The 72089-nt window shown below is 39.1% G+C and overlaps 1 protein-coding gene across 3 annotated transcripts; it reads left to right on the top strand.

Moving 5' to 3' along the window:
• Window positions 1-47382: 47382 nt before the first annotated feature.
• LOC128855688 (uncharacterized) lies at window positions 47383-66934 on the top strand. Of its 3 annotated transcripts, none has more exons than XM_054090817.1 (18): window positions 47383-47786; window positions 47897-48197; window positions 50307-51037; window positions 51111-51777; window positions 52282-52880; window positions 56351-56658; window positions 56734-57285; window positions 57365-57522; window positions 57589-57722; window positions 61159-61395; window positions 61453-61585; window positions 61648-61763; window positions 61832-62001; window positions 62066-62147; window positions 64011-64280; window positions 64341-65066; window positions 65145-65381; window positions 65453-66934. In XM_054090817.1, exons 2-18 carry the CDS (start codon window positions 47936-47938, stop codon window positions 66746-66748), a joined length of 6678 nt encoding a protein of 2225 aa, XP_053946792.1. In that variant the 5' UTR covers window positions 47383-47786; window positions 47897-47935; the 3' UTR covers window positions 66749-66934. The 3 variants fall into 3 exon arrangements, with proteins under 3 accessions (XP_053946792.1, XP_053946791.1, XP_053946790.1); XM_054090816.1 differs by having other exon boundaries at window positions 57577-57722; XM_054090815.1 differs by having other exon boundaries at window positions 57365-57722.
• Window positions 66935-72089: the final 5155 nt, after the last annotated feature.

The raw sequence follows: 72089 nt of genomic DNA, 5'->3' as shown, positions 1-72089 counted from the left end.
TACGTTATCGATTTCAGCTGCAATGGCCTTTGATGGCTTAAAACAATCCCTCCCTCAAGAGGTGATTATTAGTAGCGGAAGCCGTTTTCTTTTCCACACCTCGTCGTTCTGTTGATTTTTTGGGCTTAAGGGCAAAGACAACAAAATTTGGATCCCCAAGTGCTCAGCGATAAATTTGTACGATTTTTTCTGTTTTCGAGGATTAACAACAAGTCTCCGCTCCTCAACTGTGCAATGCTACGCATGATGTGACTTTGAAGGAAATTCGTATTAATTATTACTTTTTCGCCATTAAAGTTACATTCAATATTTTCCAGTTAAGGCCCTCGCCTTATTTGAAATGGAGTTTTTTGGGTGTTTCTTTGAAAGCGTGTAAGACGAAAACGAACAAACAAATTTATTTTTGTTTTCAGTATTTCATTTTTTGGCTCATTGCTAAAAAATAAAAATTTTGTTTTGGCCATACAATGTTCGTTCAAAAGGTTGTCAGTCTTCAAAAAATGGTCTTCACATTGACAATGTATGCAAGCATAGCCGTTTCTACTGAACCAATTTTGATGAAATCAAATTTAAATGACGTGGAATTGATGTCGTTATCGTTTGAACTGCGATCATTTAAAAAAAACAAAAATTTAGTATTTTTTTTCGGACCCTTAAAGTTAAAAAAAGAGTCAAAGAACGATTTTTCATATTTGAACGTCCGCCATGTTGTCAATTTTTTTTTTAAGATCGTGGCTGTACAACTAATTAATTTCGTATTTTTTTATTAAAAAAAAACACATTTATTTAAGTATAAAAGTGAAAAAATATTTTATTCAAAATATTGTCCATCGGAAGCGGCAATTTTTTCCCATCTTTCAGGCAATTTATGGATGCCATCCCAAAAAAAACTTCTCCATTCTTGCGCCGAGAAAGTCATCAAGAGATTTTTTAATACCTTCAACATTGGTGAACCATATTCCAGAAAAGTGATTCTGCATCGACCGAAACAAGTGGTAATCAGAAGGAGCTATGTCTGGGCTATAAGGCGAGTGAGGTAGAACTTCCCATCCGGCATTTTCCAATAATTTTTGAACGGTACCCCAACATGTGGCCAAGCATTGTCATGATGGAGAATCAATTCTCGTGTCTGGTCGCCCATTCTGGCCGTTTTTCGGCTATTGCTTGCTTCAAACGTATCAATTGTTGCCTGTTTAGCTCTCCCGTGATCGTCTGGCCCGATTTTAACAGCTCATAGTACAGCACACCCTTCTGATCCCACCAAATACAGAGCATTACCTTCAACCCATAAATATTCCGCTTTGGTGTCGATTTGGCTGGTTGGCCTGGCTTACGCTTTAGGTTGTCGTCTTCAAACATTTTTCATGGACCTGATCGCTCTTTGTCTTCTCTGTCAAAATCACCACTTTTAAATCGTGTAAACCATTGCTGACATACTCTAACCTCTGGAGCATATTCAGAATAAGTTTCTGAGAGTAAACGATGTGCTTCTGTTGCACTTCTCTTTAAATTGAAGAACAAAAGCAAACCTCCCGCGAATGCTGTTTTGTTGGAACATAATTTGACATTTTGACTGTAATAAAAAAAATTGTGTGTTTACTAATATTCACAGTGACATATCAAATTTACTTGATTTTTTGGCGTGCTTTAACATAGAATAGCTGTCACTGTCAAAATATTGACTACATAAATAGATATGAGGTTAGTAACAAATACGAAATTAATTAGTTGTACATCCGATATTTTTTTCCAAGTCAAAAAGAGGGTCAGAAAATAGTTTTTCATCTTTGAAAGTCCGTCATTTTCTTAATTTTTTTTTTTATTCTTTCATCCTGAACAAGAAGATCTTTGTCTTTTGATATCAGACAGCTGTGAGTCCCGGAATCCGTGTCGCCAGCGACATACTTTTTTGGAAGACCATTTTTTGAAGGCTGAAAACTTTTTGAACGAACTTCGTATGGCCAAATTTTTTTTTTTATTTTTTAATAATTGATCAAAAAGTAAAATACTCGAAAAAAATAATTTTTTTTTTCGTTTCCGTTTTACACGCATTGCACAGTTGAGAAGCGGTGGCTTGTTTTCAATATTCAAAAACAGAAAAAATTGTACAAATTTATCGTTGAGCACTTGGAGGTCCAACAATTTTGTTGTGTTTCCCCTTAAGCCTAAAAAATTTACAGGACCAAAAAACATTTTTTATTTTTTAACAATACTCAAAAAATAAAATACTGAAAACAAAAACAAAAATCTCTTTTTCGTTTCCGTTTTACACGCTTTTCAAGAAACACCCAAAACAACCCCATTTCAAAGGAGTCGAGAGCCTTAATAAGTTAAAATGCAAGACTCAACCACAAAGTACCTGTTTTAGTGACCAGTCCTACTTTTTTCTAACTACAGTTTTCCAAATTTTATGCGTCACACCATTCCTGTTAGTTAATTTGTTCTACATTACTTTTGTGTTTTATTTTCTTTTTATTCGACTTAAGTTTAATTTCGTTTAATTTTATTCAAATTGTGTTTTTTACAACATTTTTATCAGTTCAGTATTTTAATGTCACATAAAAATGTTTCCTTCGATACGTAAAAAGTCTCAAGCGCGTCGAACACCTCATTAATGCGGCCACTTATATTGTTAATAAAAAAGTTATTAAAAATTAACCCTCTCAGCACGAGGTGCATACACATACAAACACACATATAAATTCTATATCGAGCAGTCAATGGCTGTGTTGCGGTTTTCCCTTACTTTTCCAAGCAATTAAAAGCCAATGAAAATTGCTGCAAAACAGCGCACACAAACACACACACACATGAGTACTCGTTTGAAAACACACAAGCCAACACAGCAGCTAAGAGCCAACAAGCCGGCCATACAGCCAATGCCTTTGCAATTACACGTTCATACAGGCGCTCTGAATACGCGCCGGCGAGCGCCCGGGGACCTCTGCAGCGCACAGCACAGTAATTAGTTTTCCCGATAACGCGCTGATAACTGTCGCGCGGCGGCGCACTCATGCTTTTAAGCCTCCAACTCCTGGCGCTTCCAGTCGCGCTGTGTAAAACAACAATGTGAAAAGGCTTGTTTTAACTTGTACTTTGTACTTTTTTGTTGTAAAATAAAATGAAATTAAGAAAAACAACTATGGACTGGTGCACGTTTTTGAATTCCTGGAATTGTGCCGTATAAGAAGGTTAAGGGGTAATTTGAAATGAACCCAGTAAGTAATTGTAATCAATACAAGTAGTGGAATACATTTCAAGCATCCAACCACTGAGAATTTTCTGCTTCTTTTACTAAAATTCTAGTCCAAAAACTGTAATTAAAACTTGGGTCGACAAGACGACAACATTTGGCCTGTTAATTGGCTTCAGTTATGGTAGGTACATATGTAGGTAGGTAAAATGGTTGAAGAATGACTCTGGCCCTCCCAAAGGCAAATATCTACAGCCAACGAGAGCTGGTGATGCAATGAAGAAGATTGGTGAGATTTAGGTTGACCCACTGCCCCAGGATGCCGAAGAAAGAAGCACCCAGTGACCTTATTTGTCTAACTACCAAGCCCGGACATTTTCAGAGAAGGTGCTCAACAGTATCCTTCTCTGAACAGTCCCCACATATCTTCTGCAATGGGGGCTTAATTGCAAATGTAGCTTTTCCTCGTGTGATCCTGTCGTCCAATGTCCAGTAAACACAACTATGAGTTTGGAAATCGAATGGTGTGGAGTCCCTAAGACTTTCTGAGCCCTCAGCATATTGTGCTGGCGCCAGAGGGTCCTCGAAATTGCACACGAAGGAATGGAGTTCAATTTTTTCTGCGCTTTCCTGAGAAATAAGTTGTGGAATTCTCCTTTAATAACAGTTAGGAAGATCCCGATGATCGGATAGGAGGACTCTGATACCAATTCAGACGACCCCTTCCCGGCAAACGCATAAGCAATTTCATTTCCCTCTATGTTACTATGTTCTGGAACCCAGTTCAGGGAAATGTTACCTGCACACCCAAGAGATTTGATCTCCTCCTTCAAAGAGTTGACTAATTTGGATCTGCACCATGGCGTCGTCATAGCCTTGATCGCGGCTTGACTATCGGATAAAATGTTCCCTAAGCATTATGATTTCCTTTTCAGATAGGCTTCCAGGTTTCCTTCCTTCCTCGAATATTTTTTGTGTTTTTTTTTATGGAGGTGGCACACAGCATTGAAAGCCGAAAAGTGTGCGACTTGCCTTTCAGCTCACCCACTAAAAACCTACCCCAACTCCGTTTCCCTCCCGCAGGACAACCGTTAAGTAGTACTTCACGGAAGGGGGAGCGGCCTATTGCCTCTTCATGAAGATTTGCGCTGTTGTTCAGCGCGACGCAGTTTGGAGATTACTATTTTTGCCATATTACATACAGCGGACCAACGTTCTTTGGACTCTATCATAATATCGACTAGGTTATCAGCCGTAATTGGCTTCCCTACCCTAGTGCTTAGTTTCGGTTTTTCGCAAAAACTTTAATTTCTTTAAATGATTTTCCTGTAGCTCTTGTTTCATTTTCAAACGTTCTCTCTCATCTGCAGCTGGACCAAGCTTGCCTCCTGCTAGCTCATGGATTTCATTCTAGCTCCGTCTGCGGACTTCACTTAGGTCCTTTCGTAAGATATGCCCAACTGCAGATCAGCGGTTACCCCACAGGGACTATAACCAATAAACGAAATAAGATCTATGGGAATCATAAATTGGATCAGCAACTATTTAAGCAATTTATATTAATAGAGATGGTCCGGTCAAGAACGCTGCAGAGCTGCAAAGTGTTTTGTGACAGGCCCGTACAGAAAACTGTCGAACTTTCTTCTGAAACTTGATAGAAAAGACGTTCGGTTGATGGTCGATATTATAACAGGACACAACGCATGGGGTCAGCATATGATCGCCATTGGAATCTGATTTGCCTGTCTTGCTTAAAAGTGGCGAATAACACTGAGCATTTTCTCTGTGAGTGTCCAGCCTTTGCTAGAGCAAGGCTACTAATTTTGGGTTCCGCTCTCATGAGAATGAGTACAATTCGTTATACCAAACTGCTGGATATTTTCAGATTTGCAAAGAATGCGGAAAATTCTCACAGGATTAGCTATGTCTCTGTTTCTATTCTGTGCTATCCCTTCTCTCCTTTCTTCCTTGACTATCTACCCTTTTACTTCCCAGAGCTTCGAATACAATGGGATTTTTTTAGCCTGACTGTTTTAGGTGTTACCATTCTCTCGATGCTTCTTGGCTCGCCTTTTTCGAAATTCAATTTCTACTTCAAGATATGGCCTGATTAATTGCCACTTTCTAAATTTCATCTCAGACTGGATGGGTAGTTGTTTGCCCTGTTCCCTAAGACTTGCGTTGGAGATTATTCTGGACCACCAGATGCGCAGAATCCACCGTAGGCACTTGTTGATGAAAACTTGTATTTTGTTGGCGAGCAAGTCTGTCATCAACAAGGTTTCGCTGCCTCATTGAAGAACCTATTTGACATAGGTGTTGAAAATACGCAACTTAGTAGTAATGGAAATCGTTGAGAAATTCCAATCTTTGTTGAGTTGCGCAAATGCGCCGCGGACTTTTGCGATTCTAGACACCCAGCTGAATTACCGGCTGAAACATCTGCAAGCATCTGCACAAACTAATAATAAAAATATGGGAAATCAACACCATATCGTTATTGAACTCAGGGTACAAGGTCTTCAGAAATATATTGTATTTAAGGCTTAGCCAATATGCTGACGAAACACTAAATGATTACTAAGTAGGCTTTAGAGCCAACTAGTCGACGATCGGCCAGGGCAGCATAGTAAAATAAAATACTTGTTGCAGTCTATAGACATACCAACAAAGCTTATCGAACTTGTTATTATGACCCTTACAAATACGACAGAAAAAGTGATAGTGGAAGGAGAATGTACGGAACCGTTCTCTATTGCCTCAGGAGTTGAACAAAAAGATGCCCTCTCAACGCTGATATTTAACCTGGTGCTACATGCAATACTAAACGAAATAAGCCCGAATGGAAGCATCTACAATAAGCCATTTCAAATGTGTGCCTATGCAGATGATATACTAATAATGCCAAAAACTATAAATGAGCTGCAGGCTGTGTTCAAAAAGCTGGAGGAAAGAATGCATCTAGCTAGGCTGATAATCAATGCAGAAAAAACTAAATATATGGCCCGATCAAAATCAAACATTGTATCCAATGATCTGGAGTATGGGGCATACATATTCCAATGTGTAAATGAGGTCATCTACTTGGGCATTACATTATCAGCCAACCAAGACATTTCGGTAGCAATCAATGACAGAATACGAACAGCCAGCAAAGCATATAATGCTATTCTAAAATTGGTCAGATCTAAAAACTTATCGCGTGAGCAAAAATTAGGAATTTATAAAGCACTGATACGACCTGTTCTTACATATGGCTGTAAACTAGGACGCTGAAAGCTATCGAGACAAAACAGCTAATGTGCTTTGAAAGAAGAGTGCTCCGAAAGATCTATGGTCCGCTTAAACTGGCAGATGCCACTTAACGCATTAGGCACAATGCCGAACTGGAAGACATAGTTAAGAAAGAAACTAATATATAATAAGATTTATTAAGTCTCAACCACTTAGATGGATGGGACATGTAGCTAGAATGCCGAGGGAGCGATCAACGAGAAAGACACTAGATCAATTGGAGAAAGAAAAAAGGGGGCGCCCGAGGAAAAGGTGGCTAGAAGATTTGGAAGCTGATCTTAGTAAAATGCGTGTGCGATGTTGGAGGGAAGTGCCTGTTAATCGAGATCGATGGCAAGAAGCTGTGAAGGAAGCAATGGTTCACCAAGGACTGTGACGCTAAGAAGAACAATAAGAAGAAGACACCCAAGTAGGTGAAGTTATCGACATTTTCAATATTGGTATCTGTCGCGTTATATCTGCTGACACCATCGGCCACAATTACTCTTAGTGGTTTCGTTTTTTCTGCATTCTTTTTGGTCCGATCTTTTTAGATTCCTGCACCAAGTCGTCGATCTTATTCTGCATATCCGGGTGCTTAGATGACATTACACATATATCTTCAGCATAATCAAGCGCCTCTGGATGGCCGTTGAAGTTCCAATGTACATATGCCTCTACGATAGCCAACCATCGTTTGAATAAGAACATCCTCTAGGACTATAAAAAACAACACCGGCGAGTTTAAAAACCATTGCCGAGCACCAGCACACTGAACTTTGTTTAATTTGATAATATTGAGCGAAATACCTCTTCGCCACAGTGCATCCCAAATGCACTCACTGTGGATGCTATTGAAGGAGGGGAAGAGTCAACGAAAACGAGATGTATTGCTGCTCTTCATTTTACTGATTGTTCTACGACAATTCTAAGTGTATTAATTTGATCGACGCAGTGGGGCCCGAGCCAAGCTTGTTGATGGTCAGAGAAAGGCTTTCGTTAATGCGGTTTAGAAATAACCTTCTCAAGATTTTCGATAATACGGATAGCAGCATACACTCGCTGAGTTCTACCTCTTTCGGCACCGTAACTAAAATGCTTTGAAGCCATCATCCGGTAACTTTTCTTTTTCCCAGATTCTCTGAAATATTGGGTGTATTGCTGTTGTTCTTCATTAATATTAATTAATGAAGTATTAATATTGTAACTATATACGTACTTCTCTACCGAGGCTTCATTTTCGTTTACATTGGGCGGGATTTTTGCGTGGCAGGTCTCAAACTCAGCGCACAACCAGCTATCCTGGGTTGCTTCACCTTCTCAAGAACGGGTGTTCGGAAGCTGTCCAGAGAATACTTGAGCTAAACCCGGAAGTTATAAGCTGCTTGCACCATATGCAGAAGAATCATCCTGACCATTTCCAAGTGACTGGTAAACAGTGACTCTTCCACTTATGTGAACTTCTACATATGGAACCATCCTCCACCGGAGAAACGGTCTAACAAGTGCTACTTTGGACTAAGTAGGCAACGGAGCAATAAAGTCCTCTCTCGACGAACAAAACTAACACTCTGCAAAGCTCTCATCATGTCCGTCCTAACAGAAGCGATGACAACATGCAATGAGGCGCCCCTTGGGGTGTTTGAGAGAAAGATTCTGCGGAAGAGTTTTCGACTCTTGCACGTTCGTGACGGCGAGTATCGTAGGTTATGGAACAATGAGCTTTATGAGTTTTACGACGACATAAAGATCCAGCGGCTTTGGGCTTTAGCTTCAAGGCACATCGTCCGAAAGTATTCGCCTCTCAAAATATTCGATGCGGTACCGGCCAATGGGAGCAGCGGAAGAGAAAAACCTTCTCTGCGTTAGAAAAATCAGGTAGAGAAGGGCTTAGCTTCCATAGGGGGGTTCAACTGGCGCCGGTTAGCACGACAAAGAAACGTCCCTTGTTAAACTCAGCCAAAATCGCTTAAAGGTGATAACCGCCAATCAAGAAGAAAAGGAAAGTAAGACAATTTTGTTAAACACATTACGGATTTTAAGTTTTAAGACTGCAAATGACTCGAGGGTGTAAACCACTACCTTTAACAAAGATACACAAAAAATATTCCAGTGGGGTTAAATTTTCATGATCGCTGGGGGTCGCCAATAACAACAGAATTTTGTGAAACTATGTGATCGAGAAATTTTGGTTGCTATAATCTAATTTTTTTCCTGGCTGTGTGATATTTGGCAGCATCCTATTCAAATCATATATTAGCGAGATCCATTTCATCAATAGTAGACCAAAATTCAGTTGTGAGCTGCCATCAGTCGAAAGAAAGAACCAAACAGGAAAATAGCGACCTGTATCCGACTCAGCAGAAAGGACCTTAGAGTACTGGTGGTTGTAATCACAGAGCACAACGCCTGTGGTCAGCATATGGCTGCCATGGGGGTCGTCGATAGCCCGATATGCCTATTCTGTCTTGAGGATGACGACACTGCAGATCATTTTCTCTGTAGCTGCCATGGGGGTCGTCGATAGCCCGATATGCCTATTCTGTCTTGAGGATGACGACACTGCAGATCATTTTCTCTGTAGCTGTCCGTCGTTTTCCAGAATCAAACTTAGGATATTGGGTTGCGATATACTGAGTAGGGATAAAGTTCATACTCTTCCTATTCCGGATCTCTTAAAATTCATCAATGAATCCAAGAGATTTGTGGAAGAGTGACCTCAAACTAATTTTTCCGTCTTACCATCCACATTTTATCTTTCCTATCTCTATTCCCTTTACTGAAATCTATCCGGGTGTAGTACAATAGTCTCCTGACTGAGTGCGTGGAATTGTCCAACCCCTCACAAATCTAATCTAACCATCACTCGATAGCGTAATCCACTCCGTTGACCTTAACCGCATTTCCAGCCAAATTTTAGAAAACAAAATAGCCCAGTCAAATTGGCAGATTTTGTACCGCGCCAGTCGACGCAAATTTAGTGATTTTTTATTTTATTTTAATAGCAACCTCAGAAGAACAAGTATGTGCGCCCGAAATATTCGGTTTCAATTTTTCGAAATATAACTTTAGGTTAGGTTAGGTTGAAGCGGTTGTCCTGTGGGACACACTCAGGCTCATAGCCCATTGTGATGCCGCGTGGGGAGCTTTTCCTATTTCTCCTAAAACCATTGTGTGCTTTTCAAAAATTTTAGAATATCTCCTATTACTGCGGAACTGTGATCTTCCAATTCGTTAAAAAATTGTCTGCCTAGAATAGCTAATATCCGTCTGGATAGAGCAGGACAGTGGCACAGTAAGTGCGAGATTGTCTCTTCCTCTCCCTCATCAAGACAGTTTCTACAGAAGTCGTGTGCTTGCACACCCATCCTTTGGGCGTGCCTACCTATTAGGCAATGTCCCGTTATGACTGAAATCAGTGTGTTTATGTTGGCTTAACAAAGATTCTGTGCGCTTAACACTAAGAGTCGGCCACAGTTGATGGGCGATTTTGCAGGTGGCTTCATTACGTCATCTTTCGTTTGTTTTCCTTACGATTTCTTCAAGGATGAGTAGCTTACATGTTTGTAAGGGTGTGCCTATGTCATTGTCTATGTACTCATCGGTCAACTTGGTGCCGAGTTTCGCTAGTTCATCGGCTCTACAATAACCCTCAATGTCGCGATGGCCAGGAACCCATATTATCCTTCATGGCTACCCTGGAGGTTGTTGACTGCTTTGTGAGGGATTTTATCGCTACCTGGCTGTCAGTGAAAATGTAGATGTCATTTCCAGATATCGCATCACACTGTACCAGTGTCGCGGTTTTCGTTATTGCCATCAGTTCGGCCTGAAAGACACTACAGTAGTCGGAGAGCCGAAAACTGAAGGAGATCCCCAGATGCTCGGAGCTTTAAGCCATCTGTGTATACATGGATAGACTCGCCCTGTCTTACATCGTCCCGTTCCCACTCTTCCCTTGAGGGTAGTAGGGTCGTGAACGTTATAATGGCAAGTGTAGGCGGGAGTGCGTAGTCCACCAATCCGGGAATCTCCGAAATGTCAGCCAGGATTTTGCCGTGACCGTAGCTCTTATTTGACCACTTACTTAGAGTGTTCAGCCTTATTGCCGTGCTGCACGCGATATATTTTGCCTGCAGATCTACCGGCAGGAAATGTAACTTTAACAGATCCAATATTTTAATAGTGATTTTTTATTATTTTAGTGCGTTTCTTGAAGCAAATTGAATTCATTGTAGGCGCTTACACCCTTTATTGGGTGGAGTTCCTCCTACAACTTGTAGTGTGCGTTTTTAATATTTTTCCACAAGTGAGGGAGCCTACAGTTTAATGCTGCCTTCGAACGGCAGATGGTTTTTTATGAGGAAAAGAGCTTTTTGACTCGGAAGTTTGCCAGTGCCTGCTGGGGGGTAATTAGAAGAAACGAGATCTATTGGAAAACATTTTTTCTATCATTTGCTGCTTCATACCCGGGATTTCGAGGGACGAACAGTTTAATGCTGCCTCAAAATGGCAGATGTTTTTTTCTTATGAGGAGCTTGAAATATTTGTGGCAGAAATATTTGTACTCTCGGAGGTTTGCCATTACCTGCCAGGGACTAATTAGAATAATCGAGTCCTGTTAGAAAAAACTGTTAATATTATTTGGTGTTTCATGTCCGAGGTTCCGAGGGACCTACAGTTTAATGTTGCCTCAAAATGGCAGATGATTTCTTGGCAGAAATATTCGTACACTCGGAGGTTTGCCATTGCCTGCCGAAGGGGACCCAATCAGAAAAGACTTTTTCTAACATTTCGTGATTCATGTCTGAGGTTTCGAGGGACCTTCAGTTTAAAAACCCATCCAAACGGCAGATAAATGAGGAGCTTTTTTCATGGCAGAAATGTACTTGAAGGTTTTCAGAGAGGCGTGAAACCACTTTTTGTATCATTTGACGTTTTATGGCCGCAGTGGGTTTCGAACCCGGGCCCTACCGTATAGTAACCACGCACCTACCCATTCAACTACGCCGGCCAATATCAATATTCCCTTAATTTCGTGACAATCCCGGGATGCTGAGATTACAAAACAAGATCCCGCACATTTCGTAATCAGTAAAATCCCGAGAACTAACATCCCTAATGTACATACAAACATACTTAACTGTATTCCTATGTAAATGTGTTACTGGGCGTGTTTTTATGGAAGCTTATTTGTTGGTGCCTTAGCTACCACCTAAAATAAAAATCATGAAAATAACAGATATTTTTGGAAAATATGTAACAACCAACTTACATGCACACAAACACACACACACACACGCACAGACATATGCACATATCGTCGTGCGCTCATTGCTTTTATTTTTTAGTACGCTATTAGCGCATAAAAATGCAATAATAAAAATTGTTATCTAAGTTTTAACGATGGTCGAGTGGGGAGCACTTTGGTTGGAAGGCATTCGAGTCGAGCCAAACGAGCCAAGCGAGCCACCAAACAATGGCGTCAGGCAAAGAGTTAAAATCCGAAATTTCCATGGGGACTACAAATGAAATTTTTACGATTCGATAATGAACATTTTCATTTGATTTTAACGACTTTTCGTACCCAACTACTATTGCGTTATGGCGGCGAGAGTTTTGTATTTTGGTTCTGACTATTTTCGGATAACTGCGCTAAAAATGGATGTTATGGCTTTGGATGTGCGCTTGCGAATAACGCAGCATTTTCTTTTTCTTTTTTTTTTGCGTTAGCTGAAAATTTAATTGCCTTTCGCAATGAAAGAAAGTTGAGGTGATTAGTGGAAGTATGCAAAAAAAGAACTAAATTTAGTTATCTCAAAGTTGCGCTTAACCACTTTGGCAAAAAATACACGAAACTTATCATATCGCAAGATTTTTGTAAGCACCCCTCCATACTATCCTTTAGCGCATTTACGTAAGCTCACACACACATTCAAGTGTACCTATAATATTCGATACATTTTTTTTTTTAAATCGTGAAATTGATCTGCCAACTAAGTTCCCCTTTTTCAATCAAAAGTGTTGGCACGTGATGCGCTAATTTTTTTTCGCCGTTCCTTGGCACCACATCTCTTACTCTGAATATCGCTTGTTAGCTCATCATACTCACTTAAGGCAAGTATCAGTCGCTGCGTGTGGTCCACGCGCCACTCGCTTCGCCGGATATGTCAATGTGTGTTGTCTCCTGACTGTGTCGCACGCATTCTCCCCCGAACACGTGACCTATTCAAAAAGTGAAATGAACTCCTCTCCAAGTGTTTCATTTAAAACAAAAACAACAATAGTTTACACTGCGCTCCTAATGTTATGCTTTGATTGAGGGTGGCTGATTATGTAATTTGATATCTCCAAGAGGGAATCTCTACAAACAAAGCATCAGAAATGAAGCAGAAAAAAATTGAGCGCAATTTTGATTTTCAAACATTGCATGGGAGAGGTCATGAATGTGTTTAAGAGTAAATACAGGGTTGCCCATATTCGACGGCGGCTCTGCGGCACTCAGGCTCATAGCCCATTGTGATGACGCTAGTCCCTATCTCTCCTAAAACTAGTGTCAACTTTTCCACAGAACAAAGATCTTCCAATTCAAAAAAAATTGCGTGTCCAGAATAGTAAACCTGTGTCTGGATAGAACAGGACAGTAGCACAAAAGGTGTGAGATTGTCGTTTCCTACTCCTCACCTAGAAAACTTTTACTGAAACCATATACGCCCATGGGTGTACATCAGGGCCGACAAGAGGGGGGGGGGGGGGGGGGGGGGGGGGTGGGGGGGGTCGGGTACTTTTTCCCCCGGGCCCGGAGTTTTCAGAGGGGTCCGGACTCGAGGGTAATTCCAAGAAATTTCCTGCTTGAAAAAATATAGTTTGCCAAACACTTCGTCAACATTGCCAGCAAGCCGAAAGAAGAAACGTAATGATGAAGAACCTGAGAATTCAACGGAAAATATGATCGCCGAAGAAATTGATTTCAAGAGGAACACATTTCTCGTCATCATGGACTCAGTTATCACTGGTATTGAAAATCGGTTTACTGCAATTAAAAACATAAACAACATTTTATCATTCCTAAAATTGAAAAAGCAGAACTTCAGACAGCAGCTCTTAATTTTGCTAAAAAATACCCTTCTGATGTGTCGGAAGAAATCTCAATTGAGATGTGTCACTTGAAGAGTGTGTACAAGGCGAATTTTACTGGAAATTCGGAATGTTGTATGCCTCCGTTCGACTTGTTAAATGCCATCACAGCTAAAAACTTGGATACTCTGTTCCCGAACATCTGCATTGCTTTGCGAATATTCTGCACCCTGCCAGTATCGGTTGCCGGCGCCGAAAGATAGTTCAGCGCTTTATCAAGGATCAAAGACTACCATCGTTCTTGTTCAACTCAGAGTCGAGTAACAGGATTGGCAACTTTGTATTTGGAATCTGAGTTAGCAAGGAAACTCGACTTCGATGATATTATAAGAGCTTTTGCCTCAGCTATTTGTAAGGCTCACAAAATGAATAAAATATTTTAACTTTTTTCAGCTGCGTTTTTTATTTCAGATCTGCTGAAGAGTTTTCTAAAATTCATTTTAATCAATATTTCATAATTAATTCTATCAAAAATTTTATCAATGAGTTTTTCACTGTTTAAATGCTATATCACTATAACATAATACGCATTTTGATAAATAAAAAAAATTTGAAGGAGCTCGCATCTCAAGTTTCCCCCGGTGCCCGAATACTCTCTCCACGGCCCTTCTGTACATCCTTTGGGCGTGCCTACCTATTAGTACTACCAATGACGGAAATCAGTTTGCTTCTGTGAGTTTAGCATTGAGAGTAAGCCACAGTTGTCGCCATCTTTCGTTCGCTCTTCTTACGATTTCTTCAAAGATAAGTAACTTACGTGCTTGTAAGGGTATGCCCATTTCTGTGTACTCATCGGTTAATTTTATGCCGAGTCTTGCTAGTTCATCGGCTCTGCAGTTACCCTCAATATCGCAATGGCCAGGAACCTATTTTACTTTTAGTTAAAATGACTCAGCCATCTCGTTAAGGGATGTGCGGCATTTCATGGCTTCCTTGGACTTTGTTGACTGTTTTGTGAGAGATTTTATCGCCCTATTTTGCCGTTTATTTTCCTCTAAGTGGTTTTCCCCCTCGGAATATTCGTTTAAGAGCAGGTATTTTATGTTTCCTGCTAAACAGTATCAGATCTGTTTTTTCCGGATTTACTTCTAGTCTTTGACTTTTGCACCGAAGTGATAGTATGTTGAGAAAGTTCTTTCGTAATGGAAATGTCTTATCTTAAACATCCTAAAAGAATTACTGGCATGCCCTATTTCATTAAAAATTAGGCTTCAAAATTATTCACAATTCACAAATTAAAAAAATACAGTAAATAGTTAAAACCAAGGAACAGAAGTAAGAGTAGTCGATCGGGCCATTACGATAGCTGCGCGCAACTGACATCATTGGATTAAAGGAGGAGCTGCAGTTGAGCCTACTTAAATATTTACATATAATAATTATTTGAACTTAATTATTTGAACCGAAACAAGGAAACTCTTTCGGAAAATCCAGACTAGAGATGGAGAATCAGAGTAGTTATCTGCAGTCTGTTCCAGATTCCTGTTCAAAGACTAGTCAGGCAAACTAAAAAATTGAGTAATGCAAGAAAAAAAAAGGGCTCGACTCATACATTGGTTATACATGGCGGTCATGAGACCAGTAATGCTCTATGGTTCGCTGGTATGGTAGACAGCGTGCGATAAACTGACTTACGTTCTTACGTTAAAAGATTGGAAAGAGTGCACAAAGGATTGCAGGAATATATGAAACCGGCGCTCTGAGCACAGCTTCAATAGCCGTAATAGAAAGACTTCTCGACTAGCATCCAATTAAAATATTTAGTAGTAAGAAAGTTAGCCAAAAGACCTGCACTAATACTGAGGAAGACTGGACGATTCTCACAAAGGCTCCAGTAACAAACAGGACACAAACGGAAGGTCAGAATAAGTTATTCCATAACTAAACTTTGGCGAGAGGTCTGCTTTTGTAATAGAACAGAATGGAAGGCAGAAGAGCTTAGAATCCGATTACCATGCGCACAGTTTTTTTCGGACGGGTTCAGGATGGCACAAGGACTAGGAGCTGCTGTCTTTTGTCCGCGATTTTATCTTCAAAAGTCTTTCAGACTTCCTAATTGCTGTAGCATATTTCAAGATGAAATCTATGCCGCAACAAAAGCAGCTGAATTAGCTCTGGATTTAACTCTTCTTAATACTCGAACAAATATTATTGGTTAAAGTACTGACGGAACGCTGTCTCACCCCACATCGCGCAGCCAAAATGAGAGTGGACCAGAGCGATCGGGGTAACACATGCAACGAAGTAAATGCTAGGGCGGAAGTGTTGAAAGTGATCAGATTTTGATAAAATTTGGATTGCATATGCGGTTTACTTGTAGAAGTCTAAATCTTAAATATATGTGATGAAGATTGTTCCACAGACCAGCTCATCACCCATATAAAGCGTAGCTGTAAATGTTATCTCTAGCCTTATTTTGATGAAAAATTTCACAAAAAATAAAAAATGCAGTTGAGCTACCTCGTATAAATTTAAAAAAATGCGTGCAGCGTATTACACTTAACAGAAGTGAAAATTTCAAGGTAGACAAAGAAAGAGGGAAAGACCCAAGAGAGAATGAGAGAGAGAGAGAAAGAATATATATCTAAATAAATGCACAACCTTTGCAGAGAATACAAATAGACAAAATTCACCAACAACGGAGAAGGGTCGACCGGAGCAGGTAAACGCCGGACACAAGCCGTGACAACAACGCGCACTACTCCGAGCGTTTATCACCCGCACAAACGCAGCGATTTCAGGGCCGCAGCAACGACGCAAATTACCGCAAGGCAATACCAATAAATCCGACGCCGGAATGGATAGCACTTTATAGTATGCACAAGCACTAGCCAGGAAACGGAAATAAGCGCCAAAGTAGGCACCAAAGAAAAACGCCCCAAATAGTAGGCACCAAGAAAATATAACGCGAAAAAGTGGGACCAAAAATATATTTCCCACAAGTTTGCACCAACAAACAAGCGCCAAAAAGTAGGCAGTTTTATTTCTCACTAGAAATTAGCAACCACAAGGAAAAACTCAGAAAAATAGCCTAAAGTGTGTCTAAGATATAGGTACATAAGGTATAGCTCTTTCTCTCCTTTTCCTCTATGTTATATCTTTTTTCTCTCTCGCGGAACGAAAATGCCCAAAACGTTGCATGGCCTTGACATTTTGCTCTCCATTCTCGCTCGTCCATCAACGCCTAAAACGTTTCACTTTAAAAAAGAAATAAAATGCAAAATAACGAGCTTCGGCATCACATTATTTTATTTTGACCGCAACATTTTGTTCCATTTCTTCATCGCTGTCAGACGAAAAATATTGCATTAGCAATTATTTTGTTGTGGCAATAACAGCTTTCTTCATATTCTCCTTTCTTCCGGCAATGGATATATTATATATATATTATATATATATATATATATATATAATTGGAGCGTACACCCTTTTTGAGTGTTTGGCCCAGCTCCTCCTCCTATTTGTGGTGTGCGTCTTGATGTTGTTCTATAAATGGACAAGTGGAGGGGCCTACAGTTTCAAGCCAACCCCGAACGGCAGATATTTTAATGAGGAGCTTTTTCATGGCAGAAATACACTCGGAGGTTTGCCATTGGCTGCCGAGGGGCGACCTCTATTAGAAAAAACTTTTTCTTAATTTTGGTGTTTCACCGAGATTCGAACCTACGTTATCTCTGAACTCCGAATGTTAGTCACGCACCAACCCATTCGGCTACGGCGGCCACGGCCGTGGATATATTGCCAATCAGTTAATAACTAAGACGTACTACCATAAAACACAAAATATAACTTCAATGCTTTCGATTTGTATTTTGGAAACTCCAGCAACGGTGACTGGAGGCTGTGGTTCAGAAGTGCATATCTCTATATAATCGGCCGATTCCTATTTAATACACGACTTCAAATAAACTTAATGAAGTTTATCTAAAATATATTCATTTACATTCTCAATTTTAATTACTATTTTTATTTAAATTTAGAATTTAGACTCAATTCGCGAATTTTAATTCGTGCTTATTTTTACTTTGCGTCAGCTGTTTTTCTCAGTTGCAAATTCTAACTCCAAATTTATACAGCAACTTCTCCTCAAAATGGAATGCCATTCTACTCTCTCACTTCCCCCTCCTTTGCAGGTTTTTTGGATGCATGAACACCAAAACTTGATAATTTGTAATTGTTACAAATTATTTGCTTCATGAGCAGGCGTAAAGTTTTTCATTTGCCTTTTTTCTTTATTTGAACTTAATGTCTTTCCCTGTGAATTGATACTCATAAGCTTCATCTAAAAACCATCTGCGGCTTCCAGGGCAACATCAAATTAAACGCGAGTTATATGTATGTATATATGAAAAACAGAACAGGCCTGTTTTATTCAAATATCAAATCTGTAATAATCCTTAAGTTAAGTGAGGAGTAATAATGAGACAGTTTGGAATTGTTGGAAGTGGGAGTGGGAAAGTGTGGAAATGTGAGAGAATATGGTGTATGAGTGTGGGAGGTTGGGAATGTGGAAGTTGGGAGAGAGTGAGAGTATATTGTAACACTAACATATTATTAAAGTAAAACATAAAGAAAAGAGAGCGTATATGTAACTCGCGCACCACAAATTGTAGGGGAAACTTGAAATATCGATAAAGGGAAAATAATCGTAACTACTTCCTAAACATTATTTGGCAACATTTTGTTAGCATTACCAGTTTCAATCCAATCAAGTATTCATTTATATTTAAAATTTCATTCGCTTCGCTTCATCCTCTCCTCACCTCTCACAACTCATAGACATGAAGTTACTTTTTCTCATCCAAGCCACACTACCACATTTGTGTAAAATAAATGCATTCTTGTAGCTAACGGATATTTCTCTGTGTGCGCTAAGTGACAATGGTCGCAATAAATCCTACAGGAACTTAACCAACAAATTCTACTTTTAGCCAGCACACACCGATGAGAGGCAAAACCATATTTTCAGCAACGAAAAGCCAAACCGACTTCATTGAAGGATGAAAAAAATAAATTTGCTATGCGCCCACAAAATGGCGAAAAACGTTTTACTAATTCGATAGTGAAATATTTCGTTGCAGGCGAGTTGAAATGGAAATATTTTCAGTAATTCCCTTTGCAGCAGCATTGCAATTTTTTTTCGCTTTTTTTTGTTGAGTGGGTGGGCATGAGCAAAGAGGGATTAAATAGTTAGTGGAAGTATGTGATGGTATGGGTGCAAACAAGTAAAGAATCCAGAATATGTATATGAATATATATTTGCTGCACTAGTAAAGGCCATCAACGCCATCTGCAAGTGTGAAATGCTGCTGCTGCTGCATCCCTGCCGAAGGATCTGTGGCGCACATTTGTTTGTTACTTTTACGTGGCGTGTGGCATGTGGCATGAAACAAATGCCGTTTGGCTCTGAGGAATCAACGACGATTCGCAGATTTGTTATTGCAAAATACATTTTAACTATTCCACTGTAGGTTGTGCGAGGTGCAACCTAACGGGTGAGTTGGTAAGGTAGGTGTCGGCGGTTTGGCAACGCGCTATGGTGCGCGACGTAAAAGTTAATAAATCTTATTTTTATCATGCAGCTATAAATACTGAATTTTTAGCCATTGCCAATTTATGACCATTATTTATGTATGTCGGTGTGAAGAAAACCGCACAAATTTGCGTGTGTGTGTGTAAGTGAAAGAAATTGTTTGCATGCAACATACATATGTTCGGGCATTTTCAGTTTTGAACTTGTGTGTGTGTGTGTTTTTTTCTCTTTTCAAATAATTCGCGGAAACAGATTGTCTTTGACACCTTAACAATCGATTTAATGCACCAACAGCAACACCAACACTTTCATGCATTTCACAACAATGCGGGTAATAATAAAACTTTCTTCAACTAAATTCATTCGTACTGTGACTGTGCGGCTCTCCGACTCGCGCCTTAATAAACACCTCAAAAGCCTAAAAAGGCTCAAAAGTTCATCGATCGGCAATACAGCGTTGTTGTTGCAAGCCATTCAAGACACATTGCACTTTGTAGTTGGTGTTGCTGTTGCTATTGCTGTTTATGTCTATACCAACTGCCAATTTAATATCTGCAACGATAAATCAGCCAATCTGTGCAAAAACATGCACCCAACAACAGCAACACAATGCCCTCGAGTGGCCGTAATGAAGATCGCTCATAGCTTAAGTATTGTGGATCTGGTTAAGCCTCGTTGGTTTAATTTACCAATGTGTCGGCTGTCTGTCCCCGTCCATTCTGCCATCGTTGCTCATCCGGACGCGCAAGCGCACATCTGTTGCTGTTGCTTGCTGAGGTGCTCTGAAGAGATTGTGAGAAGAGTGAGTGGAGTGTGCGATCGCAGCGGTTGTGGCAAAAAATTGTTAGAAACGCCTACAAATCGTTTGGTAATAACGAATTTTCCATTAAATTAATAAATTAATATGATCGTGCAGCTTGTAAAGAAAAATTTGTAATTTCTTGCATCGCTGGACGAGTGAGCCACATATTGGCGGTACGGTGGATGAGCGCGTGAATTGAATGGATTAAAAGAAAAGAGCGCATGTAACCTTTAATTTCGAAGGGTTACGAATTGGTAATAAGGAGCAATAAAAATGAAGAGGAGGAAATATTTAAATGTAGATATCGCAACCTATAAAGAGGGAAGCGTGCATTTCTTCTAAACCCACTTACCGATTTTGGGTCAGATCAATTGAATTTTGAATTTCAAGCTCCCAGGTGTTGGTCAAAAGCCATTCTTTAGCATCCCGTTTGAGCATCCAAAATACTTACGGCTTCGGTAAAAAATGCTTCCGAAGCAAGAATGTTAGGGGAAAAGATTGTGCCCATCAAAGAGGAGCGACGTCATACTGGTACAGTTGCGCGAGAGAAATGTGAAAATGCGAGCAATAATGTACGAAGAAAAAGAAATTACACAAACAACACACGGAAAAATTGCACAAACACAAATCAATTGCGTCAACCACACACCGATTCTATCAAATTCACTGAAAGCAAAGCTTATTAGTCTTCCCTCTCGGCTGAAGGCCTCGTAGCCAGTGCTGCCTTTTGATATTTATAAAGTGTGGTTAAATTTCAAGGGCCGATGTTGAATGTGAACCACACCTAAACGTCAAACTTTTTTCCGCATTTCATTTGATATTTTTCAATTTCAGATTAATTCAATTTGAATGAAAAGATACATAATCGAGCAATGCGTTAAAGTTATTCAGGCTTATTATGAAAATGGGTGTTCAAATCAAAATGTATATTGCGCACTTCGTGAGGCACATTGTCACCTCAGTGGATTCGTCAATAAGCAAAATTGCCGCATTTGGACGAATGATAATACAAGAGTGATTGACGAAAAATCAATGCAACCACAAAGAGTGACTGTTTGGTGCGGTTTATGGGCCGTCGGCATCATTGGGCCGTATTTTTTCCAAAATGAGGCCAGTCAGGCAGTTACTGTGAATAGTGTTCGCTATCGTGAGATGATAACGAACTTTTTATGGCCCGAATTGGAAGATATGGATGTGGACGATATGTGGTTTCAACGGGATGGTGCCACTTGTCACAGACCTAACGAAACAATGGCTCTGTTGCGCGAAAAATTTGATGGCCGAATAATCTCACGTCGCGGCGATGTCAATTGGCCGCCAAGATCATGTGATTTGACACCGTTGGACTTCTTTCTTTGGGGTTATTTGAAAGAAATGGTGTACGCCGATAAGCCAGCAACAATTCAAGAGCTAAAGAATGAGATAATTCGGCACATTAACGGCATAGAACCTCAATTATGCCTCAGCGTTATCGAAAATTTGGACCATTGGATGGAGGTGTGCCGCCGAGGCAGCAACGGCTATTTGGCCAATATTTTGTTCCATACGTAATTGAGCCATAGCCGTATTATCATAATAAAGAGAAATGTTAATAGTTTCCTAAAAAAAATTTTATTTTATTCAAAATCAACACCGGCCCATGAAGCTTAACCACTTATAATAAAATAATTTTGTTATTTAAATTTAATGAAATTAAAAAAAAAATTAAAAATTAAAAAAAAAATCTCCGCTCTTTATAAATCTCTCCATCGTGCTTTCGAACTTTGTAATAATGAGAAGACGCTCGCGCTCTCGAATAAACTCTCATTCAACCATATTTTCAGACCGTTTTACCACTACATATTTTTCGGCGTGAGTTTACAGCAAAATTCGAAGCTGTGCAAGGATGATGAAAAAGAAAATTGTGCCAGGAAATTGGGCTGCTACGTCACTTGTGATTCGCCAGCCGTAATTTGCACAATAATTTCACACATATTCAAGCACTCGTCCAATCAGTCGTTATTCAGACGGCAACGAATTGTCATTAGTTGACTTTTTTTCGTATATCACCAACACAATCTCAGTTTTTTTTTTTTGGAAACTCATCCCAAGTGACGTCAGCTCATCAGCTGATTCTGTCGAATTCGCTTAGAGCCGAATAACTGCCTGTTAAAGAGCACATCTCTAAAAATCTTTTTACCATGGAAGCTCCATTTCAGCTAATTAATCTAAGTAATTCTTCTCTCAAAGTTTGTTTAATCAACGTTTGAAAACTCTAATATTTTTTACAGCTTTTGCTGCTACTTAAACAAAATGTATCAGTCGCAGTCGTAGCAGAAACAAAAAAACGCATGTTAAAAGCCTTCGAATTACTTCGGCAGTTGGCAGCTTCGACGACGGAGAAAAAAACCTCCATAATTAACATCAATGGCTCACATAACGCTCGAACACGAGGCAAATACCGCAAGGGTGACAGCATTGAATTTCGGGCCAGTCCAAGAAATCTTCACTAAACTGTGTTAACGATAAGATGTGGACTAGTTACTCTTGTAGAGCTTACGCTTCTACGTCATATAATCTGCAACTATTGCTGCTCATTACCCAAATGTAGGAAATACAGTGGAATAGCTTTGCTCAAATCTAAAGCTTTGGCTATTATTGTACTCAGGCGAGAGTAAGAAGACCCCCCTTTCGCTTGAGTAGTATTTTCGGCGGCCACCGTGGTCAAATGGATTGGTGCGTGACTACTATTCAATAGTGGTCAGGTTCCAACCCCCGGACATGAAGCATCAAATGATAGAAAAATGTTGTTCCTTATAGCGATCAGCCCTTGGTAAGCAATGACAGGCATTCGAGTGTATTTTTGCCATAAAAAAACTCCTCTCTTCATAAGAAATCATCTGCCGTTCGGAGGTGGCGTACAACTGTAAGTCCCCCAATTTGTGGCAAAACGTTAAGACGCACACCACAAATAGGAAAAGAAACTCGGCCGTTATTGCACTTTCCAAGAAAATCAAAAAGCTGTACAAAGTTTCGATTCCTATTAGTCATCAGGCATTTGGAATTTCGATACTCTTAGATACTCAAATTGCAAGCAAATCAATAAAGAGTACAAGTTTCTGATAACAGTTCAAAATACGAAGCCTATCCCCAATTGGTTCAACTCACAGCGGGCATGATGAGGGACTTCTAAAATCTGTATTTTTTTTAAGAGAAACTTCTTACGCGTCGATGGACGACCAAGAACGGAGATTAAAATTTCAATGCCATGCAACGTTTTAGGCATTTTCGTTCCGCGAGAGAGAAAAAAGATGTAACGTAGAGGAAAAGGAGAGAGAGAGCTATACCTTATATATATCTTAGATACACATTCATGTCTTCCTTTTGTGCGGTCCTTCGTCTTTCCTCCCACTCCTACGCTAATCCTCTAGTCTAAGTCGTACGATGTTACTCGTATTGTAGGAGCAAGAGAGAACCACGTATACATTATATACTAGGAGTTAGAATAGAGAGAGAGAGTGTAAACGTACAGCACTAACGCCATATTACTATAGTAGAGCAAAAGAGAGCAACATATTGTTGGAATAGGATAAATAGTATGGCGGATGCGCGTGCCTTGTCCATGCACGTTATAGTGGTAGACGCACGGCTCTAACGCCACGCTAATATATAGGAGCGAGAGAGAGTACATGTACGAGCAGCGTATAGTTAGAATAAGACAGATCGTATTGTGCGCGCTGTGGCAGTACGCGTTGGCGACAGACCCTGTATATACGCAGTTGATATACCACGTGTATTTTTTTAAATCTCTCTCTCTCTCTTTCTCTCCCTCTCTCATTCTCTCTCAATTCTGTTATGTGTACTACGCTACACGCACTTTTTTGTGTTTATCTTTTTTTGTTCTTATTTTGGAAATAGGGAAGTCCTTGTTCAAACAGTTTTTGATTCGTAGTTCTCTGTTGAATTTAAAATCTATCTTCGAAATTCCAAGTGGTGGTAGCTCTCAACTCACACCGATGACTCTATTACCACTTTGAAATGGTGAATACGGACACAAAATGTGCTCAACCGAGTGTTTTCACAACTATATACGAGTACAATATAAAGGTAGAAAATACTTCGAGTAACACATTTTCAAAAACAAACCGGCAAATTTTGCACAGTACGCAACCACTGTACGCCAAAGTGAAATAGTGGTTACAGCCATAATTTTCATGATTCTTTAGTGTCGGAATTTATTAGTTTCTCAAATATAGAATACACATAAACGCATAGCCTTTAGGTTAATTCTTATTATTTACTAGTGAGAGGGCACATAAAAGTGCCCTCATATATAAGCACTTGTATGTATGTATGTGTAAGGATAGGTAGTTATATTCATTCGATTTTGATCATTTTCGACAATTAATAGATGGTTGGTGTTGTTTGTTACATCGCACGCAGCCAATGAATTGAGAGCGATTTAGTTGTATGTGAGAAGTAACAAAAACAAATTACTTTGAAACTCCTCTCGAATAATACATTCGAACACGAACAACAAAGGTACGATTGGGTGCTCAAAGTGCGCGCTAGCGATTAAGGCCATATTGCACCGACCACAACACGATCAAGTGTGCAGGCGCTCAAACTCAAACAACACCAAAACGCAAAGAGAGGTTAACATAAAGTGGGGAAATGAGAAGAAAGAAACAACAGACAGGCCAGCAGTGCAAGAAAGCAGCAGCTTCGAAAAAATGGGTGTTGCCCACTTACAATGTGCAGACGAAATGGCTGCAAAAGTTCTGTGTTAAACACCATTTTAACCAAGTCGTCGCTGCCACACAACCCTTTGCCGCACGCGCACCATACGCCAGCTTGCCATCTGGTTTGGCACAAATAATTGCTCTGCGCATTTTTGCGCATATTTTCTTTTTTGTTGTTTTACGACTTTTGCCCGCTGCCATTGCCTTGTGGTGCTGATGTTGTTGTGGTTTTTGCTTTCGACTCTTAGCATCGTTAAATTTTTACAACCTGCACCATTGCACACGTTATAACATTTTTGCCTTCGTTTTACAACATGTTGACTGACTCCTTTGCTGCTCGTTTGCTGCCATTAAAATTGGTCGTTTAAGCGCTGGTGTGGTTGTGGTAATGTTGTTGTTTTTTTTGTTCTCTCTTTTTTTGTTTGTTTTTTGCTGTTATTGTTGCTGCTGCTGTTGTTTTTGCTGATATTGCTAAATGGTTGTGAGTGGATTCGTTTAAGCACCAATTTTATTGCACCAATGTTGCAGCAGCAGACCATGGCAGCCATCGATATTTGTTGCACGTTGCAAGTGCAGCAAGCCACACCAGTACCAAAGGCGAAAATGTGCAACACAGAAAACAGGCTGATTTTAATACATACTTAAATATATTATATAAAATGGGAAAGAAACGAATTATTCACAACAACTCACCGCAGATCCAATCAGATCGTGGCAACGTAGATTTAGGAGTTGCTTGCAACGGCGAGTGATAACTCGCAAATTTCACATGTTGTTGGGCAAGTGAACGGCCAAAGGTGGAGCATGCGTGTAATGGGTATCTAAATATGTACATACATACATGCATACATACATACATATAAATCTATATATATAAAAGAAAGTTAGTTACACTATTTATAACTCGAGAACGGCTGAACCGATTTGGCTGAAAATTGGTGGAGAGGTAGCCTAGAACCAGGAGACGGACATAGCATACTTTTATTCCCATTCGAACGCGTTTCCGTGAAGTCACTATAAAATGTGGTATAACAAAAACGCATCTGATATGAAATAACAAAACGCAAATGACAGCTAAACGTTGTTTTGTTTATGAATAAGTAGAAAATTTGAAAATATAAATTTTGTCAGAAATATTGTATATAATCACAGTAATTTGTATTCTATTTGAATCAATTATCAATGCGGCGACCAAGACGATCGAATCTTTCCCGACAAAGGCGTAATGCAAGAAGGATACGAAACATTGCGATTGAAACGACTGAAGAAGCACAAGGAATTGCCCGTGAAGAGCGTCGCGTTCGTATGGCTCGACTTCGTGCTTCTCAATCGCAAGAGCAAAGCGAGGCAGCCCGTGAAACGTCTCGGTTAGCAATGAGAAATCGTCGAGCGAATAACAGAGATCAATAAGTAGATCATTTTCGACGCACAAGAAGAGAATTATCAAGTACTGATTTGAATCGAGCAGCGTTTCGATATGATTGCAACACTGATTACTGCTTGCATCCTAGCGTTTGTATGGGGCCAATGAACGTTGTTTGCGAGTATTGTGGCGCATTGAAGTTTTCGGGAGAAGCGCCCGGATTGTGCTGCCTTAGTGGGGGAGTGAAATTGCCCTTATTGACTCCGCCACCTGAGCCATTGCATTCATTGCTTTGTGGCGAAACACCAGAATTACGTCATTTTCTTGCAAACACTCAAAAATACAATAGTTGTTTTCAAATGACCTCATTTGAGGCAGACATTATCGAAGAACGAGAATTTAATCCTACATTCAAGGTATTTATTGATTTGTTTTTGAACTTACTACGAGTATAATTATTCATACGTATTATGTTTGCTGAGTGTAAGAAAAGTGTTTATAAATAAAAAATACTGGCTTTGCTTTTTATAGATACAATGACAGATTCACCATCGAATTGGATCATTGCAACCTTTCGAATATGCACAGCATAAATGTTTACAAATATACTTCATGGGCAACATGGAAGAACAACTTGATCGACGTCAAGGGATCAATGCAGCAATGAAAATAGCAATTCTTAAAGATCTGCAGCAACTACTTCATGAACATCATACGTTGGTCAGGCTGTTCAAGAGTGCTTTGGAACGCATGCCAAATGATGACTACAAAGTCGTGATCAGAGCAAACCATCTGGAACACACGAACGCACATTTAACGCTCCAACAATAGATGAAGTTGCCATTCTGATTGTTGGTGAAAACTTGGAAAAACGCGATATCGGGCTTACACGTCGTCATACTAGGCAACTGCAACAAATATCTGAAACACATCGTTCATATGACACGTTGCATGTTCACGGGTCGGAAAACCATCTGCGTTGTTTGTTCTTGCACCTGATAATAAAACAAAAAATGTCGTGTATCACGAGGTGCTTAACTGAAGAGTGCAATCTATTAAAGCTTCATTGAAATACTTGATTAATAAAAAATCAAAAATCTGCTTTTTATTGCCTCTAGGGCGAAACAAAGTTAACCGGGCCAGCTAGTATAAAATATATACGTATATTATAATGGTGATTTCCTCATATTTTAATATTTTCTTAATTTCAATCCAATCAATATTAGTTTGTTTTTAATACTATTTACGACTATCAAAGGCATTTTGATATATTATATTACACTATCAAAACTAATTAGCCCTTCAGTGAGTCAATTGATATAACTTTAAACCTCGCAAAGTAAACCGTACCGGAATTGAAACACAAATATTGATATCAAAAACTGACTTCAACTTCGGATATTATACTTATATGTATAATATATACGTATGTATCGGGTCTTTTTTAGCTGCATGAGAACTATCCATATCGATGGCTATGGTTTGACAGCTGAAAATGGCAAACAATTGGCAGTCTGTTTCTGTTCAGTAAGGTTTAGCAACTCATCACTAATCGTTTAACGCCAGAACAACGCTTCCCAATTGTGGAAATTTAAATTGAAAAAAAAAAAAATCTATTCGCGAAGTTCATCGAGCACTTCATGGCGGCATCATCAGTACTTTTTTATTTCAAAATGAAAAAGAAGCTGCCGTTAATGAATGCCGAGCGCTATTGAGCCATGCTGACTGAATTTTTGATTCCAGAAACTAATCAGCTAAACATCGACGACATTTGGCGCAATTTGCCGTACAGCGCGCCAAACAATCGATTTATTGCAGTATTGACGTCATACGGGCAGATTTATTGGAAGTAGCAAAAATCGGAGCAGATGACAGTAACTTCACAAGCGTCATGGGAACACATGCTGTAGGCGAAATAAATTGGAATGGAGACCTATCTTGTTATCGGCGGTTCTTTATTCCCGTACAAAGATAGCCACCAAGTAACCAACATATCACCGGATGTTCAAACTAAGTCTCAAATTGATCACATTTGCATAAACTGAATGTGGAGTCCTAGCGATGTGCCACCAGACGGCTGTACAAATTAACGAACAACAGTGCGCCACTTACTTTTTCTAGTGATGACGTTCAAGGGGCCATCAATAAAACCAAATCATCAAAAGCCATTGGCCCTAACGGACTAAACATGCTGAAACACCTGGGTCCATTGGGAGTAGGGTTTCTCAAAAAGGTTTTCAATCTGTCCATGGCCCCTCTCATTATCCGTGACAAGCGGAAATCAGGGAGAGTGGTTCAGCTACTTAAACCTGGAAAACTCGCCAACCATGGGGAATCTTATCGGCCGATAACTCTCCTTTCCCCAGTAGGGAAGACACTTGAAGTCCTCATACTAACACTCTTCAAGAAACACCTGGCCCCAACCCCACATCAGCAAGGCTTCCGACGAGTGCATAATATCACCACAGCACTCACCGTCATGAACGGCCAGATAAACCGCGGGTTTAACCAAAACCGCCCTTACCACATGGGTAAAGGAGGCCAAACTGCAACTCAAGGAAAAAAGTCAATGACACACTAATTTCGACTGTTAAAAATCCCAAAATTTTGGGTGTATCCTTTGAAGGTTTGCTCTCATTCTCTGCGCACACAAGCGCATTTCCCACTAAAGTCCAAAATCGCAACAAGCTCCTCAATTCGGTTGCCGGCAGCACTTGGGGCTGAGACAAAGAAATGTTGCCTATGACATTTAAGGCAATTGGCCGACTGGTTCTAAACTATGCTGCACCTGTCTGGTCGTCTGGAACTAGTGACACGCAGTGGATAAAGCTCCAGACTTGCCAAAAAACACTGCTATTCGGACAGCGACGGGTTGCCTCTTGAAGTCCACTCTTCAACACCTTCACAACGAGGCACAGATGTTCCCAGTAAAGAAGCACAATAAACTACTCAGCAAACAGTTTCTGCTGGGGTGCTACCGCAGGCTTCGCCCTTGCAGACACCTGCTTGAGCCAGAGCTGCCTCCCAGGCACGTCAGGAGACACGTCCTCATTTGCGTCGATGAGATCCAGGACAAAACGAACAGACATCTACTGGACCAGACAGTGTTTAGACAGACAATAAAAGATATTCATCGGGAGACCCTCGCCACTTCTTAAGCTCCCGACCACCGAACGCCGTAATCGAATTCCAAGCACCACCTACAGCAGATGAAGAGCTCCAGATTCCTCCTACCTATCCAGAATTAACCCCGACATACTAAACATATGTCCTGCATGTGAAGGCAAGCCGCACAACACTAAACACCTTATGACATGCCCCATAATAGGAGTTTAAAAACGAATATGCCACACTTAGCACATAGACGTGATAAACACGAGTGGACCAATTCAATCGCCAGTGTTGCAGAAATAGGAGCCGCGTGAGGAAAACTAAAGACTCTTTGCACGCGTCAGCTCTCTCACAGAAAAATACCAACAAGCTCTCCAGTACAATTTTTGAGCGGCGTCTCAAAGTCAAGCCCTAAAAGATCCAAAAGGCGCATAATCTCACACCAAAGCAGCAACAAGTCAGACTTGAGTGAGCGAAAGCTCAGTTTTCTAACGAGAAAACGTTTTCAAACTGAGCAATTCGTAAACTCCTAAAATGATAGAGTTTATTTGACCGACCGTTCATACGAGAATTTGAGTCATCGGTTGGCCACCAGGAGGCAGCACCCGCCACAGGTAATGGTTTAGACCGCTACAACCGCAGATGGGCGCTCTCCAATTGTTTCCAGGCTAAAAAATAACGTTCCGAATTTCATAACGTCCACACAATAGCTCCTAAATTCAAGCAAGGCCCCAACTAAAGACTCACCAATCTCGAGGTGCTAAAAAAGCCATTGTCCGCGAGTACGCCAAAATACGGAAGTCACATTCGGGCAACATGCGATACGTTTCTGGACCATCTCAATCGCCCCAATACTTTTGTTTCCTTGCCTGTTTGTTTTTTTGTGCCAAAAAGTGTATATATTTAATGAGAATAATAAATTAACCTCTTTCAAAGGGATATATTTCAAATGGCTATTATATTCAAGATTATTGTTTAAAATCCACTTTTGGTCAATTCAGTTCAGAGTAGGTGAAGTTATGACAAACCAAAAAGAGCTCTGATATTTGATATTTGTAGACAATGCAAAAATCTTGATGGATATTTTATTAATTGAAAGGAGCTAGATTGTGTGAAGCTGAAGTTAAGAGAGCATTCAAAAAATTAAAAAATCAAGCACTAGAAGCAGGGCTCAACAGAAGCATAGAGAAAAATAAGCATAATCATCAACGGCAATGCCGTTACATCTGTGGCCCTAAGTGGTCCAATACACTCTGCGAACAAAGCAGAAACTCTTTAAATCACGACTGTTAACAAGAGCGCAGAAATTTTGCATCATAAGTCGCTAATCAGGCCAATTCTTACGTACAGTTGTGAGGTCATAACGCAAATATTGGTTGGGGAAATGTCGTATTTGTGATCGAAATTTGGCGCTTTATTTAACGAAAAATAAGCATAATCATCAACGGCAATGCCGTTACATCTGTGGCCCTAAGTGGTCCAATACACTCTGCGAACAAAGCAGAAACTCTTTAAATCACGACTGTTAACAAGAGCGCAGAAATTTTGCATCATAAGTCGCTAATCAGGCCAATTCTTACGTACAGTTGTGAGGTCATAACGCAAATATTGGTTGGGGAAATGTCGTATTTGTGATCGAAATTTGGCGCTTTATTTAACGCACTTGAATTATCCGATTCAAGTCAAATATGCCGCGTTTTGTTCGCAAACGTGTTGCCATTCACAAATTTTTGCTGCCGCCTTCGTTGCATTTTTCCCTCTAAGGTAGTAAAAACGTAAAATTTGACGAATTTCTCGCTTGGTGGACTCCATCTTTGACGCGCTATAACTTAAGACTGAAACGTACGATCACAACACTGTCAAAGAGACACTTGTAGTACATATTGTCGTCTTCAAATCGCCGTTTAGTGTGACCGGATGCAATAAGTACAGCGCAAGATATGTTTAAATGTCGCGCTCAATTGACAAAATACGACATTACTTTTTCCCCAACCCAATATTAACTTTCGAAAGGAAAATACTCCGAAAAATATATAGCCCACTCCGCTTGGCAGATAGGGCGTATCGAGTAAGATATAACTAAGAGCTCAGAGCCATTTATGGCACTCAATTCAGAGGTATCGGACTCTAAATTGAAATAAAACAACGAAAATTCTAATTGATTCGATACTCTTTAATATTTTTATGTAGACCCATTCATGACATTTATTTTTTAAAGATAATCCCTTTCAAATGTTGCCGCAACTGCGCCGTAATTCGGCCATCCCTAAACCCTAAATTTGCATGACCGCTGAAGGACTTCGGTCGGTATCTCGTGAATAACTTTAGTGGGAAATGTTGGCTTCCAATGCCTTAGTCGAAGATGGTTTATTCATAAAGCATTTAAATTTTACATACCCCCACAAGTAAAAGTCCAAAGGTGTGAAATCGCACGATCTAGGCGGCCAATTCACAGGTCCAAGACGAGAGATAACAACGACATAATAAATCCATTGTTTCACGGGCTGTATGGCAAGTAGCGCCGTCTTGTTAGAACCAAATGTTGTGGAAATCACAGGCATCATCAATTTCCGGCATCATAAAGTTGTATAGGCGCGATGGCGTCCATCATTCACTGTTACATTGGCAGCAGACTCGTCTTTGAAGAAATATGGGTCGATGATTCCTCCAGCCCATAGGCTGCACCAAACGGTATCACAGAACACCGATGGGAAAAAGAAGCAGAGGAAGACCGCGGAAAAGGTGACTGGATTCGGTCATAAACGACCAAAGCACAATGAGCGTTGCAAATTGGAAGGAGCTGACTAACGATAAAGTGAAATGGAGGAATGTAGCTGCGGAAGCTATGCTCTGTCAATGGCTGTAAAAGCAATGATGATGATGATGAAAGGAGCTTGAATAACGAGGCCGGTTTTTAGAAGTGTTGACTCATCGTACCGATCTATGCATGACACACTCGCAGTCTGAGATTTTTCGCCTAAAAAATGCCTTTCCCAAAGCAAATTCTTTTTATTCATTCGAACTAAAATTATACTAAAGCAGTCAAGTACTTAAACAGTAATCCCTTCGTATGTGCATACATGGCTCCCCCAGAGAATGGATAAAATGATCTAAATTGTGCAAATCGAAGCGTTGATTTTTCACATATGCACGACCACAGTCCCCTCTCCCTATGGGTGTTGCGAGCGCGAATCCTTTGGAGCCACATAAACTATTACTTCGCTCGTGACAGTGTGGCTTTATTTGTAAAAACACGCGTGTGTGTGCGGTAAGAGCACTGCAGCGTCGCATTTACGTGATGACAACAGATGCAGATATGCGCTAATTAGTTTTTGGGCTGTTGAAAATTCACGTGAATTGCGGTCTGTGCGGTCCTCATTAGCGACGCGTTTGCAACTCCGTAAACCAGCCAGCAAACGTCAAATGGTGCCCCCTTGGCATAGCAGTAGTTGTTGTCGCTGCATGCCACTTGCCACTTGCCACTTGCCACACATAAATGCACTACATTGGTGGCAAGTGCACGAGACAGCTGCTGTTGTTGGTTGGTAGAAAATTTTAATATTGTTGTTGTACAAACGATTTGTGAAATTTATATTTGCATTTCCGTCCTTGGGAGTTGGCGCCCTTTCTATTACACTTTTTCTCCTTTTTATTTCACAACTTTTATGCACATCGCAGATATTTTAAGTACCGGCCGTGAGTGGATTTTCGATTCGTGAAATTAATTCTCGACTCGCGCCATCGCATTAAATCGTGGAAATGCAATTTTCCGCTTACATTTAATTCACTTTGTAATTACAGAGATTTCCAATATAAGAATGAAATTACGAGTGTAATCCGAGCCACAAGAAAGTGTGTGTGTGTGGGTGTGTGTGTTGGCAGGTATTTGGCCACCTCATTTGCTGTTGGCCACCACGTACTCGTACATATGTGCGTATGTGTATACATATAAAATATTCATTGTGCTTGCGTGATAATGGGGAATGCAGTATTTGAAGAAACTTTTGCAGCTCAATTCAAATGGGTACTCCAATTTCGAATATAATGCATTTTAAACAGTTTAGATTGAGTTCAGATGCTTTATTAGTTGTAGTGTATGTATGTAAAGGGTTTTTTAATTGGCGCGGGTCGATTTTGGCGCCCTGTGGCAGCCATTTTGTTTTGGTGACATCTGTCAAATCGTTTGTTTATTATTCAGTTGTTTATGCCAAATCATCATGGCAAGTTACACGATTGAACAGCACGTTCAAATGATAAAACTTTATTATCAAAATGAGTGTTCATTAACGCAAACGTTGCGCGCATTGCGCCCATTTTTCGGTAGACGTGGTGGCCCTTCCAATTTCTTATGGCCCATATTGAACCATATGGACCTAGACGACATGTGGTTCCAGCAGGACGGCGCTACGTGCTACACAGCAAACGCCATTTTATTCCATTTCAACATCTACCCGCCCTTATTGAACAACCCTTTATATGCACCTGCAAAATTAAAAAAAAAAATGTGTCTCTTTTGCAATTAAGCAGGTGCTCACTTTCGTGCCTTTGATTTCGTACGTAGTTCAGAGATATACGGTGTTAACCCGAGAATGCTACCATGTCTCTTCAGGTTCGGATTCGCGTCTGGTGAATTTGAGAGCCATTCTGTGAATTTTATGAAGTTTGGAAAGTTGTTTTTTAGTCATTCTTGGTACACCCGAGCTTTGTCAGACGGTACCGAGTCCTGTTGAAACGTCTATGATCAACCACTGAAATGTTTGTCTGCCTACGGCTTCAAAGCAACCTCCAGAATTCTTTCACGGTAATATAATATTTCGCATTTACCTTGACGCCAGTCTCAATGAAAACGATTGGAGAGCGCCCATCTGCAGTTACAGTGGCCCAAACCATTACCTTTTGCGGGTGCTGCCTCCTGGTGGCCAATCGATGACTCAAATTCTCGTATGAACAGTCGGTCAAAGAAACCCTATCGTTTCGGGAGTTTACGAATTGCTCAAATTGAAAAATTCTCTCGTCAGATAACACAATGCTTGGAAATTGACTGCTTCCGGCCAAGCGAAGCAACTCCTTTGCTCTCTCAAGTCTGTCTCGTTGCGGCTTTGGTGTGAGATCATACGCCTTTTGCATCTTGTAAGGTTGGATTTTGAGATCATTTTTCAATATGCGGCAGATGCTACGGTCAGATATTTTCCTTTCTTTCACCATTTGATTGGTACTTCGTCGGGGATTTCGTACTTCACTTCTCGCTTTTTCACCTTTTTGAATCACGTGACGTTGCAGTCTTTTGATGACCACCTCCATGACGTTTCGCGATGCTACCAGAATCATTGTAACGAGTAATGGTACGATAAACAAACTCTTTATTTACTTTAAGGTGCTCGAGCTCACGAACAATCGCTGGTTGTGATTTTCCAGGCAAATATAATCCATTCACACTATTATTTATATTTCTTTTTTTTCGCGTTTACTCTCTGCAAAATGCTTCCGCCGCCTTGTAAACAATACCCTGAACTGCCATTTAGCCAACTAACAGACAGCACGGCGAGCGGTCTGAAGTTAGTTACACTTCGAGTGCCGGTCGCTGTAGATAGATATACCAGTATGAATGAGGTTTGCACTTCGACCTCATGGTCTTTTGTGCCCTCTACTCATCACAGTACCTCATCCAAGCCCAGTTCCTTGCAATTGGCCAAGATGTCCGAGAATAGTGAACTTGAAAATAGACGCGGTGAGTTATTCAGCTGGGATACCAAAGTCACACGTAGCGGCATAGAGCTACGGTAAGCTCTGTCAGGATTGGGTTTCAGACAAGGCGATTCCCTTTCCTATGATTTCTTCAATTTCCTACTGGAAAACATTATACGTGCAGCTGAGCTAAACCGCCTTTTCACCATTTACTACTTACAAACGTCTCATGCTATTGGCGTATGCTGACGATATTACTATTGTCGGCCTGAACAACCGCCCCGTATGTTCAGCTTACTCCAGCCTGGAGAGGAAAGCAGAAAAAGTGTGTCTTACGGTGAATGAGAGTAAAATAAAGTATCTACTGTCAACATACAAAGATTCCTCGCGTCTTCGACAACACGTCAGCTGGCAACCGCGAATGTGAAATGGTGAAGGACTTTGTTTATTTAGGAACCAGTGTAAACAGCCGAAACGACGTCAGCCTAGACATTAAACGAAGGATAACTCTTGCCAACAGGTCGATGGTTTTCGAGAAAAGTGACATAATTCAAAAATACAAAATACTGAGTTAGGTCAGTTTTCTAGATAAGTGACGCGCCAATTCGATCACCTGACAAAACCACACTAACGCCATCTCTCAGAATTGCTTCAAGATTCGCTTATGACGCTTTTCCAGATAAAAATATATAAACTCTGTAGTTGATTTTTGCTTTTAACGGCAAAACTCCGAATTTGAGTTAATTTTGAGATGTGTCGCTTTTCTCGAAAACCATCGAGGTGTCTTAGGGCTCAATAGGCAATCGAGAAGTAGAGCCTTCTCTCGAAAAACGAAAACAATGCTGTACAAAAGCGTAATCATCCCCGTCCTTGTACAAGTATAAGGCGCAAAAACTTGGACGATGACGATAACTGATGAGAGAGTACTGACAGTGTTAGAGAGAAAAATTCTCCGAAAAATCGTCGGTCCTCTTCGCGTGGGCGAAAATAAGCTGTATGAGCTATACCCAGATGTGGACATAGTGAAACGTATTAAAATACAGCAGCTGCGCTGGCTTGGTCATGTATCGAGGATGAACGAAAGTGCTCCGACACGGCAGTCTTTCGAGAGAGAACCCACTAGTGGACGACGAGGAAGAGGAAGACCCAAGACTCGTTGAGGAGATCAAGTGAGGCATAACCTAACAGCACTCGGTGGGACCAACAGGCGCCAGTAAGCAGCAAACCGAGCTAGATGGCGCGATGCTGTAGATTCGGCCAAAACCGACATACGGTTGTAGTGCCATCAAAGTAAGTAAGTAAGAGCTATTCAGCACGCCTTCATTCGTGACATCTCTGCGATTACCAAACTACAAAGCGAGAGTTGTTGTTGTTTTAGCAGTCTAAACATTCCCCATCCATGTACGGGAAGAGCTGCTGGGGTGACAGTCCTTGTAACCAGTATTGTAGAACCGGTTGCCGTGGGAACGGCTCAGCTAAGATCGTTCAGTCGGCAGCCCGTCCCAGCCTCAAAACGATCCGTGATTAGTTTTTCTATATTTTCGAACAACCAGCCGGTAATAAAAGCTTATGGATCTGTGATAGTGGAATTAAGCCCTCTTGCCATGCAGAGTATAAGGACTTAGATATTCCGCAAGGCGTATACATTCATACGCATTAACAAAACAGGAAAGGATTAACAATCCAGCAGGGTCGCAGGAATTTTACGACTTTGGTATACATCAACTTATCTTTAAGCATCCTAGAACTGGGCAGTAAAAGAAAAATAAACATTGTTTTTACAGTACAATTGACACGCAGCTAAACTGAGATTGGAGATGAACATTTCTTGCCGTAGTTGCAGCTCGACATGGGTCGAATAAATAATAGGCAATCTGCTCTGTATCTACTCAGCATTGGGGAGGACTAGAGTGATGTGTTTCACTCGCCTTTTTTTGGTTCGACAGGGCTGAGTTTTGTTTTAGGTATATAAGCTCCGCCGGTTGGACTTCACGGAAATCGGCGGCTTCCCATATCAATCAATTCCATATCAAACAAGCTACCAACCGGCAGCCAGTATGCCACGTGCAAGCTCATACGTCTGCAGCGGGTGCCACTATTTCAGCGTATGAAGAGCCAGCAGATCCACTGGCTAGGCCATGTCATCAGAATGCATACAAAAGTCCCAGCTGTAAAAGTGTGCGAAGTGGGAGAGAATAGCTTGATTCTTTTTTATTCTACGAATAAGAGAAGAGCTCAAAAAAAATATTTTTCAGTCCAAAGTGATTTTAGAGAAAAAATTTTGGCTATTTCTTTAATGTTTCTTTATCTAATAGAAAATTATCATTGGCCTTACTTGTTAAATTTCAATCAAACAAAGTGAGGCTCAAGTTACGGCTTTAGCAACCCACGTTACCATTGATAACACAGTGCGGCAATTTTCGGCACATCAGCTCGGGCCGAAACCAAACCAATTGTAAGTGAAAGTACTCATCTAGAATACTAAAACCCCAACTGGGTTTTGGTCTACCGGGTCACAATTTGCTTTACAAAGTTTCGCAATATTGATCAAATTCCATATTAAATAATATGGTAAATCCAGTACAAATATTGAACCGAAATGCTCAAAGTTTACAATAGGAAAATATCAAAAATTGATCTTTATTGTAACCCCTCAAAAAATGGTTCGTAAAAATCAACTTTATTTTTACTGAGCTTTTAGTAGATTTTGCGAACTGTTTTCCGTGTGCACTTCTCTATAGTAACTGCAATAACATCTCATAATTTATCTTACAACAACAGCAAAATACAAAAAATGTCTAAGAGAGTGATAAGAGTTAAAATTCTGTAGAATGTGTTCCTCAATTTATGTTATTGGTAAGAGCAGAAATTATTCGCGAGTAATCATCTAAATCGACAACTGTTTAATTAAAATGGAAGCTTGCAAAGGAAATATTAACAAGTTTTGTTATATTTGTGGCCATTTTACATTAACTAATCGCAAAAATGTTTTTTTTACGATCCAAGCCCGTTACCTCGATGTACACCAATTTTGGTATCGCAAATTAAAGGGTGATTTTTAAGAGCTATAGGAAAGTTCAGAAAAATGCATGAAATTTTTATTTAAATCGATAGTAAAGTCCATATAATTTAATGTTTGAAGATTATTTCATGCAAATGTTGACCACGACCAATGTTTCGGCCGGTATCTCACATATAAATGTTTTAATGTCGTCTTCCAATGCGTTAATTGAAGCAGGCTTGTCTAAATAGACATGAGTTTTAACATAGCCCCACAAAATAATCTAAGGGCGTTATATCGCCCGATCTGGGTGGCCAATTGACAGGTCCCGAACGTGAAATAAATGTTCACCGAACTCGCCTCTCAACAAGTCCATTGTTACGCGTGCTGTGTGGCATGTGGCACCGTCTTGCGGAAACCACATGTCATGCAAGTCAAGCTCTTGCATTTTGGGCAAAAAAAAGTTGGATATCATTTCACGGTAGAGATCACCATTCACAGTTACATTACGATTCGCAGCATCTTCGAAGAGGTACGGTCTAATGATACCTCCAGCCCATAAACCGCACCAAACTGTGATCTTTTCTGGATACATTGGTAGCTCTTGCAATTCTTCTGGCTGATCTTCACTCCAAAATCGGCAATTCAGCTTATTTACGTACCAACGCCCAAAAATGAGCTTCGTCGCTTAACACAATTTTTCGACTTTAAACTTTCTTAACAGAACACGCATTTTATAATAAAACTCAATCATTTGCAAGCGTTGTTCGTTTATAAGACGATTCATGGTTAAAGTATAGGCCAAACTGAAGATGTTTGACCGTGAAACAAAACACGAAATGTGCGTCAGCTGTTTAAACCAACAGTTTAAAAAGATAATAGGTAAAAAATCACCCATTAGTACGGATTCAATTTCCGCTAAATTACAGCTGTCACAACGAAAATCGGAGAAGTTTGCATCATTTTTAAATGAAAATGTTGTTGGCGACAAAGAAATGTGGCTGGAGACATTTATGCTCATTGGCCGGTCGGTTCTGAAATATGCAGCGCCCGTCTTGTCGCCAATATTAGTGACACGTAGTGGAAGAATATGCAAAACTGCCAAAATACTACCATCTGCTCAGTGATCAGTATGTAACCCTGACATATTCAACATGTGTCTGACATGTGCAGGTACTCTACACGACAGTAACCCCTTGTCGTGCCTTTTAGCTCGGCGAAACTCGGTGTTACGCGTCAACGCGTGGTAAACAGATCAGAATAATATAAACTACTTTGTAATAGCAATTATGAGACTCGTGACTAACTCTGGTGGTCTGTGTACGTCCTCGACTCGTGATATTTACGTTTGGTCCGACGATCTATTCACGAGCCTGGCTCGTCATATTCATGTTTTCATCACGAGTCAGACTCGTTAAAGCACGGCAAGGGGTTAAAAACCTATTCATGTGCCCGCTTACACCCACTGATCTAACCCTCTTAGCCCAAAGGGGGTCGGTCTGAACAGCATGTTTCTTGGGCTTTGCCTTCACAGTGCTTTGCAGGGTTTGATGAACTGTTTTAACAACAACCACAAGGTCCAATACAGTTACTATGTAGCGCTAATTCGGTGTTCGATTTAATGAGGGAGACTTCTTCGCCACGAACTTTTAGTCACTCCGATGGACGAGCGTTTCGCCATTGTCTGCACCAGAGTTTAGTATAAATATAAATAAATAAATACTTGGTGCGTACACTTTTGTCAGGGGCTTGGCCAAGCTCCACCTCCTATTTGTGGGTTGGGTCTTTATGTTGTTCAACAAATGGAGGGACTTACATTAAGCCGACTCCAAATGGCAATTGGTTTTTTAAGAGAAGGTTTTTCATGGCAGAAATACACTGCGAGGTTTGCCATTACCTGCCGAGGGCGACAAAAAACTTTTTGTATTATTTGATGTTCATGCACGGAGATTCGAACCTACGCACTCCTGAATGGTAGTCACGCACCAACCCATTCGGCTAGGGCAGCCCAAATATTCGCCAAAAATGGATACATTTTTATTTTTGAAAAGGTCTTCAATCCCATTAATAAAGTTTGATGATTTCAGTAGTTCAGTAGTTCAGTAGTTTAGCAGCATTTACATCCTCACGGCAGTTTTGAAACCAAGAGGTACATAATCTTCAACAAAAACTTGGTTTAACAATTAAAATGTTTCGGTAAAAGTTTTACGAATCCAACTTATCGTCACAACTAATATATGATACTTCCATATGTAGTCGTGCATACGCCAAGGCAATACATACATACATACAAACGTGCTACACATGTTTTTGAATGTGGCAAAAACGGCCATTATCTACGGTCTTTGGGACATACCCAGCCACAGGACCCAACGGAGACGGCGTTTCACAATTAGTGCGCGCAATCACCTGGGGGACAACAAACAAGATTTCAATAAGCCACACCAAATCATCGCGAATGCAGTCAGCAACGGAGATTGCACAACAACAACAAAACAGCCTCAGGCCAAGTATGTTGCATTTGCCATAAAATAATATTTAGTTTCTTGGCCAATGCTCGTAATATTGCAAACACAAAAAAACAAAAACGTACACACATACGCACATGCCTATGCACACATTTTGACCGCCACAACAACAACCAAACGCATTTGCAGCGTAGTGGCGGCAACCGCAAACAGTCTACCAAAAGGTAGACACAGAAATCGATGGGATTTGGTGGCATGGCACTTATTATGGAGCGCATTTGCACTGGACTGCTGCGGCAGCGCGGCACGCAGTTGATTTTAATCAAATTCACAGCATTGTTTACTTGTCAGGCAGAACCGCGCGAGCAGCGATTATCGCAGGACTCGAACACGCTTATTGCTGTTGACGTCGTTGTTATGTTGTTATATACTGGACTACTTAGTTTTGTTGTAGCTGCTATTGTTGGTGATGTTGATGTTGTTGTTGCTATTATTCGTGTTGTTAATGTTATTACTGTTGCTATTATTGTTGAGCCATATTTGCTATGCTGCAACGATTGATGCCGCTGGTGTTGTTGGTGATCATGGTGTTGTTGTTGCTGCAACTGTTGTTGTTGTCATTGTTGTTGTTGCCATTGTTGCTGTTGTTGGTTTTGCTGTTTTTTGTTGTTGTTCTTGTTGTTGTTCTTTTTTATGTTGTTGTTATATTTATTGTTTTTGTTATTATTGTTATTGCATTAGCCACAAATTCCATTCGCATTTCATTGTGAATACAGCAACAAGAATACAGCACCGTAAAGCGCCCAGCAAAGCCTCGCAACAACAACAGCAACATGAGCATGAGCGCGAGCACCTTCAAACAAGGAGGCTGGATAGCTGGCAGGCAACCAGGCGCAGCTGAAGGCAAAAGTGTTTTTATTTTTTGGTTTTTTCAATTTTTAACAGGGAAATCCTCCTCCCTCATTTTTATCGGTTTTTTTTATTATCTGAATTTCTTTTGCCAACTGGACGCTGGTTGACTCGAGAATCCACAAGTGAATACCGTAAATATACATACGTATGCACATACTTATATATTTGTATGCATCGTGCTGTATGTGTGTATGCATGTAAGTATGTGTGTATGTATGTATGTATATGGGCTTACGTACGTATAGTCAAAATCTCATGAATCTCATTAAAAAGGGCAGCCATAAAGTTCTTGTAATAACAGCAAATTGAGTTCATCCCATTTTTGGTAGTACTACAATAACAATACCAAACAACAACATCATGCGTGTTGTTGCTATGAATTCAGGCCATCCAGCAGTGCAATGTTCTTGCGTTCTTACGACAAACTTACAAACATGCACTTGTATTGTTATTGTTGTTGTGCATTTATGGTTAAGCGGCTCGAATCGAAGTACTTTTGCAATATCATTTGTAAGTGTCATGTCAAGTCGATTGTGTCAGATGAACTTTATTGGTGGTGGTAAATTTGTGCTGCTTCCTTTGGTAACGCATGCAGCTCTATCCCTAGGCGTATACGGCCGTGAAGGCTCCAAGTGGAGCTTCCTGCTAATAATTCGGAGATACAGGTTAGTGTTTGCCAATTAAAAAAAATGAAGTTGAGTAAAAGTTGGGTTTTATATAATATGTTTGCTGGATAGCGCCTGAAACTCTCGCGCGCCTTATGCACAAGGCTATTATAATTTCGTTCATAAGGGTTACTTGTAGCAGCTTTACAGAATCGAAGCAGATATCTATAAACAAAATGCTCAGAATGATGAGAGAAGCCGATTTTGCGATGCCTGTTCATCCATCCGTGCAAAAATTTATACATTTCAATAAAAATAGGTGCACACTTTGCTCTTTATCAATTGTAGGTTGGTATTGAAAATCTGCGAATTCGGTATATAACAGTGCCTACTTTTCGTGCGGGAGCCGTCTTTGCAATACATGTAAAGGGTGGTTAAATTTCAAGGGCCGATGTTGAATGTGAACCACACCTAAACGTCAACGACACCGTTGGACTTCTTTCTTTGGGGTTATTTTAAAGAAAAGATGTACGTCGATAAGCCAGCAACAATTCAAGAGCTAAAGATAAGATAATTCGGCACATTAACGGCATAGAACCTCAATTATGCCTCTACGTCATCGAAAATGTGGATCATCGGATGGAGGAGTGCCGCCGAGGCCGCGGCGGCCATTTGGCCGATATTTTATTCCATGCGTAATTGAGCCATACCAATATTATCATAATAAGGAGAAATGACAATAATTTTCTAAAAAAATTGTATTTTATTCAAAATCGGCACCGGCGCTTGAAACTTAACCACCCTTTATATGTATTTTTGTGGTACACGTTACCTCGTTATATCCCTTTGTTGTGAGTATTCTTTACCTTTTCCCAAAAAGAGACAAAAGATATCGTTCTATTCAACAGTTAGAGAGTTAATATGTTTCACAAAATTAGTCCCGGTTCTCTTTCCTCTAGAACTGCCGAAAACATCATACATATAAGTATGTACATATCTAAAATGTAAGCATCACATAGGCCGGCCCTTATTATGAACAATATTCGATCTTCGATTGTAGTCGAAAGTGCTGATCGAACGAATTTTCATTTGGTATTATGGTGCTCATTCGCTGAAGAGTAAGACTATTATGAATTTCGCTCGATCGACGCATTTGCAATAGATAATTTTTTCTCAACTGATGCAGCAAATCAAAATAAAAGAAAAAGCGAATGTCTTGATATTCTTTGTGAACAACATTTTTAAAAGTAAAAAAAAGTATTTTTTGTGAAAATGAGTACAACGGAAGGAAAATTATATTTGCCAAAGATGGATACAATTTAGTAGTACAGAGGCTGATCTGCAACGAACAATATAACATTTTTATAGCAAATACCGGATTCCAGGAATAATTGGATGTGTTGATTCCACGCATATTAAAATTGTCGCTCCCCGAAAAGAAGTTCAACATTTGTACTACAACAGGAAGGGATTCTACAACATTAATGCTATGATTGTAAGTAGACATTTGTATATATGTAAATATGAGTCATAAATTCTGAATGCAAACAATGTAAATTTTAGGTTTGTGATCATACAATGAAAATAACGTATATGAATGCGAAAAATCCAGGAACTACTCATGATTCTATGGCTTTCAATATGTCGCCATTGAAAGCGCATTTAGAGGAGCAACATCTCCATGGCCGTCGCAATACTTGGCTCCTCGGTATGTAATAAACACCAATTGAAATTCCGTTTTTAATAATTTTTGTCTGTCTCGGGTGATGCTGGATACGTTCTAAAACCATATTTAATGACGCCGTTTAGAAACTCTGAGGAAGGGTCTCCACAAACGACATACAACAAACAACATGCTAAAGCGAGAAATATCATTGAGAGAACAATTGGAGTCTTGAAAAACCGATTTAGATGTTTGTTGCAGGCAAGAACTCTCCACTATTCTTCAAAAAAAGCAACACAAATTATTAATGTGTGTGCAGCTTTGAACAACAGTTGTCTGCTTTACAATGTTCAACTTCCGGATGAAGAGTTATCCGATGAGACCCTCAACGATGATGCTGGAGATATTGAAGTGAAGTCAAATAACGGAGAAGCAGAAAACATAAGAAATGAAATTCTTAGAATATTATGGGAAAAACTAAAAAGTATTAAATAAAAATCTTTACGCCATAGTTTCTTTTTTATGTTTGGTATAAATTTCCTTTATTCAAATATTCGTCAGCCCATACCTGCCCAGGGAAAATAAACATGTATTTCTACAAACATCAAAAAAAAAAACATTATTAACCTTAATTCATTTTGCTAGCGTTCTAACTGGTGGTCCCAAGCAAAATTAAATTCTCTCTTACTAGAATCCGTTGTCAGATCACGTGCTCTTCTATGCCGATTCACCATGAGAATGTGCTAGAGGTGAGAACGTTGACCCTCTCTGAAAAAACATTTAGACATGAGCTTACAAACCGCCAATTCACGCATGTTTTTTTGTCTTCTACAAGAGCCCATTGTCAGAATCTTGTTATTTCTTATTTGTGTTGTACTCGGATCACGAATGACGCGCTTCGGGCGCACATTTTTTAAACCATTGTAGGCTTGAACATTTTCGGTCATTCTCAACTAATATCTGCACACTCACACATATCTACATCTATGTACCATATATATACAGTGCTCATTTATATGAGCGATATACTTGTTGAGCTTCCGCTCTCCAAATATGTACAAATGTACGGAGCAGTGAGCGTATACTGACATACTACCAAACTCACTAGTACCATTGCACTTTACACATTACTTGATCTAATAAATCAACTGACTCACTAAAATCCTTGATTTCAGATCAATATTTGCATACCATTTTTTATATTAAATAAGCACTCGTCTATCGAATGAATTTGAAAGTAGAAGATTAATAGGTATGTATGCACAGAGAACGTTAACGTTCTCTGGTGTGCATGTGCAATGAGTATAAAATGTAAGAATATACTTTTACATATACTAACTCATGTAAGCACGTATGTACGTATGCATGTGAAAATGAAAATACAGGAAAGGGAAACATTGCAAAAAGAAAGAAATGTTAGGCAATGGTGGTATTTCTCTGGTGGTATGACAGGAAGGTGTGTGCATCAGCTAAATAATTTCTTGATAGCAAACAGATATTTGCAGTACATAAAGAACGATTTGAGTGTTTAACAGATTTGAAATTGCATTGTGTTAAAGATTCGCCTCTCGGAAGAAAATGTTTATAAAAATTGACGTCTTTACACAACATTTTTGTGTTTATAACAAGAATATTTTCCACTGTACTGGTCGCTTTCATTTTATACTGGTTTGTGTCTCCGTTTACAGTAGCGGAAATTTTATGATGCCAGAATTTTTGTGATTTCTTCCCCCTTAATTTGTATACGAATGTTCATTAGTAAATTCAAATTTTATTGTGATTTTATGAATTATTAAATTTTTTACTTGATTATTAAATATTAAATTTTTTACTTAATATTTAAAAATGTAGTACAAATGGTGCATTTTTTCTAATTGCAGTCGCCCCTCGGCAGGCAACGACAAATATCCGAGTGTAATTCTGCTATGAAAACGCTGCTCATAAAAAACTATTAGCCGTTCGGAGTCGGCTTAAAACTATAGGCCCCTCCATTTGAGGAACAACAACAAGATGCACGCCACAATTATTGGTTTTTATTTTTAGTAAACCAACCATTTAGTTTGTTTAATGTGGTCATCAAGTGATTAATTCAGAGACATCTAAAAGTAAATTAAAGCAGCTCCATGAATTTTATAACAAAGTTTTTATCGTTCAATTTCAAATATGAATTTATGAATTATCAACTTTTTTATTAGAAGTTTTATATCGAAGTAGTCCAAATGGTACGTTGTTTACTGTAATTATCAAGGGATTGATTCGGGTACAGTCACGAGTAAATTAGCACAAAATTTATTTTTTATAGCTTTCAACTAGCTGCATAGTTTTGGGGCATTTAAATTTAATGAAGGACAAGACAAAATTGTATTCCCCTTTAATTCTTTAATTGAAGCTATGGAGTAAATTAAACAGGGGGAAGGTTCGAAACAAACCACTATTATACAGCTAATGTTTGGGTATACATGCTCGTACATCCTTGTAAGGTGCTTAGCTTCTTCTCCAAAACGAGAAGCCCTCACTTTTATTCTACGATTGATATGCGCGGCTTTTTGCCGATAGTTTAGGTTAGGTTAGCCAGGTTGCTCGTCCAAAACAAGACACTCGGTGGCCCTAAGGCCCATTGTGACACTTGGATTTGATTTCCCTCCCCTCACTAAGTTGCTTAAGGGGTTAGGAGTAGTCAGAATTTTCAAAAAATTGAATTTTTTTCTTGCATTTTCTTAAAGTATAATATCTTAAAAATATTGTGTGAAAATTTGCAGTGAATCCGAAAAACACTTTTCGAGTTATTCAACAATTAACAAAGGGCGCTCGGGCGTTCCGGAACGTTCGAGAACAGGTAGCAAAACTTTAAATGCGTTTTTCCCAAAACTAAGTTTTTTGAACTGGTTATAACTGTAACTTAAAACCCACTTGTTAATTTCGATTAAATGTATACTGCTTTTGAAAAATATAAAAAACTCGTGCCTGATCGAAGGATTTTTTTTTCAAAATTTCGATTTTTTTTAAACAATTAATTGTTGTTTTTTTCTCGAAAATCTGAAAAATATTTCCTGAGGCCGCCAAATTGTTAATTTTGAAACAAAAGCTTTGATCAGGTGCAAGATTATCTATTAATAAAACTAATTTTTTTGTCCGATTGATTTTAGGTGAATCTCCAAGGACTTCTGAAGAAACAGGCTCCATACAAAAAGCGATAATTTTTACAATTATTAATTTTTTTTTTTTTTTGAAATTCTACTAAAGTCAATGATGTATTAATGCCATGTGTTTATTTTTGTAAAATAAAGCAATTGACTCATCATCATCGGGTAGCATTTACAGCTCAGGGTGAGCTTTAGCTTCATCCACAATCCTCTTCCAATCTGCACGGTTCATAGCAACAGATATCCAGCTCCTAACTCGTAGCTTTTTCAGGTCGGCTATGGTTTGGTCAAGCCAGGTTAACCTTGGACGTCCTCGCAATTGACTAGCAAACAAAAAATTCTTGAAAATCATCATTTTTTCGGACCTCTGACTACCTCTAATTTCTTAAGCCACTTAAATTTTTTTTAGAAGATAATAAGTCCTTCCAGTGAGACATTTTGCAAATTTCCCAGGTCCTCGAAGAAATAATCGCCAAGATATATTTCCGCACGGCTGCGGAAAGTCACACACCAAAAACCTCGCCAGTTAATTATTTCGTATTTCAAATCTATAGTGAAATATTATAGTATTATATTCTATAATTTTGTATTCTTTCGCCGAATTCTTCATGAACTTATCGTCTTAGCGCATCTAAGAAAACAAAATTTAAATGTATTTGAATTTAAGTTAAACTTTTATGTTAGCATTAAATTTGTCGAGATGGCAGCACTCGGTATCAGACAGTTTGTCACCAATCGGAATTTTCGTTTTCTGTGGTGTGCTTGCATTTGACATTTCGTAATAAAAGGAATAGAAATTTTCATGGTGCGAAAAGGAGATTTACGTTTAAGAATACGTACCGTTGTAGAAGATATTTTGAAGAAAATTTGACGAAATTTGGTACGAAACTATAAGCACTCATTATAAATAAAGTGTAATAAATGTTATAAATATGTAAAATGTAAATTGAAAGCGAATTATTATCAAAGAAGTGATCACTAACTGCAACCAGATAGCACCAACACCAACGCTAGACAACGGATAGAAAGGTGTTATAAGTAAGATAAGCAAGAGGAAAGGGTGGAAAGGTGTTGGTGCACGGGAAAATTTCAGCGAGGAAAGGGCAGCACCAACAGCAGTTCACAATATTTCGGCCAGGCATATATATTTCCCTATAATCGTGTGCGGCATTAACGGTGTGTGCAAAATCAAAGCAAAAAAAAAAACAAATCTATGCAGAACGAAAAGTGTAATCGTAAAACTGAAATTCTTTTCTCTTCCACATACAAATACAATCGTGCTGCAGCCGTTTAGCCCACCGCCTCAAAACGGAATCAAAATCAGGATGTCCGCGTTATTAAAGGAACTGGAAATCTTTGAGCTTCGTCCACTAATTACTAATTTGAATTGCAAATTATCCACGGTCAGCGAGTACGATGTACGCAAACAACTGCTGTGTCTCGTCTCAGAGGAAAATGACATTGTGCTGCGCTATACGAGCGAAGGTGGACAGGAAGTGCTAAAATTGATTTCTTGGTTTCGACGCACCAATCGAGTAATACATGACGTCTGTTTTGATCCCTCCGGAACGTGGCTTTTAGTGCTATGTAAGTAATAATGACCTTGGGGAAACGAATATTATTTGGCAGCGCCGATTCTACATGGTTAAATTGATACGTCGTGCAAATAACATTAAAATTATTAAACAGCCACATTCTGTAATTCACTTCTGTGTGAATTTCTATGCAATTGGTAGGAAATTTCACTCGCAAGTGAATTACAGAACTTTCCCGATTATTACTATTTATGAGGGTATAAAAAGAAGCTATGAAATCAGGCAAAATAGGGGCGGGGGAGCTCAAAATACGTGTGTTGCGTCAACATGGTGGTGACCAAACGTTCATATTACTGTAAATGTGAATGTGTAGCTGGGTATAGTATAAGCACCGTGATTAAAGCTGCATATTCTCTGATTTAGACCAAAAATTGCAGCCAAGAGATGTGTGTCACATTATTTATTGTATTGCTGAACGTACGCCCCCCACCCCCACGTTTTTTATGCTATTGATTTTCGTTTTTTTTTTTTTTGTTGTTTTTTTACTGCTTGTGTTATGTGTTTGTTTATCAATTGATTTTTGCGGCAGACGAGTGCGCTATCTACGCATAGGTGTTTGGGTACGTTGAACCGGGAAAGTAACGGGGTAGCAAACCAAGGGGGTGCAGTAAGTGCCAATACTTTGATAAATGCAAAAGACCTACGGCCTCGTCTACGCTTTCGCATGTACTGTCAACGTCAATGCCTTGTGCGCTAATACAACGTCATTGGCGTTGTAGACAGCCTGTCGCTGTAAATTGAGTTTGCACAATTTTCATATCAATGAAATGTGGATTTTAATTTAAAAAGTATTTGTGCGGAACAGTTGGTGATCCCATGAAGTCCCTATATGTATTTATGTACATATCTATATTTAAGTCACTTTGAAATATTTCTTATTTTTCATTGTATTTTGGTTTGCTAAGTAAAGGCCTTATTATAACAAATTTAAACGAGCACTAAGTGAAATAAATTATTTTGCAAATAGATTTTACGCAAAAATGCCAGTATAAAGGGATATAAATATATATATATATATTTTTTTTTTATTTTTTTTATATATTTATTTTTTTTTTTATACTATTTTTTTAATTTTTTTTTTATAGTTTTTTATAATATTTTTTTATCCACGCATATTTTGGTTTGCTAAGTAAAGGTCTTATATAACAAATTTAAACGAACACTAAGTGAAATAAGTTATGTTGCAAATAGATTTTACGCAAACATTCCAATATACATAAATGGATATAAAATATATTTTATTTCTATTTATTTATTTTTTTTTTATGTATATTTTTATATTTTTTTATATTTATTTTTTTTTTTTTCATACTGGTTGGTTGGTTTAAGGGTGACCCCGCATAGGAGTGCCACATAGACCGCAAGTTGGGTCCGTTGTGTTGCCCTAGAGCTCATTATGTTATATGATTTCCCCACCTAACCGAGATTTTTATTGTAGATATTAATTCGTTTCGAGAATTTGATGAGAGATTCGATTTTCAGGTTCGAGAGTACTGAAAGATTGTCAATTGTTGGAGAGCCAAGAAGAGCGAGTCGACTTCTGGCTAGACCGGGAGCAAATGTCTGCTCGATACTTCCTCATCTTTGTCCTCGCAGTATCTGCACAGGTCGTTTTGAGGAACCCCGAGCCGACGTGCGTGAGTGCCCAACTGGCAGTGGCCGGTGATAAGAGATTATTATTATTATTATAATTATACAGATTATAATGTAGATAAGAGATATTATATGCCTTAGTTCATGTTTCGAAAGACTTACAAGGGTTTTTGTCTGTTTCAGATTGTAGGATGGCCAGATTTGTCTGGTCGTAACGCAAGTTTTTTCATACTATATTTTTAATTTTTTTTTGTAGTTTTTATATTTTTTTAAATTTTATTTTTATTTGTTTTTATATAGTTTTTTATATATATATAACTTTTTTTAAATTTTTTTTATATTTATTTTTTTATATTTATTTATTCACTTGAATACAAATTTCCTGAGCTTATTCGTTTACCCAAAACATAGCGAAACGAATGTCTACTTCCTTTAAAAGATTTAAAAAATAGTATTTTTGGGTGATGATTTTAAAATAATCTTTTTTCTTTTCCTTCCCAATTGCAAGGTTTCGACAACACATTGCACATTGTACCAGCCCTAGCTGTGGTGGACAAAACTTTCATGGAGCCAACGAATTCAATGCACCCGCCGCAACAGCCATACAGCACAATACAAATTACCTCGTACATCATCCCATTTGTGGGACCGCATGAGTGTCCCAACTCAAAAAAGTGTCCTAATCAGGCGACACCCTTCGAAACAACCGCAAAACTACTGCCTCAATCATCACCTGCGCCTCCAACGGATAACGCAACGCACGACAGCCAAGACCAGCAAAAGAATGTAGCGGACACCGAGCAGCCCGTAGAGGGTGAAAAACTTTCAAATTCTCGTGAAAGTGTCGTGCAGGCGTCACAATTATTAGTAGAAGTTGAGGTGAATATTGAACCAAAACTGGCAGCCGATGCGAATCTAGAAGCTTATAGCCATGATGTGCCCGCCAGTATGCTTGCACCCACCGCACCACCAAACGTCAGCGAAGATAAGACGGGCAATGCTCAAGTCATGGCTGCTTCCTTCATGGCATCGGTTACTTGCCCTTACCCCTTGGCGGTTGTTTGGTGGCAAACTATTGACGGCGTTAATCGCGCTGTTATCGGCTATTCGGATGGTTCCATATGCTTTGTGGGTTTAAGTCCAAATTGCCCTTTTGTCGCGAGCACCGCAATTGAGACGGGCTCTGTGGTGAAGTTACTCATCTGTAAGGATAGCTCTTTCGACAGCGTCATTTTGCTGGTAAGTATAAAAAGCGAACATTTTATTTTATGTGACAAAAAAATGTCAATTTCATCTTTTTCAACGGTCGCAGATTACTTCATCTTTAAAGCAGCAATTCAAATTACTGCTGGAACAAAAGGCCATTAAATACATTTATCCCGGCGAGCTATCACCGAACACAGTGCACGGCCGCGATAGTGATTGGCAAATTGTTATGCCTCTAAAGACCCAAAGTAACTGCTCTGATCCGGCTTCGGACAACAGTCAACTGGATGAGGATGTTTTCTTGAGAAACGACGAGACCCCCAGCACTTCAGCCACGGCAACAACAACTTGCGCAACACAACCGCAACCGAGTCACTCACTACGACGTTCGGTCTTTATTCCTGGTACACATACGCAAATGCCTAAAACAGCAATACCACCACCGCCACCACCGTACACTGTAGCTATCAATCGTCAATTAGACACGGCGTCCACGACAAACATATCAGCGTTAGGTGGCAACAATGCTGGTACAACGAACAGCAGCGCAATCCACAGTATTTGTTCAACTGCTACAAGCACTGGCAATGCGAGCTCTTCGTCGGGGGTGCGTTTCACCCAACAACAGCTGCCCGATCTGGACGATGTGAATGCACGTGCTGGCATTTTGCCAGCGGCGCGCGCACGTCTAGCCTCATTGAAGAGCCTGGGCACAAAGAAGCTAAATGCCATCAAAATGCGCCTCTCTGATAATCGGCAAAAACTCGAAGACTGTAAGTAAACAATTTTATTAATACGCATAAGTAATCGCGCATAAATAAATTGAAAGTATCAAACCAAAAATTAAATTCGAACATTATTTCGTATATAAATTCTGTACATACTGTATTTTCTAAAACTGTAATTTGCTTTTTATAAAACCTTTTCCTTTCTTAATTTCTCAGTTATAAAATGTATTGTAATTTTATTGAATAGATTGCGTGAGAAACGCGGTGAGTTTAGTCAAAGTTTATGCCACAACACACGAGTTGTTGCCATGCTTACAATCATTCTCGCCGAACAGTTAGTGAAATCAGACATACAAAACTCCAATTTCAATACTCACTTAGCGCGTACTCTTAATTCACCTGCGTTATTGCGTTCTTTGTACAAATATACCCTCCAAACATTTGTTCATCTCCTCAGTTACGTTTCGTTGTAAATTTGAGCTGATGTTATTTACGATCCTATTTGTTGCGCTCTAATGCATTTCTAATCTATGCTGTTTTTCGTTGCAGACATGCCTGAAAATACTCTTGGCAACTTTGCTATCATGGACTCACCGTCACTCACACCCGAGGTACTTAACAACTCCATTGGTTCCTTTTACACCATTCAGAATCTGCGTAGCACCTACCTGCTAAGCGCGCTACATAGTCATACCAACAGTCTGACCGTGCACAACATTGATATTAGTTTGAAGCCTCTATTTTTATATAAAATCCCGAAGAATTGTTTTGATATTCTGATTAGCTCAAATTTGCTCTACACCATACAATATGTTGATATAAACGGCGATAATTCAAAAACGGCCTCAACGCAGAATATCGAAAAGAATACGGAGAGGAATACAGAGAAGGAGAATCGCGACACAGATGTTGAGAAAGAGGAAAATTATGCCGAAAAAGTGTTAAATGTGACGGATTTTAGCGAAGATAATGACGCACTACTCAGCGACATCAACATAGAAGCAGCGGACAGTGCTGATACGAGTGCGGATACGAGTGCGACCACAAGTGGGACATCCAGCAGCGACAGCCTGTCACCATCTAATGCGGTGAATGCAGTGGGCGTGATCAGCAGTGCCATGGCGTCTTTGCGTACTGGCGAGGAGGATGTGAGTAACTCATAGAACCAAATAATAATTGAATAAGACTAAAAATGATAATAATAATGAAGTACGCGCTTTAAGGCAGATAGATTGGAAATTCTGAATTCGTTGTTGTTGTTGTGGTAGCAGTAATAGAAGCCGCGTCAGTGTGTGGTATATCACCGGTCGTCTTCGTCTGACTCATCTAAATGTAGGCCCAGGAAACACGCTGTTTCGACAGGTTGGGACCAGAGTGAGAGGGGTGTTAGATGAGTAGGGCATGTGAAAAGGTGGTTAGTATCGTGCGGCGTGCCGGACATATCGCACCCTAAATACAAAAGGGTCACAACTCAAAATTTTCCGAAACTGAGTTTTTTGCATAAATTAATTCAGAGTAGACATTTCTAACTGCTGCAAATATTTCGTTCACATAACTATCTTCTTTAACTGGAAAAATACAGTTATGTCTATTTTTATGTCAAGTGCGTTGCTTTTGCACGATCAACTAAAGAGAATTATTTTTAGTTGCGTTAATGGGCTCAAGAACAGCTGATTACTTTTATTACACATAAAGAGTTTTATTTTGAGTTCTGCCTCTATAACTGTAAAAAGTGATAAATTTCGTGGTATATTATTTTGTATTGTGCCTCTTAAATTAAAACATTTTATCAGTTAAAAACGCACAACTTAAGATAATATCACTAGTTAATCGAAAAAATTTCAATTCAAAAATCAAAATTTTGCTTTATTTTCGCAAACATAATCTAAAATTGAAAAAAAATATAGTAGAACCTTCTTCAATGTTGTATATTTTCATGATGGAACAATATTTTCTTTAAATATTACAATAATTTTTAATAAAACGTTTTTCGTCTCTCCTGAAAATCTTAGTATTTTGAGTTGCGACCCTTTTGTATTTAGGGTGCGATATGTTTGGTATATCGAGGTCAATTCTGGATAAGTAGGAGTCTAACCTGCTACAATATCCAGAACGTTATTGTGCCATTTCCATAACAGCCGGTTCTACGTTACCGGAATGACTCGGGGTTTTCCCGACCAAGGGCTGCCGCCCAAGTAAACTAGCCCTGTCTAGTGAACAGTTTGTTATGCATAGGTAGAATAGGTCTGTTCATGAAGCAAATAATTTGTTGTAATTGTTACAAATTATCAAGTGTTGGAGTTCATGTATCCAAAAAACTTGCAAAGTAGGGGAAAGTGAGAGAGCAAAATGACATTTCACTTTGATGGGAAGTTACAAGTTTTTACTGGATAAATTTGGAGTAAAAATTTGCAAGTGAGAAAAACAGCTAACGCAAAGTAAAAATAAACACGAATTATAATTTGTGAATTGAGTCAAAGTTCAGAATTAGAAAAAATTGGTTATTAAATTAGAGAATTTAAGTGAGTATATTTTAGGTAAACTTCATAAAGTTTATTTGAAGTCGGGTATTAAATAGGAATCGGCCGGTTATATAGAGATATGCACTTCTGAACCACAGCCTCCAGTCCCCGTTGCTGCAGTTTTCGAACTAGAAATCAGAAGCATTCAAGACTCTGTGTTTTATGCTTATAGTTCTTGGTTATTAACTAATTTGACAAGAAATATATGAAGAAAGCCACAACAAAACAATTGCTAATGCAATGTTCTTCATCTGAAATAGCGATGATGAAATGGAACAAATTATTGTGGACAAAATGAAAAATGTTATGCCGAAGATCGTTATTTTGCATTTTATTTGCGTTTTTTGTTTTTGATTACAATAATTTTTTTATTTTATTTATATATCATTTTTTTTTAATTAATTTTTTTTTTATTTTTTTTATATATCATTTTTTTTAAATTTGTTTTTTATAATTTTTTTTTTATAATTTTGTTTTTTATTTTATTGTTTTTTATTTATTTTTTGTTACTTTTATTTTTTCTTTTGTTCTCTTTATTTATTTTTTATTTTACTTATTTTTTTTTTATTTTTTTTATTTTTTTTTATATTTTTTTTTGTATTTTTTTTAATATTTTTTTTGTTTGTTTTAAATAAGATATAGCTGAACTGGAAAAATTCATTCCCGCGACGCTTCTCGGCTCACATCGGTTCTGCGTAACCGGAACGACCCAGATTTATATCCGGCCAAGGACTGTCACTTCAGCAGCATTCCCCGTATATGCATGGGGGAATTTTTATGCTGCTACAACAGCAACAACAACTGGAAAAAATTTTATTCTTATTCTTCTTGTTCTTCTTCTTTGGCTAAGGTTAACAAAGCGCGCCAGTCGTTTCTTTCTCGTACCAACCGGCTCCAGTTGGACCCACAAAGTGAAACCAAATCCTTCTTCACCTGATCTTTCCAACGCAGAGGGGGCATTCCTCTTTCTCTGCTACCACCAGCTGGTATCGCATCGAATACTTTCAGAGCCGGAGCTTTTGTAACCATTCGGTCGACATGATTCAGCCAACTTAGTCGTTGGATTTTTATTGCGTAATGTCTATGTCGTCGTAAAGCTCATACAGCTCATTGTTCCAACGCCTGCGATTATCGCTGTCTCCAACGTGCAAAGGTCAAAAAATCTTCAGCAGAATCTTTCTCTCAAACACTCCAAGCGACGCCTCATCGGCCGTTTCCACGACAGTCGGACTGTCACCCCAGCAGCATTTCCCGTATGTAAGTATGGGGAATGTTTATGCTGCTACAACAACAACAACAACGTCTCATCGGTTATCGTCATCGTCCAAGCTTCGACCACATAGGTTAGAGTGGGTATGATGAGATGCTTATAAAGTTTTAGTTTTGTTAATCGAGAGAGGGTTTTACTACTCGATTGCCTACTTAATCCAAAATAGCACTTGTTGGCATGAGAGATTCTCCGTTTTTAGATAAACAAAGTCTCTTACAACCTTGAAGTCATAACTGTCAACAGTGACATGGGTGCCTATACGCGAGTGCGCCTACTGTTTGTTTGATGACAGGAGGTACTTCGTTTTGTCCTCGTTCACCACCCGACCCATTCGCTTTGCTTCTTTGTCCAGTTTGGAGAAGGCAGAACTAACAGCGCGGTTGTTAAGGCCGATGTTGTCAATATCTTCCGCATACGCCAAGAATTTTAGGCTCTTATAAAAAATTGTGCCTGAGCGATTAAGTTCTGCGACTCGCATGATCTTTTCCAGCATGAGGTTAAAGTTAAAGAAGTCACTCAGAAGTTTACTCATTCTTTCCTTACCTCTCGTACTTATATTCTCACATCTCTTCTTCACGTTTCTTAATTTGCTCCCTTATTAACTGATCTTTAACATTATCTAAACCAATCTCTTCTTACGTAACAACAACAACATTTTGCACTCTCTCCCACCATTAGTTTTAAAGCTCTTCCTTGTTAACTTAGTTGTAAGAATTGTGCAATATTTGAATTAATTAATAAAGTTACCGTCAAAAGGAACGGATCATTATTATATTATCTATTTGCCTTTTCATTGAGTAACCTATTTGTTTGTCTACTTTTTTAGCGCTTCAACGTCGCCTCGCAGTTGACCATCTTTCGCTTTGAAAATGAAACCGTGCTTAATCTCTATCAAATGGCCACCTATCGCTCTAGCGATCTTAGTGAAGCCATATCGAAGGAGGATAAGGCCAAAGCATTCGATTTCAAGGACATCCGCTCGCCAATGGATTACGTGCAATTCTATGAGAACGCCGATGTCAAAGAGGAGTACTCATTGCGTCAAATGGAAATTATGAAGCATGAATTCCCCAAAATCAATTACGATCCTTGCTATGTGGTCACCAACAAAAATGTCTACTACATACAACTAAAGTGAACACAAACATATTATTTACCCAAAAAATATAGAAATATTCACGCAAAATCTATTGTTTTCACCTATTTCAGAAAGGAGCCGTTCGCCATCTTCCTAGATTCCGCTTTGGCCGGTGAATGGACACAATGTCGTGAATTCTGCAACACTTTTGATCTTGCCTTCGAAGCGTGCATAGAATTTGCGGGTGATTATTTGTTGCGTCGCAAAAAGGTTACCCAAGCACTGGTCACATACAATTCAGCTCGCATCAAACCTATCCGCACAGCTCTCAAGTTGGCCATGTTCGGCCAGACATGTGCGCTAATGCATCTCTGTGCTATGGCATTGAAGACGACATACCTGCTCAAGTCGAAATATTTTTGTAGCCCCATAATAAAAAGCATACTGAAGGATATTACATATCGTCATTCGGAGGATGTGCGCACAATACTGCCATTCTCTGCAAGCACAAATTCAATAGATGTGGTGAATGAGGGGCAGTCGGCAAGTGACTACACCTATGGCGTCGATGATTCGCTTAGTAATTTACAAATGTCACCTTCGTCACAATTTCATTTGGCCAATTTGTTGTTGATAACATTGGCGGAGCGTGCCGTGAATGATAAGAATTATTTGCCGCTGTGGTGAGTAGTAGACGACTGGTTCAATGCGTAGTTGTTGTGTTGTAAAGAAATACATTTTTATATTTTGTTTTTAACACAGGAATTTTCTGGTTACCAATACGAAATACCACACAAACATGACAAGCATAGTGTTGTGCCAAAGTGGGCTCTTCTCTTCTGCGCTGATATTGGCGAAGATGCGTGGCGTTTGCATAGACACATTTTTGGCGCTGACCAGCGTTGTTGGGCAAGAATTCGGTAAATATCGTAAAGACTGTTTGCAAGAAAGGAACAATAACTGTTTTACATTAGGCTGGTACACAGAGATGAATGTGTGTTTATATAATTTGAGCGAGCCAATGTTTGCGGAAACGATCACCTATTTACCGCAAGTGTCCGTGGACTTTTTTGGCTTCATACAAGAGAAACTACCGAACATCAGACATTGTGTACTTAAGGTGGGTGTTAAATTTTGTATAATGCATTACACATATCGGGTGTTTTTTTAAGAGCTTGAGAACTTAAAATGATAATGCAAAACAGACGATACAGAAATTTTGTTGGACTGATTTTTTTTATTATAATCTGGTAGATAATTTCACGGAATTAATTTTTTGTATATGATATCCGACATACATACTTATGTCCGCGAACTGGAGTTGTTGTGGAAGGCTCGGCATGATGCAAGGCAGATATTGGTTGACGGATGCCCGGCGGAATTCGTCGAAAGCTTCTGCTACCTCCGCGGCATCATCACGGCAGATGGTGGAGCAGATGAAGATGTCAATTGCAGGCTAAATAAAGTAAGAGCGACATTCGGGCGAATGGACACAGTATGGGGAATTTTGTCAATCTCCAGGCGCACTAAACTACGAATATTCGGCTCGAGCTTGAAGTCCGTATTGTACGGAAGCAAAACATAACTGGTCTCTAACACCATCACAAAGAGCCTACAAGCTTTCATCAACAAATGCCTCGGAATCATCAGCAAAATATTCTGGCCAAACACCATCAATAACGACGCACTATGGAGATTAACAAACGAGAAATCCATCCTTAGGCAAATCAAACGCAGAAAGTGGCGATGGTAGGTCACACATTTAGAAAACCACCAGATAGCATCACGAGAATGGCACTGGACTGGAAACCGCAAGGGAGCAGAGGTCGCGGTCGACCAAAATACTTGGAGAAGGTCGATGCTGCGCGAACTAGCAGATGCCGACATCCCATGGGACGGTGCGAAAACAACAGCACAGAACCGTGTACGCTGGAAGAGTCTTGTCGAGGCCTTATGCTCCCGAGAGGAAAAAAACTAACCTAAAACGCAATATGCTAACGAATCATTGACGTCTAGGAGTTAGAGGATCTTTATACCATATAACATCTCCGCCTTGACTTGTTTTTCGACTACTTTTTCAAATAGACCTGACGGAATGGCATCAATGGTGGCTAAAATATTGCAAAGAATCAATTGTTAAGCGGGCTGTATCTTGAGCTCACTGGTCCTTGTGTGTATCGAGAAATTGAATCTGGGTCCCAGGACACAGGGGTATAACTGTGAACGAAGTACCGAACCCATTAGCAAGAGAAGCTACAAGCTCGCCATTAATAGGAACCAAGCCCTACCTGGAACAACATACCATCAAGAAGAAACTTAGGAGTGAACAGCTAAAGCTAAAGGAGGTTAGCTGGCACCAAACTATGGGGCTAAGCCAGGCAAAATCCTTACTGGAGTGATACAACCAAAAGAGCTTTAAAAACCTCATCAAACTCTCACCAAGGATAAACTAAAAATTCCCACAGGCCATTGCAGACTACACATGATCGTGATATGACCCACTGACTCTTGTCGTTTCTGTGAGCGATCCCAGGAAAGTGCAATACAGGGTTTGATTGAAAAGTAATGAGCCTTAATTTTTTTAAGCAATGTTATTAAACCTTTTGGCTTATACAACTAATATTCATCAAAATAGGACCCTTGAGCGTCAATACACCGCTGGTAGCGGTCCTTCCACTGCAGGAAACATTTTTTAAACTCATCCGCCGGAATCGCGTTCAATTCGGCTGTCACAGTTTTTTGGATCGCCTCGATGGAGTCGAAACGCCTCCCCTTCAGCTTTCTTTTCAGGCGCGGGATCAAGAAGAAGTCCGGAGGGGACTGGTCTGGGCTGTAGGGAGGGTGGGGAAGCACCGGAACCATCTTGGCCAATGCAGAGGTGCAGAGGAAAGCGGTGTGCGCCGGCGCATTGTCGTGATGAAGGGTCCAATTGTTGACGAGGTCGGGCCGAACCCGGGCGACGCGGTTTTTCAGCCGAAGGAGCACTTCTTTGTAAAATGCCGCGATTGCAGTGCTTCCTGGAGGTACAAACTCCTTGTGGGCGATGCCTCGAGAGTCGAAAAAGATGATCAGCATCCAACAATCGCTGCATTTTCGCCACTGCAAAATCCTAACACACTTTTAAAACAGCTTTCACGCGCGGAGCGATGTTGACTGCACCGCTGTTGCCAGCGAACTGGGACCGGTTTCTAGTGGAAGGGGAAGGTCCAACGATCATTTTCCCCCACCAGCCGATTCGGTTGATCGCTTGGCAGACGCTCCGCGCGGTAAAGCTCATTACTTTTCAATCAAATCCTGTACACCTTCTCCTTGAATGCAGCGCTATGATGTGAAGCCATCTCGGTCATTTACAGCCGAAAGCAAGGCACATACGCCCAGTCCATTCCAGCTCTATATTTTTAATAAGGGAAAGCGTCTCGATAATGTACTGTGATGAGTATAAGGCTCAAAAGACCGTCAGGTCGAAGTGCAAACCTACAATAAATCTAAATCTAATCTGCGCCGTCTTGTTGGAACCAAATGTCGTCGATGTTTAGTTGATTGATTTTTGGACACAAAATTGCAGTCAGCGTGGCTGAATAGCGCTCGCCATTCACCGTAACGACAACTACTCATTTCGACACAAATAAAAACCGATTTATGACGCTTGTGCTGGATGAACTTCGCGAACAGATATAGTTTTTTGTTTTTTTTTTTTTTCAAAGTAGTTTGCTACAATTTGGAAGCGTTGTTCTGGCGTTAAATTACTTGCAAAACCTAAATGGACAGAAATGTCCAAACCCCGTTTGCCGTTCTCAGCTGTCAAGCCATAGTTATCGATATGGATAGTTCTCATGCAGCTAAAAAAACACCCGATATATATATGAATATTAAAGTACGTCATGGTGAAACGATTTTTAGAGGTGTACTACCTAGCATACCGTTATTCGGCTCTGAGCGAATTTGACAGATATGCCGACGTCATTCGTTTTGTATTTCACTAAGCTAAAGCTCAATTTTGTGAAAAAGAAAACGAATGACGTAGAATCCAAAGTTCCTCTCAAAATTTTTTTCACCATGCCTAACGAGCAAACCTGGTATCTATCATTCTTGAAAGTACGTTCACATATGCAGTGATTAGCAATAAATCCACAAAAAATTTTTTACTCGTTCACATATAGCAGATTAGCTACTAGGAAGCCAGTATTAATCGTATACGAATTTTATTAAAATTATGTATACAAACCTCTTTTCTTTGCCGTCGTCCAATTTATTTTATTTTTTTTTTTTCTTTGACGTTTCTCCTTACATTTCTAAAAATAATTTTAAATAACATAGAAAACACAGGTTTGCACGGAAAAATTAACTTTATAATCCCGGACTTAGGGATTGGGAGTTAAGCACGAAAAAGTAGATAATCCAGTTATATGTGAACCTGCTATTAGAATAGTTGCCTTAGCGAAATCCGATTATCATTATTTCCTGTTCGTCATTCTGATTGTCTATTAGCCAACCAGAGTTGAAGTGGGCGAGTTTTAAAGTTGTATTGTTTTCTTTATTTCTCCTCCCTGCTATAGCGTCTGGAACACCAACTAAATCCCTTCTCAGCTGTGCTTCGTCCAATTGTTTCGCACATATCCTCCGGTCACCTAGAGCTCAACATAAATGACAATAAAACATTTTTATTTGATTTTTGTAAAAATCTCATCGAGACGTATTTAGCCGTACTCATTCATATGGAATCTCAACGTTCGAAGAGCGAGCACATAACAAACGCTTTATCTACATTTCGTATAACCTACGAGGACAATCAAGTAGGTATTCCACCATGAGGGCCTATCACATTTTTTACGCTTTATTGTTTTTCGTAGTTTGCAATCGAAACGTCACGCTTCAAACCAATTTCCGCTGGTTGTGCACATTGCGCTTGTGTTGTGGATGGCATTGCCTATTTTTGGGGTTCGAATGGAGTGCCTTGTAATTATAGCGTTAGCAAGTCTTCCGGTATGCAAAAATTTCGAATAATTTGCTTCACTTCACTAACAAATAATTTTGCTCGCTTTCAGATCCGCCAGAGCCAGCGCACGCTGTCAAAAGTTTGGATTTGCTGTCACAACTGAACTTGGAAGTTCATACGGTGAAATGCGGACGACAACATACTTTAGTATTAACGAACAATGGGGTGCGTTCAGCTTTTTCCGCACAACTCTGCGCTATTTTATTTATAATTTATTTATCACTGTTTTGTAGTTGTATGCTTTTGGCAACAATAATCTGCTGCAATTGGGCATTGGACGCGACATGCAAGTGTCATTGCAGCCAGTGCTGGTGCGCGCATTCGATGGCAAAAATATAACAATCATAGAAGCGGGGCAATATCATAATGCTGCTGTGGCCGATGGACTGCTCTACACCTGGGGGTAAGTGAGAAATAGTAATTCGTTGTGTTGGCAAGCATAAAAGAGTATACATTTTTCACTGTAGCTGGGGCATTTATGGTCAGCTGGGTCATGGCAATTGTGAGAGTGTGCCGGAACCGAAAGTAGTTGCTTTCTTCAAATCAAAGGTAAGCCTTTGAAAAATATTTGTTACTTCAAAAATTGAAGGCTGAAATTTAAGTAAAACACACCATTTTACACTGTTTTGTTGAGGTTCAGCGCACAAGACGGGGACAGTTTACTGGGGGAAGGTATACCGCACAATGCTAAACACCTGTGCCGATGGGTAGTTTTCCAAGTATCGTCCAAGCGGAGCTGTATGCCATCTATCTATGTGCAGAGATAAACTTAGACAGATATTTCCGGAATGAGCGAATTGCCATTCTGAGCGATAGTCATCCTGTGAGATTAAGTCCTTACTGGCCCTTGAGTATATCGAAAAATTGAACCTACTAAGAACGCACAATCGGATCGGGTTAATTGGGTCCCAAGAAACAGGGGTATAACCGGGAACGAAATAGCAAACGCATTGGCGAGAGAGGCTGGAGCCTCGACATTAATAGAACCGGAGCGCTTCCTTGCTATAGGACCACATACCATCAAAAAGAAGCTTAGGAGTGAAGAGCTAGGGCAAGCTGCTGGCTACATCAGGCGAAATCCTTACTGGGAGGGTACAACCAAAAGAGGTTTGAAAGACTCATAACTCTCCCCAAGGATAAACAAACTGAGTATGCTCACGGGCATTCTCACAGGCCACTGTAGACCGCGTAGTCATCTGCACATGATCGGAATATGGTCTATTGACTCCTGCCGTTTCTGCGACCAATCCCTGGAGACTCCAATGCACTCTCTTCTTGAATGCAGTGCTATAACGCGGAGAAGGCTGAGGCATCTTGGCCAACTGCAGCCAGTAGAAAGACACACACGCTCAATCCAATCCAGCTCTATCCTGAGTTTAACAACTGGGAACTGTGTCTGGAAGAGGTACTGTGATGAGTAGAAGACGCAAAGGAGCATGAGGTCGAAGTGCAAACCTCGTAGGGAATCTAATCTAATCACCTATTCACATGCTCACTTAAACCCAATCACTTAACACCCCTTTCCCTCCGGAGCCAATCTATCGACACATAGATAATGACGATCGTTAAGGTTCGACGAGATCCAGCACAAAACAACCAACAACTACTGGACCGAACAGTGTTTAGATATACGCTCAATGACATTCATCGGGAGACACTTGCCACCTTCTTAAGCTGCCGACCCCCGAATGGCGTAATCGGAGTCCAACCACCAGCAGCTCCAGCTATCCCGAGAGACCCGCGTAACTTTAACACAATTACCTTCTGGATACTGTAGCAGGTTAAACTCCTACCTATCCAGAATTGACCCGGAAATATCAAACATATGTCCGGCACTACGCACGACACTAACCACCTTTTCACATGCCCCACCAAACCCACTCATCTAAGACCACTCTCCTTCTGGATCCAACTTGTCGAAACAGCAAGTTTCCTGGGCCTACCGTTAGATGAGCTAGGCGAAGACGACTGGTAACTACAATGCACTGACAGGATTTAGTAAGCTGCTACAACAAGAACAATGTCGATCGGTGACTACTCCACACCAGCAGGGCCTACTGAACTGCTACAGTTTCCGCGACTGTCGGTTCTACGTTACCGAAACGACCCGGATTTATATCCGGCCAAGGACTGTAACTCCAGCAGCATTCCCCGTATGTAAGTATGGGGAATGTTTATGCTGCTACAACAACAACAACTGAACTGTTACTACACCAACAACAAAAACAACACTGTTTTGCTTATTTGATCGGTCGGTATTTCGACTTCAGTCTGAAATAAGTAAAACAATAAAAAATTGTGTGTTTTATTTGAATTCAGGAATTGCGTTCAACTTATTGAAAATAATATTTACAATTTCATGGCCAAAATTTATATAAAACTTTTTAAAAAAATTTATATAATTTGCTTTAGAAAATACTCCAAGTATCTTTGGGACACGCGCACAGTTTAGTTCTTTGCCAGACACCGAACAACGCGAATGCCACCGATTTGTTTGTATTTGGTTCCAATCATTTTGGCCAGTTGGGGATCGGTACGGGTTCCGCGAGCCAAGAAGGACCGATCAACATTTCTGCCGACGATGAAATGAATTGCACTAGTCAAGTGAAGAGTTTGGTGCCTTTAAAGCTGTTCGTGTGCGCCGAAAGAATAAGACTGATACATACCAAATTTTTTTCTAACGTAAGTTCCCCACTTCCTTCTCTACCTTCTAAGTGTAACCCACCTCACCATTAACCACAGTTAGCGGTCGATGAGAATGGACGCATGTATACGTGGGGCTCGTCGCCACAAGCACTACGCCTAGCCAATCAGATAAAGCGTCGTGCGAATGCTAAGCAGAAAATGGAGGAACATCAACGGCGTGAAATAAGTAAACGTTTCGAAGCTACATTGACCAGTGACACTACAAACGCGCCTTCTATTGCCACGTCCACGTCCAAAAGCGCTTATGCGGAGGCACCCGAGTCGATTGCCACTGAAATCGCCACCAGCATACTTGCGGATGTTGTGGACAAAACGGTACCACCTACTGCTCAGGCTGAGACGACTAACGAAACCACTGCGGCGGTGTCCAGCGTAGATGCAGCGATTGCAACCAAAGAGCCAGAGCTGGTCGAAGTCTTGGCACCAAGTGTTGAACAAGAGGAGGTTGACGAACTGAAGGAGGCCGATATGAAGGAAATTATAGTTGAAGAAACTACTGCTGCGGCTAGTGAAATCACAATACAGTTGGTGGGCGATGTGGTTGAGGAGCTGGTCGAAAAAATTAAACCCATGGTGGCACAACCACTCAAATCTTTAAAGCCCTTAGCGCAAGAGCCAGATGAGGTTGCAGCAAAAGCAGAAGACACCCAACAACAGTCAGCCGTGACGACAGCAACGGCGACGGTTGCTGAGGTCGATCCATCCGAGCATATGACGCCGCATTTGGTGGACACAACCGAGGTGGCCGGTCAAATACTACAAGTGAGCGTTGATTTTTAGTCATATCTTCTACCTTATGTGAGTGCTATTCATTTGGCGTTTGTCAATTATGCTTCACAGATTTCAAGCGGGCTCTTCCACTTTGCTTTGATCTCATCCACTTGTACCCTGTACACTTGGGGCAAGAATTTGGAGCACCAGCTGGGCACAGGAGATAAGGAGCGTCGCGCCGTCAGCAAACCATCGCCCGTGGATTGCGTGGATCATCCGATGTACGTCGATTGCGGCGCAGACTTTACGCTTGTCATGACCACCGAGTATATGGTCAAGGCGTTCGGTGGCAATTCAAACGGACAGGTAACCGCAAATAGTGCTTTCGCTTCACTACTTTTTTTTTTGTATATATAAATCTTCTTTTTGCTCAACAGTGCGGTCGTGATCTTGGTCCGGCCATTGATAAGATGAAGCAGCGTGTCATCTGTTTGCCCACCACAAAGCGACTGATGCGTCTCGAAAGTCAATGTGTTGACGTGCCCGTCGAAATAAATTTGCCACGCCCACGCATACGTTTGGAATCGGAGCCTGTGCGTTATTTGAAAAGCATACCCAAGTATCAGTCTCAGTTTATGCAAGAGGCCGGCATAAGTTTCGATGACGCGGCGCACTTCGAACGTCCGTCACCCTCGAATCAATACAAGTCTACAACACAAGCGGACAGTAGTGAAAATGTGGCCACCGGTCAAGACTCCGACGATTTGATCTCAAGCTTAGAGAATTTAAGTAACAATGAAGCGAACGATGGCTGCTCATTGAATTTTTCGTTGCTGCCTTCATCGGGCGCAGCGGCCGTGGTACCAGCAGCTGCAACTATAACGGCGGACGATGCGCAACATAGTGCCGCGGTTGACGATATAACCCCCGATGAGCAGAGTTACGTGCGCCTACCCGTCACAGACAACTCGGACGCCAGTGGTGCATTGCTGGGCCAGCAGAATGCGGAAGAATGTCCACTGGTGCTAGCAACAAAGTTGGAGGCGAAAGGCGATCACACCCCACACGAAGCAGGCTCACAGAGCACGCTCACATCGAATGCGCCTGTCGAGGGTGTGGTGACTTTGGAGGAAGAGGAGGAGGATGTAAATTTGCAACAGCTGCGCCAGTACATACACTATTGCCTGTACGTATTCCACGGCCTATACAATCCCGACAAAGTGTGTGATTTCTCGAAAGATCGTCTGGAATATCGCATACGGACGCTTATGTTGAATTTCAAATTTGTGGATGCGTTCGTGTTGTGCTTGCAAAACTGCAATAGCGCCAGTAAAGCGCTGAAGATTTTCGCATACTTCTCGAAGGACACCGGATCGGTGCCGATGCGCCGTCAGGATGTGAAGTACTTAATTTACTATTTGATGAAACACTTCTTGGCGCAAAAATTCGATATGCTCGAATGTGAACGTTTCTTTATGGGCGATCTCGATTACTATTTGCTCGAATTGTCGTATGTATTGTTCTTCAACAACAACAACACCATGCTCGAGCAGAGTTTCAATGAGAAATTCAAAAGCTACTTTGCCCACGAGGAGGCGCAGCTAAATCAAAATCAAAATGATGCTGAAGAGGCGCAACACAAGCTACGGGATACGGATGTGATATTCGATAGCCTAAGCGTTAAGTTCAAAACGATCGTTTGCCAGAGGCTGATGCAGCACTGCAACAATTAGTTGCTGGTGCTTAGCACCATTAGTTTAACTTGTTTTTAATTTATTAATTGATTCGTGATATGAGTTGTTTTTTTTTAGTTCATTTGGCGTTTTTTATTGTATTTAAATTTACATCTAACTTATATATATTTGTGTTAACGAGAAAATGTAATATACATATACATATATAGTCATTTATACCTCATATATTGCGAGTTGTTTTTATGTTTGCCTTTGCGTTTGTGTTTGTGTTTATTACACGCTTTGCATTTGGCTCAGTAGAGAACCTGGATGGATGCCCACGCCAGCCACGTCTGTGTTACAGGAACGACACGACACCCGGCCAGGGACTACCAGAGGCTACTTCAGCAGTATTCGGCAAATTTTATGTGAAACGCTTTAAGTGATTACAACAACAGCAACAACAAATTTTTGTGAACAATTAGTGTAAAGTGAAGGAATGAGCAACGATAGAGCTATAAAAGAGATCTTCGAAATAAATCCGCAAGGCGTCAAAAGAAGCGGCCGGCCGAGAAAACGAAGAAGAGATGCCATTGAAGACGACTTTGGAGCTATGGGCACATCTGATACCAAACGAAAAGCTGATGACCGCATGACGTGGAGGGGAATTGTAACGGAAGCAATTGTTCTCCCAGAGCTTTGATGCTATGATGATGAAGGAATAGAAAAAAAAGCACTCGGAACTTCATCCTGGGCGATCTACACTCTTCTTAAGTCCAGAATTTTTCCAGTATTGTATTTTTACTATTTCTTTTTCATTATTATTCCATTTTCTTATTTAATAATATTTCATTTTCTATAGGCGTGCCAATTTCTTCACTGGCCTATTATTACCTTGAATTTAAGGTTATGATATTTTAAGAAATTTTTTTGTTATAAAATCGTGCAAGCCCTTGTTCGTAATGATGAAACCCTGCCGACTTGGTGCGCTGTAACGATCATCAGCAAAATGTACCCAGCGGAGCAGCAGCAATTTTTAAGTCCTAGAAAAATATTTTTCTAAATTTTTATTTTTATGTGTCAAAATTAATTTTCTAAAATTTAATTAAAATTTTTCAAAATTAATTTTATAAATTTTAATTTTACTTTTTCAAAATTGATTTTCTAAATTTAAATTTTAATCTTAATTTTTCCAAAATAACTTTCTAATTTTCAAAGTTTCAAAATTTATTTAAAAAATTTTTCAAAATTAATTTTTTAAATTTGGATTTTAATGTTTCAAAATTTATTTTCTAAATTGAAATTTTTCAAATTTTATTTTTTTTTAATTAATTTTCTAAATTTTAATTTTTCAAATTTAATTTTCTAATTTTAATTTTAATTTTTTAAAATTAATTTTCTAAACTTTAATTTAAATTTTTCAAAATTAATTTTCTAAATTTACATTTTAATTTTGAAATTTTATTTTCTAAATTCTAATTTTTCAAAATTAATTTTCTAAACTTTAATTTAAATTTTTCAAAATTAATTTTCTAAATTTACATTTTAATTTTGAAATTTATTTTCTAAATTTAAATTCTAATTTTTCAAAATTAATTTTCTAAATTTAAATTTTTCGTTTGAAAATTAGATTTCTAAATTTTAATTTTTCAAAACTAATTTTCTAAATTTTAATTTTAATTTTTCAAAATTGGTTTTCTAAATTTGAATTTTAATGTTTCAGAATTTATTTTCTAAATTTAAATTTTAATTTTTTAAAATTAATTTTCAAAATTTTAATTTTGATTTTTCAGAATTTATTTTAGAAACTTTAATTTAAAATTAATTTTCTAAATTTGAATGTTTCAAATTTTTAGTTTTCTAAACTCTAATTTTAATTTTTCAAATTTAATTTAAAACTAATTTTCTAAATTTTAATTTAAATTTTAAAAAATTTATTTTCTAAATTTTAATTTTAATTTTTCCAAATGAATTTTCCAAATTTTAATTTTTCGGAATGAGTTTTTTTAATTTTAATTTTAATGATTTGAAATTAATTCTTTAAATTTTAATTTGAATGTTTTCAAAATTAATTTTCTAAATTTTAATTTTTCTTTTTCAAAATTAGTTTTCTAAATTTTAATTTTAATGTTTCAAAATTAAATTTCTAAATTTTAATTTTTCTTCTTCAAACTTGATTTTCTAAATTTAAACTTTAATTTTTCAAAATTAATTTTCTTAATTTAAATTTAAATTTTTCCAAATGAATTTTCCAAATTTTAATTTTTCAAAATTAATTTTCTAAATTTTAATTTTAATTGTTTCAAAATTAATTTTCTATATTAAATTTTAATTTTTTGTTTGAAAATTAATTTTCTAAATTTTAATTTTTTGCATGAAAATTAATTTTCTAAATTTTAATTTTGATTTTTAAGAATTTATTTTATAAATTTTAAATTAAAATTAATGTTCTAAATTTTAATGTTTCAAAATTAATTTTCTAAACTCTAATTTTAATTTTTTAAATTTAATTTTCTAAACTTTGATTTTTCAAAACTAATTTTCTTAATTTAAATTTTAATTTTTCCAAATGAATTTTCCAAATTTTAATTTTTCAAAATTAATTTTCTATTGTAAATTTTAATTTTAATTTTTCAAAATTGGTTTTCTAAATTTTAATTTTAATTTTTCAAATTTAATTTTCTAAACTTTAATTTTTCAAAACTAATTTTCTTAATTTAAATTTTAATTTTTCCAAATGAATTTTCCAAATTTTAGTTTTAATTGTTAAAAATTAATTTTCTAAATTTTAATTTTTTGTTTTAAAAATTAATTTTCTAAATTTTAATTTTAATGTTTCAAAATTAGTTTTCAAAATTTTAATTTAAAATTTTCCAAATTTAAATTTTAATTTTTTCAAATGAATTTTCCAAATTTTAATTTTATTTTTCTAAATTCATTTACTCAATTCTAATTTTAATTTTTCAAAAATAAATTCCAATTATAGCACACAATACCGATTTCAGTCGAAATCACAGAATAGTTAATTAACCAATTACTTTTTGAAGCACATAGTTCAATATATAGTTACTTACCAATAGCGAAACTTAAATAAAAATTCGACAAATGCCTCCTTAAGAAAATAATTATTGAAAGTGTAATAGCTTTAAGTTCTCTTTCATAAGCAATCCGTGCTTTATGCTTTGTGCGCTTGGCACAATTGAAATGAAAATTAACTAAAAGAAATATAAACTATAAATAAAAAAAAATATATACGATTAAAAGAATAAAAGAAAAAAAATTAAGATTAAAAAAACTATAAGATAAAAAAATATAGAAAAAATGCATTGCTTTAGTGAGCTTTTTCACTTATGAATAGGTAAATGATTTGTTTTTCTCATATTTTGCAAAATGCAACCGCTTTACATTTTTTACTGAATCCATAATTTAAGTAAATAAATGCATTTTTTCAATTGAATATTAAACAATAATAAAACCATTGGTACTGTGCAAGATTGCAGTGATCAATATACAGAAACACACACACACACACACATAAATATATACAACTTTTTGTACATTGTAAGCTTGTGATCTTTTGGTTATATAACTGCTATACATACATACATACACACACATATAAACAACAAGCATGCGCTTGTGGTAGTAACCCAGTCGACATCGTAAATATATAAATTACTGTATAAAATATTAACAACGTTTTTCCTAAATAAATAAATAAATAAACATGCATAAAAATGAATTTCATAATAAACTAATAAATATTGTACTCGATTACGTTAAAAGTTGTTTTTGCAAACACTTGTAGCCAAGGATTTCGAATTACCAGGTTTGGCCAATCTGCTATGCTGGAACACAAAATGAAGCGAGTACCTTCGGCTACCACGCCACCGGGTAAGGATGATAGATTTACAAGTTTTGCTCTAGAACTATGGTGAAAAAGGAAATTGTGAGATGAACTTCGGCTGCCACGTCACAAGAGAGTTGAGTCCTGCACATGTATTCACACTCGCGAGTAATCAGTCATTGTTCAGATCATAGGTAATGTTCAGACGGTGAGGAAGCAATATTGGCGAAGACTGTTGATATTTGTGTTTTGGTATATCATCAACACGATCTCAGCTTTTTCGTAAACATACTGCTGACATGACTCCGGTTAGTTCAGTCAATCAGCTGATTCTTTGAAATTTGCTGAGAACCGGATAACAGTCTGATATTGGCTGCACTTTCTCAATTTTGTTCGCCATACAACCGGAATTTTATAGCATTAAGTTTTCTTAAGTGTGTCGGGGTTGATTTTGCATAGGTCGGAGTTTAACCTACTGCAATATTCTGAACGTAATTAAGCGAAAGTTACGCTGGTCTAATGAAGCAGCTGAAGCTCTTTGTCTGCGATGGGCGGTGGTTCACCTCCAATGACAGCATTTGGGGGTCGGGAATTTAGGAAGGTTTTAAGAGACTTCCAATGAATATTGTTTAACGTGTGTCTATAAACTGTCTGATCAACAGTAATTGTTTGCTGAGCATCTTTCTATGCTCTTTAACCTCGTTGTGGAGATGTTGCACAGCAGACATCAGGAGGCATTCTGTGGGCGGATCACTAGTGCCAGGCGCAACGTAATTCAGAATCGACCAGCCAATCGATATAAATGTCGCCAGCAAACATTTCTTTGTCTTTGCCATAGGTGCTACAGGCTAGTGATTTGAGGAGCTCGCTGCGGCTTCGAAGCTTAGCGGCAATTGCTGTAGTATGCGCCGAGAAGGAGGCCAAACTGTAGAAGGTGACACCCAAAAATGGTTGGGGTTTTTACGGTCAAAATTGGTGTGCGGTCGTTTTTCACTTTTAGCTGTAGTTTGACCTTCTTTATCCAGGTGGTAAAGAGGGTCGCCGTGGATTTAGTGGAGGAAAGCTGTAGATTTCTCGCAGTGAAAAGGCGAGAGAGACTGCCTGGATAATCCCTCATTTTGGCCTATGAGGTATGAGATCGTCTGGTGGTTGAGGAAGATGATATTGTATATATAATTGGCTCTTACATCCGTTAATTATTGCCTGTTAACCGAGCTCCTCGTCCTATATGTGGTGTTCGTCTTGATGTTGTTCAACAAATGGAGAACCTACAGTTTTGAGCCGACTCCGAACGTCAATTAGTTTTTTCATGACAGAATACACTCGGAGGTTTGTCCGCTATTGAAAAAAAACTTTCGTGCACGGAGATTAGAACTTGTGCGCTCCCGAATGGCAGTTACGTACCAACCCATTCGGCTACGTGGGAAGCTTCGAGATATCGAAGTTAAAAATCAAGGAAAGAAGTACAACAGCATGCGGGAGCCCTTGTCGTCCTTTATTTGGTATTTCGATCTCGAAAAGCTACCGACGAATGTCGACTTCATTTGCAATTTG

Source organism: Anastrepha ludens, chromosome 2 (assembly GCF_028408465.1).
Source record: "Anastrepha ludens isolate Willacy chromosome 2, idAnaLude1.1, whole genome shotgun sequence".
NCBI classification, from domain to species: domain Eukaryota; kingdom Metazoa; phylum Arthropoda; class Insecta; order Diptera; family Tephritidae; genus Anastrepha; species Anastrepha ludens.
Note: the sequence above shows the minus strand (reverse complement) of the source record. Positions and strands in the feature narration are given on the sequence as shown.

What these genes read in the sequence shown, in the direction of transcription:
- LOC128855688 (XM_054090815.1), top strand. Translation starts at nt 47,936, where the DNA reads ATGTCCGCGTTATTAAAGGAACTGGAAATCTTTGAGCTTCGTCCACTA. An exon ending in TGCGTACTGGCGAGGAGGAT is followed by an intron (nt 52,881 to 56,350) that starts GTGAGTAACTCA and finishes CTACTTTTTTAG; the next exon opens with CGCTTCAACGTCGCCTCGCA. An exon ending in TTGCTTTCTTCAAATCAAAG is followed by an intron (nt 62,148 to 64,010) that starts GTAAGCCTTTGA and finishes AATTTGCTTTAG; the next exon opens with AAAATACTCCAAGTATCTTT.